General features: G+C 44.8%; 4 protein-coding genes across 6 annotated transcripts in view; 1 reads left to right on the top strand and 3 right to left on the bottom strand.

Moving 5' to 3' along the window:
• Positions 1-595, bottom strand: part of LOC121596691 (zwei Ig domain protein zig-8-like) — a 24,058-nt gene extending 23,463 nt beyond the window's left edge. Inside the window, exon 1 of one of the 2 annotated variants that reach the window (XM_041921850.1) lies at positions 453-595. The gene's annotated coding sequence lies outside the window, so the exon portion shown is untranslated. The remainder of the gene's footprint in view (positions 1-452) is intronic. The other variant, XM_041921851.1, reaches the window with a different exon arrangement.
• A 16,021-nt stretch (positions 596-16,616) lies between these two features.
• On the bottom strand, positions 16,617-19,288 carry LOC121597017 (cytochrome P450 4C1-like). The gene is made up of 8 exons (XM_041922476.1): positions 18,937-19,288; positions 18,676-18,873; positions 18,370-18,567; positions 18,197-18,269; positions 17,894-18,020; positions 17,593-17,775; positions 17,163-17,467; positions 16,617-17,069 (listed from the first exon to the last, which is right to left on the bottom strand). Exons 1-8 carry the CDS (start codon positions 19,115-19,117, stop codon positions 16,796-16,798), a joined length of 1,539 nt encoding a protein of 512 aa, XP_041778410.1. The 5' UTR covers positions 19,118-19,288; the 3' UTR covers positions 16,617-16,795.
• Positions 19,289-37,602: 18,314 nt separating this feature from the next.
• Positions 37,603-40,214, bottom strand: LOC121595614. The gene is made up of 4 exons (XM_041919699.1): positions 39,892-40,214; positions 38,277-39,080; positions 37,942-38,211; positions 37,603-37,690 (listed from the first exon to the last, which is right to left on the bottom strand). Exons 1-4 carry the CDS (start codon positions 40,212-40,214, stop codon positions 37,603-37,605), a joined length of 1,485 nt encoding a protein of 494 aa, XP_041775633.1.
• A 4,214-nt stretch (positions 40,215-44,428) lies between these two features.
• LOC121596970 (cytochrome P450 4C1-like) lies at positions 44,429-49,125 on the top strand. Of its 2 annotated transcripts, none has more exons than XM_041922398.1 (8): positions 44,429-44,758; positions 44,859-45,056; positions 45,162-45,350; positions 45,447-45,519; positions 45,585-45,711; positions 45,799-45,999; positions 46,083-46,387; positions 46,487-49,112. In XM_041922398.1, exons 1-8 carry the CDS (start codon positions 44,572-44,574, stop codon positions 46,764-46,766), a joined length of 1,560 nt encoding a protein of 519 aa, XP_041778332.1. In that variant the 5' UTR covers positions 44,429-44,571; the 3' UTR covers positions 46,767-49,112. The 2 variants fall into 2 exon arrangements, with proteins under 2 accessions (XP_041778332.1, XP_041778333.1); XM_041922399.1 differs by having other exon boundaries at positions 44,686-44,758; positions 44,845-45,056; positions 46,487-49,125.
• Positions 49,126-72,089: the final 22,964 nt, after the last annotated feature.

The raw sequence follows: 72,089 nt of genomic DNA, 5'->3' as shown, positions 1-72,089 counted from the left end.
CACGGAAGCCGATACAACTCAATCAAGAAAGAAAGAGCCACCCAGCGGATGTGAAGCTTTTTTTGCCTCCCGAAGCACGAGCCAGAACAATCACGACCGAGAATCACTGAACGAGCACTTCGCGGAATCCACGCACCACGCTTCACATCAGTCGATCAGCTGAGAAATCAAATTTTCCCACATTTCCTTGCCTTTTTCCGACAGACGGTGACGGCGACGTTCTGCTAACGCCCTGCGGCAGTTTCGCACAGGGAAAAAGGCCACCTTTAATGTTGCGCGCTGTGGTACGCGGTTTTTGTTTTTTTTTTTTGGTCTTCGCACAGGCTCACGTAATGCCTCACTGTTCCGGTTGGGCTTCTTTTTTTTTTTTACTCCTCCACCACTTCCGCAAGGCCTTAATGCCTCAGCCGATGGTTGTGAGGCGGTAGACTAGGGCTACCGCCTTTACCTACCCCACTCACCACCGTATCAAAACACACACACGCACGCACGCACGCTGGAATGGAACCAAATGGGTGGGTTCAGCGAGCTTCCGCAGCGGTTTCGTAGCAGCTTCGGTTGATTATGCGAACAGACTGACGGGCACGGTCAGCACTCACGTACGGCTTTGCTCGCATCACGCCTTGCGCTTTTTCGGCTGCACACTGTTTACAACAACTGCGAGAGAACGAGAGAGAGAGAGCGAGCCAGAGAAGGGCCTTGCTGAGTAGTGAGACGTTCATCCGGTTTGACCGCTCACCACGGTGAGCGGTATCCTTTCACAATGCAACCGTTCGTGGTGTAGGATCGGTCTGGTGGTTTGGTAACACGAAACAGGTACTTGTGGGTGCATTTCTCATCATTTTTCGTACCGCAAACATTGCTCACTAAGGCTGAGGTTCATTTGATGAGCTGATGGTTCGTGCCGGTGCGCATGAGCTTTGCCTGTTTCCGACGTCGGATGACACTTCGTAACGAGCTGTTTACGGGGCGGCACAGCTGGAAGCGCGCTCTGGCGGGAAATGTACGTACTAGCACTGTGTTAGTTTACGTATCGTTTCGAATTGTTTAGAAGCAAAGGATATGAAGGACGAGAATAAGTAATCAAGTATGAAATCCCGTTTTGAAAGAATAGCACATTCAGCTAAGGCATCTAAGTACATTTTGGAGGAGTATAAAACTCGAAATATAAACTAAATAAACATGAATGACTATGTAGGAATAAAGAAACATTTTTTAATTCATTGTTACCCACTATTGTTATTATTATTATTATTACTATTAATATTGATATAATAAAAATTATCACAATTATTATAATTATAATAATAATAATTATTATTATTATTATTATTAATAGTTACTATTATTATTATTATTATTATTATTATTATTATTATTTTTATTATTATTATTATTGTTATTATTAGTGATCGTAGAAGTAGTAGTAGTAGTAGTAGAAGCAGTACTAGTAGTAGTAGTTGTAGTTGTAGTAGTAGAAGCAGTACCAGTAGTAGTAGTAGTAGTAGTAGTAGTAGTAGTAGTAGTAGTAGTAGTAGTAGTGGTAGTAGTAGTAGTAGTAGTGGTAGTAGTAGTAGTAGCAGTAGTAGCAGTAGTAGTAGTAGAAGCAGCAGTAGCTGTAGTAGTAGTAGTAGCAAAAGTAGTAGTGATGGTAGTAGTAGTAGTAGTAGTAATAGTAGTAGTAGTAGAAGTAGTAGTAGTAGTTAGTATTTATATGATGGCCTACACAATAATTAATGGTTTATAATCTAATCTGTGTTTCATATTAAACAACAATTTTCCTCTGAGATAGAAGCCCTTCATTAGAACAATACTAAAAATAAACGCCTAAAAATATGCATTTTTAAACAAAACTGTTTCTTTAAGCTTGTCGGTTGCCATCGTCAATCCAGAGCTGTGCTTTAAATAACAATTATGGATGAAATGCATGTTAATTAAAAGCATCCTATTGACAGTTGACGACATGAGCAAGTGACGATGCCTGCAAGCCAGAGCAGCCCCGCATCGGACCAGAAGGTAATAAATAACCAGTTAGTGCTTACGTGCTGAGAACATCATAGCGTTGTAGTTTTATGACGTTCTCGAGTGGCAGCAGTCACTTCAAAGCAGGAGTTTCTCTCTCCCACCCATCATCATCTTGCATTCTCATCTTTGTTCGCCAAAGGGTTCTCGATGGACTGGCTCGACTGCATGAAATTAATAGCAAAGCGCCCCCAGAGCTTGTTGGCCTCAATTCGCACAGCCCCGGTCCCGTTCTACACCCTACCATCCTCCCACTGCGCTGCCCCTGTCTTGCCAATTACGAAGACACAAAGGCACAAATCATAGATCGGGCCCGTCCCCTCTAGCCACCAACAACACCTGGCGCGCTGGCGGGCAAAACCGGCCAGGCAGAACATAATCACCGATGATAAACTGGCGACATTAAATTTTGAGACCGGTCGCTGCTGATCCAATTAGACAGAACAGCAAACCATCAGCCCCCAACCCGCCCCATCCGCACTGACGGTGGCGGGATAACAAAAGGACCCGCGAATAAACATCGAGCGCCTATTGCTGATTAGTTCGTCCAGGTGGCAGCGGCACTCATTCTGCCCCGTGACTTGGCAAACAGTGTGATCGCAGAAACCGCAACAACCCTTTTAGGTCGGTCGTTCTGGGAACGTGGTAGGTTTGTCGGGAGATGCAAGGAACGGTTCCCCACTAGCCAACAGTGGTGCCATTGATTGCGGTCGTTTCGCGTTGTTGACACTAATTGAAGCAATGGACACGTATGAAGCCAACATGGGGGACTGATTCCTCTTTGCACACTAGTCGCTCTGGATCATGTCGAACACAAGGTGGAAAACCCATTAGCGGATTGAGACACCGACCGAAGAGTTTATTGACTCAAGCAGCAGCAACAAACAGCCAGCAGACAGGGATCGAATCTTGAACCCGTGCTGGGAAAGTGGGGTGCATAAGCATAATCCGGCATGTTAAAGCGAAGCGATTTAGATAGCCAAATGGAGTTTAAGGGTTCAGGCGACCACCCATCATTTGTAATGCAAATGGGGACCAGACTCGCGCACACATACACACAAACAAACATCTTGTGCAGCCGTTTTTATTTATGATCCGTTTTAATGATGAAGTGTTGCCCTTTTCTTTTTAGCAGCACGCCATTTGGGCCCTTCTTGCCATCCTACCATTAAATTACATGCACCAGTGCAGGCAGCCAGGCACGGTTTACTGCCACATGCATAATTTTCGTTGATTATTTTACGATTCGGAGAAATGGTATGTTATTTTTTTCTGTGTGCTTTCTTACTGCTTGGAAACGTCTCGGCGTTTTGTAACCGGCGAAAGCTGGCTTTTGTTGTTGCTTGATTGCAGTCACACATCAAACGGTGCATGTGTGCCTGACGGGGCTAATTAATATAGCACCAAACCAAGCGGCCCGACGTCTGCCTGGCTGCCTGTCTGGCATGCGCTAAGTCCCAGCATACAGCATATACTCCGGCTAATGAATAATAAAATGCTAACCCGGTACGGGGAATCACCAGGCACGGCTCAGCATGCAAGCAACACATTAGCAGGAATAGATTAACATTTGCAAATGAATTTTCCTTTCTGCTAGCCATGGGCCCAGTACTGCACTGGCGAAGGTACTTGTTTTTAAAATGGGAAATCATTTTCGTTACATTGTAAAAGCCCCAAGGCAAATGATAATGATTATGATGAAACTCTACTCGATCTACCGATTGTGCGAATGCCAAATGCAGATGGAAAAACATGAAATGATAACAAGCACCACGCCGAGCATCATCCGTGTGAAAACAATTCGACCGAAGTGGCAAATTTCTTGCAGCAAAAGTTACAAACACTGCCACCAATTAGGGTAATTTACACCCATAATAACGATTTAATCGGTTCCAAGTGCTCTTCACCGTCGGCCAATTGTTACTGCTGGTAGTGCTGAGAAGTTTGTTATTTTTTTCTCCGTACACCAGGAAACCGTTCCCTGTTTAGCCGTCTATCTATGAAGGTTTGATTGTTTACCGCGGAATCAACGCGGACGCCCTCGGACGGTTCACTAATTAGCGGCAGCAGCAGCAGCAGCAGCAGACGGCGGGTCCGATGAGTGAATGCTAATTTATGTTTATGCAATTAGAGCGCAAATCTGGACCAGTTGGTTACAACGGAACGACCTGCCCAGAACTTACCGTAAGCAAACAAACTGCGCCCGTAACAGCGAATTCTGCCACTCGAAATGTTCCGGAAAAGTGTGCTGCAGGTAGCGGGATTAAAGCAAGCTTTCACCTTCAACAAGCAGAGTGGAGTGTATTTGTGTTAGAAAGGTTTAGCTTTTATAGCCTTGCAAAAAAAACACAAACAAACGTAAAATGGAACAACGAATGAGCAAATGCAAAAAGAAGCGTTTTATTCCTTCCCAAAATTTCTTCTCCGATAATCCTCACCCTACTTTCAAGCGCCATACTTCATCGCGATCGGAGCCTAGGAGCCGAGCGCCCGGGCAGTAGGAAACGCTCGAATTAATATCCGACTGACGTCTAATTACACCCATCGAGCGAGACGCAAAGGCGGAGGGGCGGGGTAGTTTCGGTCTCGAAGGAAAAACACGTTACGGGCAGCTCATTTAGCGCGGCTCAAACCCGCAGCAAAACCCGAGCCCGGTCGCCCCGGACACTAATTCCAATAATCCAACCGATAATTGCATTAAAACCGGCAATGGCTAAAGAATGTATGCGAAATACTGGTCCTTCCGGGTGGGCAGACAAAAAAAAGCGAACAAGAAAACACAATCAGTTCCGCTAGAATGCCGTAGAAGTGTGAAAGCAGTGAAGGAAAAAAATAACGTCGACGGAGGGAAAAAAGTACCAAGTCCAAAGGAAGCATAGAACGGACGGATTCGATGTCTGGGAAGCGAGATAAAATTTAACAAAATTGCTCCACAAGCGGTAGCAAAAAATAAGGGTCCATTTTATCAGTTGACAGGCAGTAGCGGTACGGTGATGCATTCGGTAGGGGTAGGAGCAGCACCAGCAAAGGCCAAACAAAACAAAAAACAATTCGCCTTCGGACGTTAAGACCTTGATGGGGCGATGGTGGTCGTTTGGAAGCTGGATGTTAAAGTTCCCGGGTTCGATTTGTGGTCGAATTTTGCGGATTAAAATTCTCAATTATTTCGATATAGAGTAGATTCGTGACAGTTTTTTTTTTCTGCGGGTAGAACAGGAGAATGCTGATTTAGTGTTGCTTTGGCGCTAGCGCAAAAGAAATGGATGCGATATTTTTAGGGATAATTTTTCTTTCAAAGCTGCTGGCGAGTTTGAGCACAAAACAATGGCAAACGTTTGCCGTTGCATTTTGTAATTTCTTTTAATCAAATTCATTGCAATCCCGATTTTTGTTTTGCGTTTGTTTTACAACACATACAGTCTTTATTTGGAACCTTGCACCAAGGCAAAACAAATCGAAAAAAGCTTGTAGCCGTTAGAAAAATACCATATTGCTTCGAATTACGCACTCTTAAGGCATTTTGGGCATTTCATATTTTCTCACTTATTCAATTTTAATCGGTCAACCCTTTATTTTACACACTTTACTAAAGCAAACCTTCTATATTTGACAAAACAAAAATATAATTCAACTCGAAAGCAAAAACAAGCAAAATATCATAAAACTGCAACAATATTTTGATACGTTGTCCCGGATAGTTTTGAGCTCATGTTTCCCGACAGCCTCAAAATTATGTTTATAATCTTAAAATTTACACACACACTACACCTTTTTTAGTTTTAACTTGTTTTAAGATCTGAACACTTTATTCTGGCTGTTGGTATCCTCCTAGACCCGCAGAACGATGGTCTTAAATATAACAGAGTTTGGGTGCTGTTTTTCTCTTGTTATCGTATCACTGTTGTTTTCTTGTTATTATCACTGTTTAAAAACTTATTTATGTATGTATGTAGCTAACTCATCACCATTTACTTCGGCTGTTCGGAATTAAAAATTAGATAAAAATCGTGCTTTGAGTTACGGACAAAATTAAACATGTGATTTAATGAAATTCAGAGCACAATATGCACTGTTGTTTTCACGTACATCCACAATGCAATCCGATGTATTTCAATGCACGTGGATGCGATTAATAGGAATTATCGAAGAAATAACACTAGCGTGGGTTTAAAGTGGTGGTGAACTGACCGCATTAGGGCTTACTAGGAGACAAACGTATTTTTGATCTATTCTAGTACATCATGGCAAATTTTTAAAATTAAAAAGCAGCATCACGACGTTTATAAAACATTATTATACGATTTAGAAAAAAGAAAAGGCATTAGTTAAGCTATTTGTGCAGACTTGCAGAGGTCCAAACTTAATAAATTAATGTACCGACAAACTTCTTCATTTTTTACATTTTTCATTTCATTTTTCTAACAAAATTCATGCAAACAACAATGTTTTACACCATTCAAAAACTAAAAGTTTCATGGTTCTGACGATGTTCTAAATTTTTTTTTTCAATTAGACTTTAAACTAGCCAATTTGTGCTCATTTCATTTCAGATTTGTTTTACTCTTGTTGGTATTTGTAACCTTTTTGCGTAGACATTTCTTCAAGCAAATATTTCGAGCAGTTTGTGTCGGTAAAACTGAAATCAGCAGAACCTCAGAACATGTTGATTTTGTACCTCAAATCATGCAATACCCTCAAACAACACACAAATATGTAAAACTGCGTTATTTTTGTTTTAAAAATCAAGAATTTGTCTTTTTTTAAGTATCTTGCGTTGCACTCGCCTCGCTGGAAATAAAAGCTCTAAACTTTCCGAAATATTAAATCAAATTTTGAATACCACGATACGGGGCACACGTGCCCCGATCGGGCTATGAATTTCAGATGCCGTTCTGCAAGACCTAATAAATTAAACATTAGCGTTGCCTTTTTTTCAAAAGCACAGTAGCCATAACAGTGAGACGAGCTACACCCGAATCCACCCGATATCCTTCGGAATTCCTCCCAACCCCGGCAGCTCGGACTGGTGCTAGCTGCCAGAAAAATATGTCTGGCATAAAATCAATCGAGCAAATTAGGATCGACCCCGGGAGGAGTGCAACCACGACTCTCATAGAAATTCCTACTTTATGCTTCAATTGCCTCCATTTCGTTGCGTTCCAGCGCAAGCTCTTGCCACTGTAGCCGTACGGGGTGAACAAATCAAAGCAAGGGTACGTGAAGAAAAAGGGCAAACACGCTCAAACACACACCCAACAACAAAAAAACCCCTCTGTCTGCTTCAGTAAGTATCCTTCCCACCTACCCCAAACCGTACCCTTTCGCACGGAGCGCTCTCTTATGAAACCATCGTTATGATAATCATTGGCATAAATCAACAAATTAAGACTTTTATCTCCGCTTCCCAAAACGCGCCCGGGCGAACAAACGCCGAAGCGAACGTTCTCGATCACCGGGAAGACCTCGCCGCGACCCCTTTGCTGGGCAACATTCGCGAACGGGCAGACGCTTTATGCAAGTCTGCCTACAACGCCCACGGATAGAGCGCCCCCAAGCAAGCCACAAACCTCTCGAGCAGCATAACCATTCGGCACAATGATCATTTACCCGAAATATTGCTGACCGTAGCCAAAAACTCGCAGCCACCCTGGCTGCGAGGGTGAGTCTCGCTTGCTCGCTGCCTCGGCACATCGGTGCGGGAGTGTCAACACTCCGCTATCGTGGAATAATAACAGACAACAGCAGCAGCAGCAACAAAAAAAACCGCTGGCTCGCCACCAGTCGAGCAGCGCAGAAAGGCACTGATCCGGGGCAATTCTGGATAGAGCAAACAAACAAATAATCAGAGCAAAAAGCGCCCCAACCGGCACACGGGCCAGGAGAAGGCCAATTCGGCAGCTTACCAACCGAGGTGCCCTCGCCCCAGCTAATACTTTTCTGCTGCCAGTCGGCCAGCAGCCTCGACATTGTGCGCAATCGTTCCGGTCTCGCTCTAGCGCTCGTTGCCTACAAGCCCGCAAAACCTCAAAGCCTCAAATGAGCGAGATGACGGAGTGAGGTGATGTCGATTTCGGGTTGCTCTGGAAGAGGAAGACTGCCTGCCGGCATTCTGGCCGTTGCTCTGTGGCGATGTTTGACTCATTGCCGGATGGTTGATTGTGTTCTGCTTGTCCTTTCGCCTCCATTTTGATCCCCTTTCGTCCATCTACACTTGTGCTGTGTTCGACAATAAGCGTCTTGTTGTGGCTCAGAACAGAGAGCTCAAACCGACGAACAAAAAGAATCACATTTTACGGGCACTGTTTCTTCCTTCCTCCCAAAAAAAAAGGGTACGGGCGAGGGATAAGAAATATATCTTATCGTTGAACCCACTTATCAATGCCGGGGCCAAAAGCCGGCCACCAGCAGCCGGCAAAGTATGGTGTGACGAAACTAGGCACGGAAAAGCAACTAAATATTGTAGCGAACGGTTGGGCAAAACACACGAAACATTTCTGGCGTGTCGCTCAATTCTAGCTCGAACGAATCAAGAATCCTTTTGCGAAGCCCCAAACGACTGAGGAAAACCATCAACATGACACAAATAAAATTCCCTCCTCATCCCGCACACAATAGGGTTCGGGAATTGATACCGTTTCCCTTGCCTGTTCCCTTCATTGCTCTTGCTTTCTCTCTCTCTCTCTCTCTCTCTCTCTCTCTCTCTCTCTCTCTCTCTCTCTCTCCCTCTCTCTCTCTCCCTCTCACCTCTCTCTCGCTCTCTCTTGCTAAAACGCCGTGAACAGCTTACACGCGTGCCTGCCGGATAATTGAGTTTGCAAAAGCTCAGCTCTCGGAGTTGCCGTATGGCCTGTGGTATCGATGGCTACGTGTTCGATTTGTCAATTGTTGTGGCGTGTTTGTACATGAGCCGGGACAAACGCCGCACACAAAAAACACATACACACAAATAGACCTTAAAAACGCGCTTGGAATTGACTTCTGGATTCCAGGTGATAAAGGACTGCAATTTGCGCTGTTTGATAACAATGATTAAAAGGGGTTTCTTATTGTGAATTAGTTGGTTTTGTGTGACGGTTGTGCCAAACAACAACAAAAAACGGACCCGATTATGATTTTTTTAGCTCGAGGCTGTTAGCTGAGATAGTAATCAGCTACGCATGATATTGAATAGCTGCATATTCAGTATGATTAATTATTATTTGCATTTGTAAACAATTGTTATTTCATTATGTTTAAAAAGTGCACACTCCGGATTTTATTCCGCACTGCATAGCTTTAGGCTCTCAATATACATTGAATTGCATACTTGTAGGCGGATTTTTACATGCTTGTTTGCAATGTATAGTTTCAGGCGTTATAAATGATTTTTTGCATACATTAAGGCAGTATAACAAACCGTATTTTAAGCCTTTTTCCAATGTCAACTACGGTTCAACTCTTCATGTCTTTCGAGTTTCATCGAAGCCTCATCATTTGAACCAACTAGATGGTTTTGAAGGCAACCAGATAAAAAAGCTGTTCCAATCCTTAAAAGTTGTGCCATAAAATAAATTACTTCACTACTTACCCCGATTTAACATCCTACTAGTACTGGTAACTGAATTCATTAAACGAACCGTTATTACTGCAACACTAGCACAAAACCCCTTTTTCCAATCGTTTTACGCTACAAAGAAACCGAACATCAATTTCTAGTGCTGCTTAACGGCTGCTTAACCCACAGAAATGTTAGCGCCTCGCCGATACGGGCAAGCTACACCCACACACGGTGGTTCAATGTTTCATTAAACGTTTTACGGCGGAGAGCAAGTTGGTGCAACCCATCAGCCCATCGATAACGCTCCGAGCGCCGAGCGTACTGTTTAATTAAACACCATCGATAATGACCGTAATTCACAGCACTACCACTGTCACCCGGCATTCCGTAAAATGACTTTTCCCGATGACCCGATAACAACCCCCAACCTGGGCAAGATGGCTGAAGAAGCTGGAACGAGTTCGAAACTGCACCATCATCAGTATCATCGTACCGCACCCAATACGGCCATTTCACTTTCGCCATGGCCATCGCCCCTCGGGGCACACTGCAGCGTGAAGGTTAACACAGCAGATCGATCTGCGGGCACTGCGGGCATCGCTAGCATCAAACGGACTCGTAAAAAGCCACAACGATGCTCCGGGTTGTTCGGGTTTCACCATTACCTTTCTGTCGAACCGACCGCCTTAACCGCCCCGAACGAGGTGTTAATTGTTTGCGTGACTTCTTGGTCGGAAGGGTAGATCACCCGGAACCCTGTTGGTCGTATTGAAATGGCCCTCTCCCTTTGCTTGGTGATGGTGAAAAACGAAGCTAGTCAATGAGCGGTTATGATTCCTGTCAATCGTTACTGCGGATTGGATTCGCATTTAAAAACCACCGATCATAAATGCCAATACACTTAACCCTTGCAAAGTAACCGCAAATCTACAGCGGTTAAGCGGCTTTGCCACCGTAACCTTCCCTGCCTCTCTCGATCCAAGGTTAATGAAAACGCTTAGTGGCAATAAAAAAGGCTCTCCCCATTTTCCGGCCAGAATTCCACGGAAAGTAGCAAATTTCCTTCGCATGAGCGAAGCCAATTCAACGCAAAACGATAATCTGTTATTCGCTTGGCATTTCCTTGAAACGGTTCATGAGATTCCACCTCTGCCGGGTGAGGTTGTTCCGTCAAATTCGCCTTCGCCTGAAGATGCCTCCGTCGCTCCGTTGACGCGTTATGATGACGACCGCTCAAGACGAATCGACCCGTGTCCGCTCGGTGTTCCCCCGCACCCGAGTGCCCGCGAGCTGAGCTAGCTTTTGGAGGTTTTGTGTCCGCACTGCCAGGAGTTTTGCCCTGCCTGTATTCACTGCCGATACGGTACAGCGCACTTTTGCCACCATCGTTAAGCCATCGCTTTCGAGCCGCTTTGGCAGCTTGACGGCAAAGCAAAGCTTTTACGGACACACCGGGCACAAATCCATCCCAACCGTCCATCCATCCCAACCGGCAACCGGTGTGACCCACCGGTGTGATTTATTCAAATTTTACAAATGTATGCAAATCCCGAGCTTTGTAAGCTGCTACCGACCAAAAGCCCGACCGGCAGCCCGTTGAGAGAGGGGGGGGTGGGTGCAGTCCAATGACCGGCGTTGGATTTGTTGCATTCATAGCTCACTGTCTCTCCGCGCTTTAGAACTGGGACTGGAAGGAGGAGAGAGAGAGAGAGAAAAAAACAGAACAAAAACGGATCCGCCGCTCGGTCCGCTTATCAATCAATTTTCATTCATTGAAGCGCTTCCAACCGGTTGAACCGTGAACTCCGAACGGGAGCATAGAATTGAAGAACACACACATACACTGAGAGACTTTGGGGAAAAAAACACACACAGACCAAGTGGGAAACCAGGAGGGAAGGATTAAAATATAAGCTTCCCGGAATGCCCGCAATGGTTTTGTTGGGGCGCGATGCGATGAAAGGATCGGCGCCGAACCGACCAACCCTCTATGCAAATTGTGATTGTGATTTGAATGGAGCTGTTAAACTAAATTTTACCCTCCGTGAGATTAAGAGGCGACTAAAGATAATTATAATATTTGTACCGAACCCGATTGAATGGCATGGGTTCCGCATTGACACCGGTGTGGCGGAGAGGAGGCGGGATGTTGGGGTGCTTATCCGATTTTATTATGATTGCCTTCTTTTCAATGCGAAAGCACACGGAGGACGGCCGACGTAAAAAGACATGAAATATCGCATTAGTCACAGCTTGCCATGAAAAGCGCACAGCAATTGTATTCAAATCCAGTAAAAGATGCATTGTGTTTCGCAGATTGCAGTCATTCAGGGGCAGTGTTGTGTGGTATTGCATACTTTCAGGCGATTTGAAAATGTGTTGAAAATGGAAAAATTTAGAGAACTCATTTTATCTTGTAGTATTAAGTTTTTTCCTTCATGATTCATCCAAAACTCGCCTTACTTATGAATTCCACTTCAAACTTATTGCACCTCAGATTACGTTCATCATCATCTTGTTAGCACGTACCGAGAGCGAAATTACTTTTGACCGCGCTTCAGCAAGCTTTAGCAACTCCTTCCATACTTCGTACCGCGACACCGGCAGCTTCAACAATGTAGCACCTCGCCTGATGAAGACGTTGCGCTCTCCCCGGTCCCCCTACCTGCTGCTCCAAACCCCCGCCTGCTCGGCTGAATAATTCATTCCCAGGCACTAACGGGTGATGAATTAAATTGCACATCTAATGTAACGCCAATCCACACAAACCCACCCGTCCCCCTGTAGCGGTAGCTTCTCCCTGTAGCTACCAACCCTTTGAAAAGTCGCTCCCACTCACCTTGCGCCCGAATGTATGCAATCGTGTGCTGCACGTGCTTGTCTCATTTTACGCTATTAAATTTCCTCTCCACAGCCACACAAACCACCGCGGCGCGTGTGGTAGCGTCGGTGCATTTAGATGCTGCAACCCATGTATCTGCATGTATCCCTGGGCATGTTGCATGTTTTTTTGCGTATGTGTGTGTGTTCGGTGCGCCTTGCTCTACAAAGTAAAGGGGAAAAGGGCGACGATGCAGCCGCGCTAAATTGTGAGATGAAACGAAATTAGTTTTTGCCCCGTGCGACTGCACATCCCATTTCGCCCCGTTTATTACCCGCGGGTCGGTTGCTTTACAACGCCGAAATGAGTATGGGTGTATGTGTGTGTTTTCGGTACAACCTGCCAAGGTACATGGTACGCGTATGTAAGTGTCGTCTGCAGCGAGCGTGTTTAATGTGTGAAAACTATTTGTTTAGATTGTGAAAAAATGCATAGTGGAGCTTCACGCCTGTTTGCCCTTTTGAAAGTGCCTGCCACGTCAATGTGCAGAGTGCAGTCCAAGAAGGGTGGTGGTAGAAAAACGCTTCTTAAGTTGTTTTTTCTCTCTTTCATTTATTTGCTGCACCACAGCTTTTAACAGGATTAAACAGCACACAGTCATGTTCACAAACTGCATAAAGATCTTGATCCCACCCCCGGCACAAGTAATGAACCAGGTATAGGATGGGTTTCAACACACTTTCACATACACACAAGGGCAAGGGTGACAAAATCATCAAAAACAGAACCACCCAGAGCAGAGCAGGACGATGAAGGCAAGGTGAGCGCTCGAGCAACAAACAACTATGTTTATTGCTAAACATATTTCTACCACTGGAAAACCGCAGGATATTTATGTTTTACCACGGCACCCACATCCACACACACATACACTAAGCCAACGGGTTTGTCTGTCTATCTGTGTATGTGCTAGGTGAGCAGAAAAAGCTTCGTTAGTTTCGAATAATATTTAACCTACACATGCTGCCCTTCCTGGTGCTGTGGATGATGAAAGTTTCACGCAAAACAAAACAGCTCCAAGCTCTACCTTCCCTCACATAAACATCAACACATATAAAAAAAACACACACACACACACACACACACACACACACACACACACACACACACACACTGCACCAAGCCTAACCCTCGCTTCGCTTTATTCCTGTTATTATCCTTACAAGCAGGTATCCAGGACTTTTTGTGCTTTACGCTTCCTCGAGCTGTGTGGTGTTGGGAGCCGGGAAGCTACCATTACCACCAAACCGTCCCAAGGCAAGGCGTGCTCTTCACGTGCAGATGACATTGTCGACCCAGTGGAGGTGAAATATAGCTACGTTTCGCACGCTGCACTTTCCTGCGGCGGAATATGCCCGGGGGAGGTAGGAAAAACTTTAATTTCCATTGTTCCCACAGCAGAATGAACTTTTATCGAAGACTGAAGAGGGCGCCAGGAAGTCATGTGTGTGTGTGTGTGTGTGTGTGTGTGTGTGTGTGTGTGTGTGTGTGTGGGGGGGGGGGGGGGGGGGGGTAGCGATGCTGGAGATCCCCTTTTTGCTTTGTAAAGGTTTTTTTCTTATAGTATTTGAGGGAATGCAATCACCGGAGCATGCTGCCAGGAAGCAAATAACAACTATGCACTTCTAGTACCTGTGCCTTCGAGGACCTGCTGCATCGTGGGTATGAGTGTAGAGATTTCCAGCTTCGATTGTACTGCTGCATGTAACCCCTTTTACTCACGAAGCATTCACACCCGAACAAAACCCCAAACTTTCTTCGCCCAGTATATCATGCTTCCATCGTGCTAAGCTGAAAGGCAACGCCCCAATCCCATTCTTTATCGTGGTTGCCTCACACACACACACACACACTCACAAATCAAGCTTCTTATTACTTGCAAATAATAGCACCGGACCGCTCGATTAATGCACAACTCGTCCCGTTTTGGCAGTACCGAGTATCCGTTTGAAGGGGCGCACACAATCGCCCGGAAGCTCGGAAGCCCTCATCGCTCAAACCGGTCAAACATTCGGCGTCACGCATCATTAATTATCCAATGACGAATGATACCCAGTGACCGGTGCCCGTTGTTGTGCCCCACCAACCCCGCACGAAGCTGAAAGGCGTGGTGGTCCGATTATATACCACCGGTCCCTTTGATTGTTCAAAGCCGCTGGTCTGAGTCGTCCCAATCCATTTCGGCACCACTGGGGAGGAGTACTGGTACTGGTGCATGCGTTTGTACGGGTAGTGCCACTCAGCACACCCACTCCACCGAGGGCTTTAGGAAGACGATCAGAATAAACATTATTTCAACGAGCAATCGTTTATCTTCCCTAATCGCAGGCCATGACTAACGGATCGCACAATCGCCAACGCTTCTATTGAAGAAAGAGCAAAAAGATGGTGGTTTTGCGTGTGGTGGAGCCAGTAAGAGAGTGTAAGGAGCAAGGTGATCAAGAGTTTTGCCTACAGACGATGCTTTTAGGTGTGCTAAGTCCCCTTAGGCTCAGGCTTTTTTACTTGCCCTTCCCAATTGGTTCCTAACCAACTACTCCAAGACACAACCGCAAGCTGCTCTAGTTTCGCTTCGGAGAGAAATTCCGGTTCGAAGGACCAAAAAGTACCGCAAGCCGTTCGAGGAGGAGCAATGGTGTGCATGGGGGAAGAAAGCAATAAAATTAATGGAGACTTATCACTTACTTCAAGTGTTCATCCCACAATCGGCAGAGATTGATTCCGATGTGACATTGGTCACAATGAGCAAAGGTGTGTGTGTGTGTGAGTGCTTTTGTGGAGTGTGGGAATGTGACGTCGAGAGTCCATTACTCAATGCAGACGTTCAGATTACAAGGAACTAGTGCAAACTGGAATTTCATGAAACATTCTTCTTACTTCGTGACTTTTTGAAGCGAGATTGAGGTCTACACAAATCGAGACGAATGCGTTTATTAAACATCAAAGCTTATTCTACCCTGAGTTCAACTTTTGAATCGATAATAATCTTCCAAATGTAATTTTCTATCCAAATCATCATCAAATCGTTGTACAGGTGAGACGAGTTCTTGCATAAAATATGTCTGATATACTGCTTTGATGTGACGAAGAACTAATTAATCGAACTCATCCTGCATAACATCCAGACAATTCTGGACAGGAGTTCAATGTGTTCGATGTTGAAGTTTGGAACAGTGTAGTCAGAACATAAGATGCAAATCTCTCTGCAGCTATTTTCCGCATGTGCGTTTTGCGTTATAGAGTCTTAAACAATTCATAGAACCAACTAACCAAAGTACAGCATGATTTATTTTATCACTAGGTTTCCTGAATACTCGATAGCAACATTTATTAAGCTGCAATGCAATAACAACTGTAGGATCTTTCAACATCCGCCTTTTAGTGACTTTCCTGTATCTTCTCAACCGTAAATATGCATTCTAGTAAACAATCTGGAAGCCACTTTGCCCAGCTCTTTCATCATACGCAAGTTTTGAAGTGTTATCGCATGTCATCGCCTCACTGCAAACTTGCCGGCTCGGTTCCGGAACGCACATTACTTCCCACAACGCACACCCCCCAGGCAAGTAATGCCCTTTACCCCCGCACCGAGGTGGACAACGCCAATGTCATCGATACTGTCACCGGTAATCAACGGGCGGAACGACAGCGACCAACTTGCCACTTCCGGTTCTTCCCGGCGGAAAGCGGAAGCGCTTCAGCCAACACCAGTCGTAGAACCAGAAGCGACAAAAGTTGTCCCCCTGCTTCGGAAGTGCAAATCAAAATGTAGTTCAATGTTTATGTATTTTGTATTATTCCATTGCGCCATTTTGCAGCCGTGAAGGAAGCTTACTTACCATTTCCGGCGTCAAGCGGGTGGAAAACTTTGCGTTTCGCTTTATTGGCTGTTGGCTTTGCAAACGTTTGCACTGTTGCAGCAGGGTTGATGTTTTCTTCTGCTACTTTCGTATCGATGAAAATCTACAAAGTTGTGAAGCTGTGAGTGGCACACTTGGCAACGATGTCGCAAGTTTCAGTTGAGCGTTTCGATTGGAATTATGTCAATATATTGTTGGCAAGTTTGTATTGAAGTTACTATATTACATTTCTAGTAGTTAGTGAAGAAATGATTGATCGATTCTTGCTGAGTGACTGATTCCTGCCATCTAAAGGAAAGAAGGTAGATCATAACTATTCTCATTAGCACTAACCAAACCGTTTATTCAGCTTCATAAGCATTTTATCGAATTCTCGGACATTCAAACTTCCCCTGCATCGTTTAAAATCATTCGCTATAAGCCATACTATCCCACAAAAGCGACAACCAGCCGCCATCAAACACCAGAGTACCAAGTAACACCGCAGCTTCACCCCTAGCTCCTTGGCTCAAAGTACAGCAAAATGCCATCCTTCGGTCGGGTGATGAGCTCGTGCTGTATCAGCTGCTCCTTTCGCGTCTTTGCCGACCTGACGGTGAACCGGCGCAAAATCGACGACACCACACTCTTCTCCTCGAGCAGGGCAAACTTCTGCCCGATGCAGTTTCTCGGCCCCGCACTGAACGGAATGTACGCGTACGGGTGTCGGTTTTCCGTGCGCTCCGGCAGGAACCGGTCCGGGTCGAATTTTTCCGCATCGGGAAAGAACCTACGAATCGAAGCGGAATTCGAACGCATGAGACACATCCCACGCCAAAGTCCAAAAAAAAAAACTTCCATTCAGAACCAACCACCAACTTACCGTTCGTCCCGATGGACGTGGTACGCATGCACACCGACGACCGTGCCGGCCGGGACGTGATAGTGCCCGAACTGTATGTCTTCGCTCAGCGTGCGGCCAAAGAACGACACGGACGGGTAGAGGCGCAGCGTTTCCTTCAGGCAGCGCTCGAGCAGCTTCATCTCGTTCAGGTCCCGCATCGCCGGGGCACGGTCCGAATCGCCAAAGATCGAATCAATTTCCTGGTGAACTTGACGCTGAATGTCCGGATGCAGTGCGAGCAGAAACAGTGCCCAGCACATGCCGGCGGTGGTCGTATCGTGTCCCTGGAAAATAGCAATTCCAATAGCGCGCGCATAAAGAAACACGCAGGAGGGAGCTGGCGCTAATCAACTCCGGGCATGGCGTTGCTGCTCGCACTGGTACGGCCTGTTGGCGCATTGTCACTCACCTCAAACATAAACGTGTCCACCTCCTCCCGTACGTCGTTGTCGGTCAGCAGATTGTTCTGCTCGTTGCTCTCCAGCAGCATGTCGAGAAAGGCGAGTCGTCGCTTCCGCTCACCGTCCTGCGCCATTCCATCCTTTCCCTGCGTGCGGAGCTGCTTGCGCTCTTCCCGACGCTCCCGTATCACCTACAAAACGGGTCAGTTGTGATTTGCATCATTTAATGAGTTTTTAGTTACAGATTCCAGCACACACACACACACACACAGAGCTACTTCATCAACGTCTCCGGTGCCTCGGTAGTACCTTGTGAGCGTATCCGTGCACGATTGCAAGCACCTCGTGGTACCGCTTGCCCTCCGCCGTCCTGTTCCACACAAAGTCCGTATGAAGCCAGGGCCGCAGCAGACGGTACTGTATCAGACTGCTCAAGCTGCTCGAGAGGTAACGAAATCCGGCACATTAATCTTAGTTCTCACACTAACACCGGGCCACACACACACACACACACACACACACACACACACACACACACACACACACACACACACACACACACACACACACACACACACACACACACACACACACACACACACACACACTTACTCGTACACCGCCGCAACGTACGGATTATCCATGCCGCTGGTCTGTGCGTTCACCTTCACACCCATGGCCGTCTCTGAGCCCGGGCACAACGGGAAAAATAACAACAAATAACATGACGCGTAAGTAGCTTCATCACACCTCGCCGACTCTCAACTCCATTCTGCACAACTCACCGCAAATGATATCCAGCGCTGCCTTCGTCATGAACGGGTACACGTTGATCGGCTGGCTGGCACTGGCTGCGGCCCGGGCTGCCGCCAGCTTCTCCACCAGCAGTGCCCCATGCTCGGCAAACACCTCGCAGAAGCCGTCCAGGATGTTGAAGTGAAAGGTGGGCGTTATGAGCCGCCGGTGCTGAAACCATCGATCATCTGGCAGATTGAGAAAATGTCTCTGTACTTTTTTCTCCATTTTCTCTCTCTCTCTCTCTCTCTCTCTCCCTCTCTTTCTGGATTTGTGGCATTGACAAAGATACTAACCTTTTGACGTTAACAAACCCTGACCGAGCCAGTCCCGGGTGAATTTGTACGTCATCGACTTTTCAATGTTCCGGCTGGAGGAGAGCAGCTTCTCCACATACTCCGCCTTGTTGATGCGCACCTCCGGCACGAACCCGTTCCAAATGCGATGAATCTCCGGGTAGTCGCGGGTGCGTTTGTCAATGATGTAGAAGATTTCTGAAGTGTAGCAAGCAGTGCGTTTTTAAGTGACCCCAAACGAACCGAAAGCAACCACCGTACCTTCCGACTTCTTCCCAACGAAGGTGTACATCGTACCGATGATCGGGTACGCCTTGGGGCCGGGAATTTTGTTGATCACATCGTGCAGGTTGAGCCACTTCTTGAACCATTTTGCCAGCGGTACCAGAGCGATCACCACCAGAGCGATCTGGACGAGCCGTACCGTTTCGCCCGTCAACATTCCGTGTGCGAGATCACCTACTTTTCGGGAATGTTCAATAATGGCTATTATCTATTACTGGACCTATTACTACCGCACCGAAACAACAGTTGCCGGGAGATAAGTGGCCCAAAAAGTGCCTACAGGCCCAAGGCTCGCAGCCGACTGAGCCGACGGACAGTGAGCGAGCTGTAAAGATATTTCCCATCAGCGTGTCTCAGATGCTCAGGCTAACGATTTGATAACTAGTTCATCTTCTTGTTGTGCTTATCACTTGTTTCCGCTCCGTCGCCCGCATGGTTGTTACACGGGCAGACTGAGGAGATAACCCAAATTTAAAGACACTTGCTTGCACACCCCGCACCAATTTAGTCCGATAAAGGGCAGAGCACGATGGTCTATGGGCGAGCATTAGAAGAATAAACACTGATTTTGAATGTGTAAGTCTCAAACTTACTTCATGGTTATTCATAGTGTTGTAAAATGTCACTATTTCAATTGAATGTAAAATAAAATTCAAATTACAACTAGTTTATTGAACGTTTGTTTACAGATCATCTTTAACAACCATGAAACCTTGGTTATAGAGATGATAGTATAACTGCCAAATATTAATTTTAAGCAGGGGAAACGATTTTTATGGGGCATAAGAGAATAGTAAAGTAAACAGCAAACCCAAACAAAACATTGTTTGTCTCGGACAAAAAAAGATTGTATTGAGACTTTATTTCAATTTTATTTCACAAATGCTCGTTAATTGGCTCCGTTAAGTGCCGTGATTAGTTACTTTTTCGTTCTCGCCTGACGTACTGTTACCTTTTCCAATAAAATTATTAAACATAGATTACATATTAGACATACATATACATTATACATATTATACTCAATAACACGCCCGTTATGGGTTCAAGCCCAGAATGGACCGTCCCCCCGTAGCATGCAATTGAAGTTTTTTTTTTTTCGATATTTCTTCTTGCACACTGCTACAAAGAACACATAAGCAATTCTATTCTCATTTCAAAGACGACGTGAGAGGACGTATAAATCTATGGATTATTATGATAATAAATTACAAATATTATTTAGATGGTGAAAATATGAGTGAGACGACTTTATCCACAAAAACTAAGAGCATTCAGCGTCCATCCATAAGACTAAGCTGAACTACTGCGCAACGATACACCCAACTCGTACTGTGTGTCCATGTCTCATCGCGGCTTAAATAACAGGTCATAAAAACGCTAGACACGCGTTCTTCTTAGTTCCAAACGGTTCAAAGGTCTCATCTCAAGGTATCCAGCGAGGTGCCGCCGCAAACCAGCTTAACCACGCGTACGAGATGATTATGCATAATTCCATGTTTACCCAGCCGTTGATTTATAGCATGGCCAGTGCAGCGCGACAAGTGTGGTAGTAAAGTGTACCAGTGTACTTTTATAGCAGTTGTAAAGGTAAAAATGTTCTAGATGTTTTTAACTGTTTCCTTACCAAAACCGTACCATGTATTGTGGTTTGTTCTTGTTGTACCGGTAGTTAAAACTGTCAATGAGACTGCCCGTTATGGTTATGTTCACAGTTCGCTGAACATTCCTATAACGATGTTTTTTAATGGTACTAATCGCAGCACCAAAGGTCAAACAGTTTCTATTTTAAGAACTAGGTATAACTTTATTGCTCAATTTAACGTTCCATTTTTATCGTCATTGCTGTAATCAAAGCTAGAACAGAAGAAAAACTGCGTTACAGTATTTCCATTTCAAGTAAGTTTCGTCGACAAATTTAAGAATATGGTGCTAATAATAACTGTATGTAGTGTCTCGTGTGTACATTTAGGCGTTTTTGACTTATTCGTGTGATGCAATTTTGCAGTTGGCACGACATTTTAACCAGACATTATAAAATCAATACAAAGCATTGAGATGGCTTGAGTGAACCCCTCACCAATGCACCCTTTTCGGCTATGAAACATTTAAAAACTATTTCATGTCCCTGGAGCACCTCTTTAAATTAAAAGCCCGCCCTGCTCAAACGTCGGCCTCAAACACTTTCCAGTCCACTAACGAAACGCCAGCTCGAACACAGTTCGTCCCCTTGATCCAGCACCGTCCGTCGTTAATAATCGAAAACATGTCCCGGTGAAATGGTGCAGCTTGTTTGCGGTGATCCCATCACATCCCACAATTCAGTCGACAGACCGTCAACCGTCCGTTTGCGTCTGTGTGTGTGTGTTTGTGTACGTTTCACACGGTTAAATGGAAAACCGTGTTCCATCATCGACTACATAGTGATGGAGTCGTGTCAGTTTCGTTGCGTTTCTCTCCCCACGCCCACGACACGGCCGAAAGGCAGCATCATTTTCCACCGCTGGCGGATTGACTCGCTCGGCAGCATTGTGTGGTGGATGGGAATAAACTGGCGCACAAGCGCTCCTAGCTTTGTGCCGATTGGTAAGTGGGAAAATTTTGGCAACCGTGTAAGCATTCATTTCGGTACCATGTTTTCGGTCCACCATTCCCACCCCCGTCCAAGTTGAACCAAAATAGCTGCAAGTGACACATGTTGAATGTCTATTCCCACGCCAGCGCCAACAAGCCATCAGACAACCCGGCTCTAATTGATGCATCTTTATCAATTTATCCATCTTACCGTTTCAATTCCTTACACGTTTCTATTCATCTCTTAAGCATCCAGCGCATCGCGCGTGATGTCACTAGCACGGGCACTTTTCATGTTCACTTTACGCTGGCAAAACACGGCTGCCAAGAAACACTAGATCAGTGAAAGACGGACTACCATCTAGCAAGCTAGGTAGGTGGGATATGATTTAACAAGGGCGAAGGGGCCACAGAAGCTCCCACAGCTCCCACGCCAGCAAATCGTTCCGTTTTCGAAGCGACTGCCACCTCCAGCCCCAACTCCTGCCTAAACACTAATTTAAATGTTACTGTTTCCGACAGCATGTTTGTCTTCATTACCGGCCGGGGTGGTCGGGCGCCTTGGTCCTCTTGGATAAAGGCACCATCCCGCTGGTGCTACACATCCATAATTAAGAAATTTTGTGTACCATATGCTGTGCCAGATTCGGTGCCGGCATCCTACTACCGGCCGGGCTTTGAAGATGTCGCTGGCAGGAGCCGCACAGAGACACACACGCTAACACCGGATTGCCGGTTTTGGAGCATGCCTGAAGTGGTAAAGTTTACCCAGTAGAAACGAAGGAACGAAAGTCTCGCCACTCCAAACTCTGCCACGCTGGGCCAAGACTCGACAGCCGGTGAAGCGAGCCTGTCTTGCTCCCGAAAAGGACCCCGAAAGACGGATGGTCTGATTGTGACAGATGTATCCGGAAGAAAGCTTACCAGCTGCTTGCCACTGTTGCTACGGCACAGTAAGATCAAGATTAATTCCACCACCGGCGGCCTTGCGGCTCGTCGACTGTCTGTGGAGCGGGTCCTTCTTCTTAAGTAGCTTGATGAAGCGTTCCGCTGGGGTAGATTGTTTATGTGATGACGAATTAACACCGAAGGGTGCTACCGATGCCTATAAATAATGGCCGGAATGTGTTCCAAATATTAAGCAGCTCCCGGTTTCGTTGGGGAATGATTTATTTGCACACAAAAAAGGAAGGATTGAGGTGATTGTAATCCATTGTGAGCGGGACGTTGGATTGAGTATATAATAAGACGTTGGATTGAATGGCAATTAATAACCAAAAATGAGAATTGAGGCAACCATAAGTAAAGTTTTTTTCAAATTATTGTGTACTTTTAGGCGTTTAGAGTAAATAAGCGCACTAAAGCCTTTTGCACACTAATACAGGGTTTCCCACGATTTATTGGTCAGTTCCCATGATTTTTTGGTGCGTTCCCACGATTTTTTGGTCGTATCCCATAGATTTTTGGTTCGTTCCCATAATTTATTGGTATTTTCCGATTGGATATCAATACAATTGGACCAACAAATTCTGGGAAACGACCAAAAAATCGTGGGAATGCACCAAAAAAATATGGGAACCCACCAAAAAATGATGGGAACCAACCAATAAATCGTGGGAAACCCTGTAACTTGTATGCAATGCACAGATGCAATGCTTCATGTATACATTTAGGCGTTTTTTTCTGTAGTTATGTTTTGCAAGAAAATTGATGTTTTGTAATTCCTTCCACTCCAGTTGTACAGTATCAGCAATCTTTAAGCATATCTCAGACAAACATTCTCACTCCTATACTACCCAGTGGAACTGCTTCGATAGCAACAATACGGCGCAACACAGCTCAAACCCAAAAACAAAAAAACAAACATGCAAAGCAAAACTAAAACGGACCATGAGTTCTGAACTCAATTTCAAATCACAAAACTCCTCGCTGTGCTGTCGGGGTCGGGGTTAGCCAAAAAACCGTCGCCTCCGTCGCCTTCAAGCGACACAACCGCAAGCTCATATTTTCCATTCTATATACACTCGGTCGAGCAGAAACTGTTCGCCAGTTTTACATCCGTGATCCTTCTGATTCAACCACAAAACGTCTAGTCGCCAACACCATGCAGCACTATTTCTCACGCAGAAAACCCCATACCCCATTCGTGGCTGTGGTTCTGCCGGCCGGTCAGAAGAGCAATTGGACCGAACCGAGCCAGATCCAGGTCCAACCTTAATACCAACCTTCCGAACGTGCTGGCGAAATGAATCGTTCGCCGCACAACACTCAAGGCTAAAAATTCGGATCGTATTGTTTTGACTTTTGCATTTGTTCGGCCCAAAAAGCGAAAGCTTAGCAACCGAGCCGAATCAAAAACTCCCTTTCCAAAAACCTCGGCACTAGTCAGGGCGAAGATAGAAAGAGCAAAAAAGCACACACATACACACACACACACACACACACACACACACACACACACACACACACACACACACACACACACACACACACACACACACACACACACACACACACACACACACACACACACACACACCGAAACCTTACCCGTTCGTACGGTAACGGTACGGGCGCAAACCACCGAGGACAATCATTGAAATTCATTACGCAGTAATTTTCGAAATTTTACTGCGATTCCCACACCACCACCAGCGACGGGGTTTAAGTTGGGCCTTCGTCGAAAACCCTCTGGTGCTGGGTCGACTTTTCCTTGCCTGCGGAGACGGCATAGTATGCCCAAACCCGCACAGGTCCGCAAGCTTCCCACCGGGCGCACTTCCTGCCGTAGAAAGGGCCCAACAATTTAGAGAGTCGAGAAAGGCTATAATGGTTTAATTTACGATCGTCTTCTCGCTATCGTGCGCTTTGGTGCACCGTCACTGCAAGGGGAAACCACCAACTCCAATAGCAAGGGAACGGGGTGTGTGTGTGTGTGTGTGCGTGTGAATGGTGTATGTGGGCATGTATTGTAGAACTATCTCACTGAGCTAGCTTTAGCTCACCAGCGTACCCATGGCAAGACAAAACGGTTCTCCCTTCTGCTCTGCAAACCTCTGCTCCGGGCGGGCATCGCTTCAGATTGGTTTAAACAAAAGGGGTTTTGCGAAACTTTCGCCCCGTCCGACACCCCGTACGCCACCCTTGCACAAAGTTTAATTTGCATGCCAACCGTGCTACCGTGCCTCGCCGCGTGGAAAATGCCTATTGACAGCTCAACTCTCCAGGCTTTTGTATCGTGGCCCACCCCGTATCTTCCAGGGTTGTGCGGCACATTAAGAATATTAATTGAATTCAACGATTACGATTTATTTCTCCCCTCGTTTAGCTCCCTAACCCTTGGCTCTTCTCCCAATCACCCTTCCTCCATCAGTGCGTACGCATCCGCTGGCCAATTTTCCAATGGCGGAAACTAATGTCGTGAAAAAGGGTTCCTAAATTAGTCGAACTCAATTCATTATGATGGCGTTTTCGGAAAAGCTCGCTCCATTTCCGCTGCAGATGAATCGTCCCGGTGGCTGCTCGTGGGCATATTAATTTCGACTGTAATCTGTTTAAAGACCATGTTGGGGCTGAAGAGAGAGAGAGAGAGAGAGAGAGAGAGAGGGGGGGGGGGGACCACTATTCGAGCGTTTGAAATAGTTCACCCCCGCGGAGGCGAGGGCACCCACACAACATGGCAAAGGGCCGAGCGTGCCAATATGCTGCCGTTTGCTGTAATGGTTTTTCTTGCAAGAAACATTAATAGAATCATCGGCTTCAATTTAATGGCGAACTTTGGTGGAGTGAAAAATTGCACGAACGTGGGCAAAATCATTAAATGAATGAAACGACCAGTCCTAATACAGCTAATAGATTTTACAGCCTATTAGATTATTTGGCAAATTGAAAGTGAAAAATTAGGCAAAGAGATACATCAATCATTGTAAAACTGCCAGAATGAATCTTGTTGTGTTAATTGTTAAATACTTCTCCATTTTTAGTAGATCAGAATCACAGCTTTTTTTAGCTTTTTGAACAACCCAACATAATTTATCAGCAGAATCAGACGCTAGAATATTATGATCAGTTCCAAGACCTATTTTAGCTTAGGATTAGTTCCAGAGGCTATGGGTTCAGTTACAACTGTTCCAGCATTGGCAGCGTTTAAGCAGTGGATAATCAGTTTTAAGACCAGAATAAAATCAGAATTAATTCTAGGACTGATCTGAGTTATTTATCACTTTTTTAACTAGAACTGACCTGCATCTGGTTGAATCCCACGGACAGTAAGAATACAAGGTAATTTTCAGTTCTGACTTGGTATTTGATATTTGATACGTATTTAATAAACTCAACGAGCCTTACAAGGCCCTTTTTAATCTATAATACTAAATTTTAATCAAGAATCCATTCCAAGAGCAGAACAGGTTCACTATTAGTTCTTCTTCTTTGGCTCAACAACCGATGCCGGTCAAGGCCTGCCAACACACTTGTGGGGTTGGCTTTCAGTGACTTATTGATTTTTCCCCCATAGCAGGATAGTCAGTCCTACGTATGGCGGCACGGTCTATTCGGGGCTTGAACCCATGACGGGCATGTTGTTAAGTCGTACGAGTTGACGACTGTACCATGAGACCGGCTGAACTACTATTAGTTACAGGACAGCAATGAGTTCGGTGTCAGATCCAGGATGATGAATGACTTGATGATGAAATCCAGGGGTTTAAGCTCATTTCCAGTGTAATGCGATGATCGTACAACTGTACCTCGTGTACCGTCGCGGTAGGTCAGTGTTTCGCTGACATGTATCGATGTAGAATCATACTTTGTGCGAAGTGGACTTTTCAACACTTGATCGTCCAGGCGATCATAGAAACCCAAAAGGGGTTTCCGTTACTGGAAACGTTGGAGTTTAGACGCCTTACCTTGGGAAGGGGGACATAACTAAACTAACTCTTGGGCAGCGTAATGTCCTATCTTGGCAGTCCGAACGAATCTGACTTGCCACGGTTGGAATTGGTTTTATTTATACTCAAATGAGTTAAGGGTTTCGCACATTTGGTTCCGGGTTTTATGTTGGAAAGTTATTGTTTTCACTCAGCTAGTTACGTTTGTCTTTTGCTGACAAGAACGATGGTTCTTGTCACTAAGTTCCTGTATTGGGTTTAATGCATATACTGTTCCTGCTTTGGGTTACATACTGTTCCTGCTTATGTTGTGCGTTTCGGTTGTTTTTGATAAGTGTGTCACATCTGTTATTTGTTTGAATGGATGGCCTGAACTCTTCCAGGTGTGTTGCTATGGTATGATCTGATTTACTGAATGTGTTATAATGAATGTGTTACAATGGTGTGGTTTGGTTTTCCAAAGTGTGTTACAATGTGTCTATAGCTGATAGTGTGCATTATAATAAGTTTTATATAGTCGATATACTACACCAGGACCGATATAGATACAGCATCAGTTCCAGTACTGTATACTAACAATCCTATGAAAAGCAGTTCTAAGACCTGAAAGAAGTCAGAAGATTAGTTCCGGAGAAGATTCGGCATTAGATCCAAGACCAGTGTTAGTTTCTAAATCTGTTACTTTCAACGTGCACCTTGGGTTAAAAGGGCAACTCTTAATTATATACTTTAGCCCACTAGCAAGGCCAAATTAACCACTTAACACGTTTTTCTGGGAAAACATTGATAATCATTTATAGATGTTCTGGATTCGGTATCTACTGCTCATCGCCTGAAAGTATGCAAAAAGCTTGCATAAGTAAATAAATGCAAAGCTTACCGTCAGGTTGTATACATTTGGGCGCTTTGCGAGGCACTCAATAGTTTATAATATCTCAATATCTTTTCCATCGGTAATTTTTCCATAAACAACACATCAAACTTATAACATACCTTCAACCTTATTTCATGTGCATGTACCACAGCTGCAAAATACGATCAATGGCCATGACACAATACTGAAGAAGCAAAAAAGAAGCCAAAGATATTGTCACGCTGTCGCTCTTTCGCGCCTTTGCAGCCGTTCAAACACGTCAACCAAAACGTCCATCAGCGACGGTTTAACACGCAAACGCACTTCGGGCAGGCGAAACATTAGCACGTAATTGGTGTGAATTGCTATAATGATGGCGGTCATTAAACGGTTGTCACGGTGTTGTCTCACCTCAACAATGGAGCGATGCGTGCGCCTGTGTGTCACCATCTCGTTGACGGATAGCTGGCAGATGACAGCCAAAGGTGCCGGGATCGGGAGGAATGGACGCCGACGTCATTAAAAACACGCACCGGCACCAAGGGCTGCTTGCGTCAGCCTTAACGCTTGACCGACGATTGGCAATGACTTTTGCAGTGTTGCAATATTTAAATTACACGATATAATTATCCTTCAAACCAGTCGCCCGGTAAATGCTGTTCGTTAATTTGATTTAATCTGAAACTACGTTCATACAGTCCCCGTGACGCGATGACGTCGAATGATGTTGAACTTTAAACTTTCCCCACGCGCATTAACAAAAAAAGGCCGATGTATGCAATCAGTAAGTAACACATTAGTCATCAGCGGGCGCGCGTTGTTTAATAAAATGTTGGAAAATGATTTTACTGAACAATCACAAACGACACGCTTGCAACAGACCGCAAACAAAAATTGGCTTATCATTTCCCTTGGCTCATAAATCATCCAATTAAGACATTCATCGTGTCCCGTCCTTTGGGGACTGTATGACAGTTTTCCACTTCTTTATTGGCCTACCTTGCTCATGCCCAGCATCACAGCATCTTTCTCAACCTTGCCAGACGGCTACCTTCACTGGCAGAGCGTAAACAATTTTCCATCCACTTTCACGAGCGTTAAGAGGAAAGTCATCGCCGCTAGGACTATGCCACCGCCTCCAAACCGGCCGGTGAATGGCCTATATTCAACTATAATCATTTCCGGAAATATCGTCCGCTCATGCGGGGTGCGGCAAAGCATAAATGCGACCCGGAAGTGGCCCCGGCACGGAACGGAGGCGTTGGCTTTTGCCGTAGTCACCATCATCCACCACCCACCCACCACTTTATGATGATGCTTCGGCTCAACGGGCGGAACGGAATAATCCTTATCGGAACGAACGACTTACCACTTGGTCTGTACTTTATGGTTTTCTTTCCATGCCCCCATCCGAAAGGCCGGTGTCCGGTGCTGGACCGTTGTTGCACTCCTACACACGCACATCAACAAAAGTGGAAAGAAAAAACAAACCCCACCAGAATGGGGCTAATAAAGAGAGCCATCCCTTGATGATGGGGGCTTTGCATCGTTTCTTATCCGCTCTTGGCGCTCGAATGGCCTTCTCCCGGTCATTGCGAAAGTGCCTATCGTACGCCGCAGATCACCGTAGATGAATAGAAGAGATTTAAGACGAGCGAGGCACAATGGAGGACACGGAAAGGGGGAAAAACACATTTCGGTAATATTGAACCCGTTGTCTAATCTGGAGAAAAGTGTTTACTCGCTTCGGCTTTGGCCACGTAGAGCAGGAACACAAAACAGCCAATCGTTTCGTATAAAGAGAAAGAAAGAAAGAAAGAGAGAGAGAGAAACAAAAGAGAGAGAGAAAGAGAGAGAGAGCAGATAAAATGGAAAGGAAAAATGAAGCGTTGTGCTAGTCTATCTATAAACCGGAAACGTACCATTGCTTCCGGGGCAAGACGTATAGTTTACGACACGTAACAAAAATGCAAAATACAATTCAGATTTATTTATGAGCGGTGGATCTCGTTTTTCCCACATGCTTTCGGCGTATGAATGATAAGCATTTTGATGAATAGTTTGTGTTTGTATGCTATTTTTTGACAAAAGTGTATTTTATGGTTACACTTTACATGTCTCTAATGAAATATGAAAAATTTATTTTATTTCAAGTCTTTGGCTAAAGTTGATCTTTTTGTTAAACTACTCTAACTAAGCTACACAAGAATACGACATGACCTGGCTAAAAGAACTGATTTGTGCAAACAATTGCATATATTTAGGGGCCTTTCGTCAGGTAATCCAGTGTTAACCAAGGTTTCTTGGTTGTTTCCCGAAAAATTTTGATTGCTTCCCATGTTTTTTTTTTTTTTTTTTTTGTTATTTTCCAACGGTTTATGCGCTTTTGCCAGCATATTTTGGTTCAATGGATGTCACCTGTAATCCTATCAATATATTTTTATTATTGTGATGTATCTGTTGTGCAAAAATAAATGAAATAAATTATTTTTAGCTTCCATATTTTAGTAGGTCTCTACAGAAAAACATCTTTATCACATTTGAGTATGATGAGTTATAACTCTTATAAAAACTCTTTACTTGAGCTGTAACAAAGCAATGCCATCCTAAGACTTGCAATAATAAAGCATAATAATAACTACGCTGCCCATCAGGCAGCGCTGCTCCAACGTAATCCATCCAGCTGTAATCTTTATGCCCAAATGTAGGCCACCGTAGATACTGCAGGCCATAACAAACATACACTCGCCAAAAACCCCCCCATTACTTTGGACACGGTTTTACTACCATCTCATCCAATCCGTCACCGCCGCCACCACCTCACCATTCGCTCATTTACTCTATTTATCTGCGTGTCCACGGCGCTGACAATGCGCGCACTGCTGGGCCACAGCCAAGTGGTCAGCCACACTAGGCGTCAAACTGAGGGCACGGATCTTACGCATCGCTCGGGTGCGCTCTCGCTGCAACTGACGTTTCGCAAGGCTTCAAAAAATATATGCGCTCGGGAAGGCTCAATTTTCCCTTTTCTCGTACCGCCTGCAATGCAGAGCGGGGACGCCTTGGCACATGCGGGATATTGTGTGCCGGGAGCATGCCATTTTTTGTGCACTGCTGCCCCTTGTTTTTTGCTTTCTTCTCGGCCCAGCGTGATGCTACCCATGCGCTTGACCTCATGCGTTCCGCCCAGCGGGATGCCACAATAGAGCGGTGCCCATCAGGCAAAAACAACCCATCAGGAAAAACGTCCGCCGCGACGGTTGCGCGACGGTGACAATTGATGAACTTCTGCCCTGTCAGCGTTGGCGGCGTCCCTTTGCCTAACGCACTACGCCGTACGGCCCAGCTCCTTCCACGGCCGGGCCAATCGTCCGACACATGTTTTAAGGCCCATTCTCGCCCAACGCATGCGAAATGGGACGTGCAATGGATGAGCTGATAAAGAGCCGAGGACTGGGGATTTCGGGAATCAATCGGGAAAGTAAAGGGATGTAGCAAAGAGGAGGTGTGTGTGTTTTTTTCTTCCTGGGGGAGAATACGGCCCCTCTCCCGGGATGACGGGCTGACGGCCACGGGAGGTCGTAACGTTTGCTTGACAGTATCATAAATCAATCAGTCACATGCTTGGAATAATTTATGTTACTGCTGCTATGATTTTCTCCCGCCAACGAACGGCGAACAGTGACGTTGCGCGGGGGCATCGGTTCTCATACGTCGGTCGCTCTGATCCCCGGGACGCGTTGTAGACGCGTGAATGTGTAAATGATGCCGTTTTTTTTTCGCTTGCTCCTTTTAGGCTCCTTTTTTTCCTTTGCAAATGATTTACATTGTTATTGCGCAGAGTTGATGTTGTTTTTTTTTTCGATCAGCATTCTGCTGAGCTTGCACAAATACGTTTGATTTCATTTTTATTACGCTGGAGGCCTGATTTTTCCTGACAAGCTCATGCTGCAATCATTTGCTGATTGACAAATGAAGCAGCAAAAAAAACAAAAGAGTTGGAAAAATGGAGGAAATTTCAATACGATTGCAAAGCAAAATTATGAAAATCATGACAAATTAATCAATTTCATTTTCTTTGAAAGGTTTTTACCAATCTGTGTGTTTACTCATGTTACAATCTAATTTTAGTTGAACGATTGTATGTATTGCATTACAATAGTTATATTTAAGTTTGAATAAATATTCCCGCACGAAACAATCATCCCATTTCCGGGAAAATTAAATCAAACCAAGGTCCCACAACTCGCATCAAGCTAATAAGCCACAGACGGGCCAAACTTAACGGCCACCGGCTCCAACGCGCTGGCCAGCCGGCCCACATACGATAGCCACAGCAACTGTACCGCGTACAAACACCATCCCTTCCGTACCTCGTTCCGGGCGCGCGCGCGCACACTCGTTATTAGCCACGATCAACGGGCCACCAGCGGGTCCAGCTGCGCTACTCCCAGCCCCGTTACCAAAGAGTCATAAAGTGAAACAGTGGCGATTGATTGCATTTCAGCGGCGCTGGCCCGCGGCAAACCGGAGCAGGGTTCGTCCGGTGCCGACCGTGTTCGCCTTACGTTTGGTGAGGTCGTTCCAAGCCATGAGGTTTTGCTTTTGTTTGCCCTGCCAAAGGTTTCGATAAACTCCCCGAGCTTGTGTGCGTGATTGGCATAATAACGCCTGGTCAGATGAGCGTTTCGTGCTGCTGCAGCCCGTGCTGCTGTAGTATCGGCATTGTCTGTGGAGTGTGTCGAAAGTGGAGGGCTTTTTTGTTTGTTTGTTGTTGCTGCCGTACGCCAGCACACGAACGAACGGTTTAGAGCTAGGACGACGTTCAGTGAGCTTAAACACACACACAGCCATCAGGGACTGGAACAGTGGATGCTTGTTTGAAAGGAATAGACTGCGATACAGCTAAGGGTATGTATCAAAAATAGAAAATGTCTTTTTACAAGAATGCAACAAATTCAAGGAAGTGATACCATTTTTTCTACACCATTTGCAAAGTTTGTGGCGTTTTGTCAGGTAATTAATCTTAATAATTCGTTCGTTCGTTATCCGGCACTACACTACACTACTCACATGCCAGGTGAGGGTGGATGGAAAACTCTCAGGACCTTTTGCTACCACCAAAGGTCTGCGCCAGGGGGACGGGCTTGCCTGTCTCCTATTCAACTTGGCGCTAGAGAGGGCCATCCGCGACTCGAGGGTGGAGACTACGGGAACCATCTTCTATAAGTCAACCCAGATCCTGGCATACGCTGATGATATAGACATCATTGGTCTGCGGCTCTCCTATGTAGCAGAAGCCTACCAAGGGATTGAGCAGGCGGCAGAGAGCCTCGGATTGCAGATAAACGAGGCAAAGACCAAACTGATGGTGGCAACATCAGCGGACCTACCAATAAATAATCCGAATCTACGTAGGCGTGACGTACAGATAGGTGAACGCACTTTTGAAGTCGTCCCACAATTCACCTATCTTGGGTCAAAGGTCAGCAACGACAACAGCATGGAAGCTGAGTTGCGCGCAAGGATGCTGGCTGCCAACCGGTCATTCTACAGCCTGAAAAAGCAGTTTACCTCAAAGAACCTGTCGCGACGGACGAAGCTGGGACTATATAGTACCTATATAGTACCAGTACTCACATACGCCTCTGAGACATGGACACTGTCCAAATCTGACGAAACCCTCTTAGTCGCGTTCGAGAGGAAGATGCTCAGAAGGATACTTGGCCCCGTATGTGTGGAAGGACAATGGAGGAGCCGCTATAATGACGAGCTATACGAGATGTACGGCGACCTCACTGTCGTACAACGTATAAAGCTCGCCAGGCTCCGGTGGGCTGGCCATGTTATACGCATGGAAACGGACGACCCAGCCCGTAAAGTCTTTTTAGGCCGTCCACAAGGACAGAGGAGGCGTGGTAGGCCCAAATTGAGGTGGCAAGATGGCGTGGAGGCGTCCGCCATTAAGGCCGGGATAACGGACTGGCAGACGAAGGCGCGAGACCGTGAGCGGTTTCGGACACTCCTGAGGCAGGCCAAGACCGCAAAGCGGTTGTAGTGCCGGATAGAAAATCTTAATAATACCCATCTCAAAAACCAATTGCATAGCTTTGGGCGTTTTGGCTTGTTTCTTATCAAAATTACCCTAAGTCATACTGAAAATGCGTATTTTAAGGTGTTTTATTATTGCTCTAACCATGGCACTCCTTTTAAACACAGTCAATTGCAAAATAAAAGGCGGTTGTGCGTTGCATGTAAGCTTATAAATCCTATGTTGCATTGACAATTGCATAGTATAAGGCGTTTTATAATTGCTTTTATCACAGTAATGCTACTGTACACTGGAAAAGCACTTATTTTAAATATTATATCATGTATATTCGTATGATAGCTTCCCAATATATTGTTCCTGACAAAAAAAGGTTTATTGCCGTTATATTCCTTCCAGTCTTATTTAACATTTAAATTGCATAATTTAAGGCGTTTTTACACAATTTAACCTATTAATTACGCCAAATAGAAGAAGAAGAGAACCTATTAATAATATCACACCCAGCTAATTGCCGTTATCATTGTCATTGTGTCTGCATGCTCATTTTGTTGTCAAGTTGGGCAAAATTTGACAAATGACAGTATTACAAATAATTGTAAATAAACATAAATTATCAATAAAATCCCTCAACAATTGAAGGTTATTTATGCATTAATGTAAATAGTGTTCCACTCGCCAAAACGTACCACCGAAAGCAACCCGCCCCGGGGCACAAACACGTCAATAGTTCCGATATGGAATGTAAACTAGATGACATCACGTACCGATCCGGCCGACCACCCTAATGTGACAGCCAGTTCCAGTAATTATCCTGATGTCAGGCACACATTTAATTACACCGAAGGCTCTCGAAGCGCACATCATCCACATGCACCAGTCATGCTGGTGAAGCGATAACCTAAATAATGTACACCCAGCCACCCACTGGAGAACCTTCAATTCATTCGCTTGCCGGCATGACCTGCGCCAGGGTCCAGCAACCAGCCAAGAGCAAGAGGCGATTCCGTACAGGACAATACCCACAAGCGTTATGCCTGGTCCGTTCGAGCCCGGCATCCGACAGCACGTCCCAGCGAACACAGTGAACCGGAATATTACTATCAGCCCTCTCCCTCCCTCTTGCTGTATGTGTTTCATGCCGTACCTCCCCGTCCTCAATCACTGGTCAACGCACTCAAGAGTCAAATCAAGGATGCCGGCTAGGTTCGGCACGGGGCCGCTTCCAGGCACGTCCACGCACACACACACCCACACGGCCATGATAAACAACAGATATGTTTACTTCATTATGGAAATTATGTACTGCTCGTGCCATTCCCATACTTACGCACGCACACATACAGCACAACGAGTGACCAGTGAGGACTACCCCGAAACGACCCTCGACGGAACTATCCCTTTTCGGTTGCGTTCTTACACCGAAATTCGTCTCCAACCAACAACAACGACGACTTGCTCGGACTGTTACATGCTCTAATCATTCAACCCGTACGGCCAACCGTCCCATGCTTGGTCGTACTTGAAGGTTGACCTCCCCGGAAAAAGTGGTCACCAACATCGCTTCATCGCAAACTCAACGGACCTGCCAGTGGAGCTGGAGGACACTGTATGATGAGATAAATTCAATCATTTAATTGAATTTCCTTCATGATAATGGTTGGGCGGCTTGGAAGGCAGATTTTTCGCACACTCTCTCTATCTCTTTCTGCTGTCCGAGTGACCGAAATGCCCAAAGAGCTTTTGGAGGCCCTGGACTGGCGCTTCTAGTGCTGCCGGCACAGTGTTGGGTGCGTTTGGAGGAGTTGATTGAATTAGCTACGCTGGCGGGCCCGGTGCGCCTTTTGATGTTGTGCGGCAAAGAGTTTGATCTGCTTGGTAATGCTGTAAGATTTTTTACGTTAATATAATGTTTTTTTTTTTTGTTCAATATACTTAACAGCAAGTCATCTCTGTTCTTCCTCGACTTGTTTGTCATGTTACCTTAAATTGTGTATACCAAGAATTCAAGCTTTAAAAAGCTCAACTCCGAATTTCAAGACAAACTGCTCAGTCTGCTTTGAAAAATCATGATTAATTGAAAGGCTTCCAAGCTAAACGACACTAATCCCTTCCCTGACCCGAAGCCGTCGAATGCGGCGACGGCTCATGTAAGCCTGTGTGTCATCCCTACCTAATCCCGCTCCGACATTTTTTCCTCATTTTATCCATTGTTTTTTTCCTCTCTCTCTGCGCATATAATCGTATCTTCCCCACGCCAAATCACACAGGCAAAGAATAACTTCATCATTTCGCAGCGGGAAAACTAGTTCCCGAACTCACCAAAATCCAGTCACACTGCCCTGCCACCCTCACGCTGCCTCTGCTGAAGCCTTACCGACCACTGCTGCTGGAAAGGATGTGCAAAATGAGTTGTTGGAGCGAAGATAAAAACCAGATGTCCACCGGATTATGCATCCCACCGATAAGGCGGGACATAATTTCGCATTCCCCCGCCACTGTTTTATGTCTTCTTTCATGTCCCACCCCCCATCACAAAGCCTTTTGTGTGTCGCCATCCATTCGTCTGGCCCATCATCAGCTCTTCGGTGGGAGTTTGATTCGGGGAAGACACTGGAAGACGCAGGAGACTCGCTCTCGTCGCTCGAGACACTCATCCACGCAAAAGAGGGCTGGGCCACTCCTTCCTCTGGCCGAAAGCAGTAATTTCGCGTCTTTCGACTCCCAAACCCACCCGTAAGCTACTGGGGATAATGAACTGCTGCGCGGAAGTCCCAACACCCCTGACCAAATCAGCTCCAGAGACGCATCCACCGACACCCATTAAACAAAGTGAATTACCGGAACGGCCTTCTGCCAAGCACTGGCAAAACAAAGACTCGTGTAGCTTCCCTGTGGTCCAGCCCACAGGGTGGAGTGTCGCGTGTGAACCTTCGCAAGATCACGCACCTCAACCGAACGATGACGACAGACATTATGATGTGCCATGCTTTATGACATGTCAATGTCCACCAGTTCTAACATAATGCTTTTCTTCGTCAGTGTTTTTGTTCCCGATTTCCTTCTCTTTGTTTTTCATGGTTTCACAATTTCCACGAACGCGATTAAAATCGCGATTTGTAGCGGAGGTGCCAGAGAGCACACACACATTTCAAACGCCCTGCCTTGGCACGTTTGGCCATCTGCGGGCGCACTGTGATGAAATTTTACACTGACTTTTACAGCCCATTACGGGAAGCACCTTCCGTGAAGGGAACGTAAACGAAATGGACCTCCGGGTGTGTGTGTGTGTGTGTGTGTGTGTGTGTGTGTGTGTGCGTGTCTGTTTTTTTTTGTGCATTAAAATGCGGAAACCGCGGTCAGTCCTGCAGTCAGGCGTGATGGGCACGTACATGGCAATATTTGCAGTGGTTCGTCGTCGTCATCGTAAAAAGTGTCAAATAATGTGACACTGGCCAAGCGTTGGGTGATAAATTTTTCAATTTGTAGCAGGTTCTTGTTTTCCTCCCATTTCGATGGACATTATGTTCTCCCGTTCTGGTTGACCTTTGAAGACATCAAGTACCATGCCGGTTGATAGTGAGTGTAATGCGCTCTTTTTAAAAGTTTTAATCATCATTAACACCACCACCCCAGAATGACCTTTGGGGTGGGTAGGCGTTTGGGAACATCAACGGTGCGTTGTAAATGGATCATATCGGAAGCATAAACTTGACGAGGAATGTAAAAGATCGTCTTCCTTCCAAGGATTTTTGTTAATGAACAGGAGCCGTATTATTTGCCGGAAAGTATCTTTTCCAGTACGAAGGGCACGTCCACGCACTGTATGACTTCGGTTCTACTTCGTGAATTTTGAACAGGCCGTGGACGCTAGAGTGTCTGCTGCCTAATCCGGCTATTAGCGCGCAGGCGAGTAGAGCAGCATAGCACATAGTATCTGATTGCATGGCTCATATGCGCGTGTTGATTACCGCTGATAAAAGATGCAAATACGAGGAGAGCAAACGACGCGTCAGAGTTGCTGAATGCCGTACCGTATGAAGTACCGCTGCCGTACCGTATGGAATTTACGTCCTATTGGACATGCTGTATCATGCTCGTGTGCCGTATTGAAGCCGAATCATCACCATCATCAACCAAACTAAACGTTTTTTACAATTGGGGTAAAAATATATATAGAAGAAGATAAGAGATGAGAAGAAGGTGATTACAAAAAAAAGAATTTTTATTCCATACGTTCGAACGTGGTTGTGCGTCTTATGATAACAAAGTATATTTACTTATCGCTGAATATAAGCTTCTCTCGTAGATCGAAAGGAAGCGCTGGCCGTTGCTCCATAGTGTCCAATATCCAATCCAGATAGGCATCTGTGTTGATGTAAACATCGGGATAGTAACTTTTTGCATGTATAGCTTTAAACACCGCAAAACCGCGCAGATACTCTCTTTCACTCAATGCTATACTTTGTCGTGAGTGAAGCGCGAATCCAATACGTATATCGATTAGTGCTGCTTCTTCTATCGTTCGTTTGCGAGTCACGCAATGATTCGTCCTGTCTACGGTGAGTTGAACCTTCAATCCTTCCCACCGTTGTTGGCAATCTGTATGATCGATGTACCTATCACCAGCATTGACTACGCTGTAGCCCCACAACGAAGAATCATAATAGTCCATTGATAGGCTTGATAGATCATAGCTGCGAGTTGTGTCGCCGATCGGCAAGCAGATGGGCTGCACGTTCGGTAAAGAGGTATCCACAGCGGCGACAAGCCGAGCTAATGTAATGTCGTTAGCATGGTTGGCTGCATCGTACCGTGGATGAACAAAGACCTTGTCGATTGCAATGAATGGCTCAGGAAGGCCATCGAATCTTACAAAGAGAGTGCAACTGGAAAGCAAGAGTTGAAAGCAACATTTCTAATGCATATTCAAACTACGCAACCGTATACTTACACTGCACTAGAATCACCATCACAACCGTATACTGGACCAACAACGAACCGGTCACTTATGAGGGTCACATATCCGAGTGGGAAACTGAAAGATGGTTTGTTTACTAATGCTACGATCCAAGGCGTTGGATATCTGTTCGTTGATACGCCGCAACTTTCATTAACCTTAAGCAGAGCGCGCCTGGATGCATTGCGCTGAACTGGGTTCAAATTCACCCATTCATTGCGTACCTTGCTGGGAAACGAAGATTGACGTTCATTGTTTCGTACGTTCTCCATTATCCATGCAACATCTGCCTGCTCGATCTTGTGAAATAGGTATGGGCCGTGGTGCAGGGTTGAGAAAATGGATGACTCATTGACATGCATACCGTACAGAAAGTAGCGCGGCCGTTCTTCGTACCATACCGCGGCCTGGAACGGACTACCCGTTTCGGAAGCCAATGACGGTTGGTAAAAATTTTCTAAATCCTCTACCGCACACGAAGGCTCGGTGTCGAAGGTGATCGGCTGATCGATGTACAGCAGTCGTCGCAGGCAACGTTGGTAGTCGGTCAGCTTTAGCTTTTTGAATGAGTTTATCAACCTTGTCGACAAAATCACCTCCGCGGGTTTGTTGCGATGCAGTCCGCTCAAGAAGGGCAAACAGATCGGTTTGATGTGCGGAATCGTCAGATCAGCTGGCTCGAGCAGCTCGATCAGTGCAAACAGCTGCCTAGGATGATCGGGCGGCGGAAGGATTATGTTCTTGATATCCGCGAAGAACGTGTCGAAATGTGAGCCTACTCCCAGGATGAGATATCGCCTGCAACGAGAAGTAAGAGGAGGGAAAGAATGATAAGTATGGAGTAGTGGTGGGAGCTCGGAATCGGACCTACGTGATTCCGATTCCATGTTCGAAATCAATTCCGGAACCGATTCCGGAGTTGACTTTGGAGCCGATTTCGAAGTTGATTCCGGAGCCGATTTCGAAGTTGATTCCGGAGCCGATTCCAGAGATGACTTCGGAGCCGATTACAGAGTTGACTCCGGAGCAGATTCCCGAGTCGGCACTGGAATCGATTCCGCGATCAGAATCGGATCCGGAATCGGAATTGTCCTAGAAATCGCTATTTCCCCCGATAACGAAACCATAATGGACTCCAGAATGTGAATTAGTTCTAGAATTAAAAAAAAAAGTTTTAGAAGCGAAATCAGTCCGGGAATCTCCATGAGAATGGATCTTTTATAAGTAAATTTTGATTTTTCGTGGTTATCAATACCCAAACGCCGATCTAGTGGCGATACCGAAACTGACTCCGTTTGGAAGCCGTTTCTAATATAGGAGCCAATTCCGATTCGAGAGCGGATTTCGATTCCGGAATCGATTCCAGAATCGATTCCGATTCCGAAACTTATTCCGATTCCGGAGCCGATTCCAGAATCGATTTCGGAAACTGAAAAACATCATTTTTCCCATCACTTATATGGGAAAACAAGAGACATACAGAGAGAGAGATAAATAGAAAGAGACATAGCGAGAAAGAGAGTGTGTGTGTGTGTGAGAGAGAGAGAGAGAGAGAGAGAGAGAGAGAGAGAGAGCTTGGGGCAGTCATACTCCGCCCAAAGATACTCACGAAACAACATTTTTCTGCACACTGGTTTTGGCCGCCAAGGCGTACCATTCACTGATAAGCACGGCCGTGCTGCTGATTATTTCATTAACGTTAGCTATTCTTTTGTGTACCTTCTCAAAGGATACGATCCACGGTGCGAAAGTTGCCTCTTTGCCTGTCTGGCTGTTGCTTTCGAGGCTGAATAGGCCACATGTATCCAAATTGAACAGCTGCAAATTATCACTTACCGGCTGTTGCTGCAACTTGTTCCACTCCGACTCGAGTGTCGGTGGAGTTATCTCAGCATCTGGTACATGCGTCTCTTCTACCACGTTGTACCTCATCATGTTGTACAGTATCGAAGAACAGAAAACGAATGCACCACTCCAACCGGGGCTTTAGTTATGTTTGGACTCACCTGCATCTATTTTTGCTGTAGAGTACTGGACTTGCGTTTTTGTGGGCTATAATATTTTCTCCGTTTTACTTTTTCTAATTCCACATTCTTCCGAACCAACCAAGGCCTGTTGAACGCGCAACGAAAGTGAAAGTCATAAACAGCTAGAAGTAAAAGGAAAGCGAAAGTGAAATGAGTTTTCTATCGTGGGATTGTAATCTTGTTCAATTTATGGCGCTATTAGAGCCTCGAGGACGGTTTGCAATGGATGATCCATCCGTATAGAGGTATCGTTTGAAGGGGAAAGGGATAAAACATCCAGGAAAGTTAAATGGAAAAGTGGAGAGCAGAATTAAAATGAATTAGATAGGCTATTACTAATCGATGCAATAACTTTCGCGTACATCGGTGAGTAATGAAGAATAAAACAAACACATTTCGATAAAACAAATTAACAGCGTTGAAAGGGCATTAGTTAGTTCACAAGACCTTGGTTTTGGACTTCAGAGCAGTTGCTCCCAATCATAGACTAGGAATTAGTCTAATAGTGGCTAGTAATTAAGAATTGAGTCGCATATCCTCTCCAGCTCTTGCTCTGATAAAAAGAATTCGACTCCAAATCAAATCCGGATTCAACTCCGAAATTCCAAAAGACTCTGCAAGCCTCTGGAAGATGAACTCAGCCGAGTCCAGACGATCAGATTGGTCCAGAATCGTCCTGATTTAATCGGATTCTGGATATCTAGGATTGGACATCCAGAAATACCCTAACACCAAGTTTCTGTCACTGTTCTGATCTAATTCTAGATCTGCGAGAGTGTATCTGTTCCTGTGTTTCAGGAACTGTATCTGCTAATGTTCCCGATATTGTCCCATTGCACTTCCGCTGTACCAAGCCTAAGTCACCAGCTCTGCTAGACTTTTACTGGTCCTGTTTACTTACTGACCATATTTTCTTGAACAGGAATCGTAGATTTGTTGAAAGTTACTACAGATGCACAGGGATCTAGTATATCCAGGTATTGCACCTTCAAAATAGTCAGAATTTGTTAACAGATCTCAAGGAAACGACCATCGTCATTTGTAGAATTAAGATCATTGTAAAAATACCTGAACTTAAGTACAACTTTGAACTTTTTCATTTATCCTATCACATTCTATTGATTCTATTCCGAATAAAGAAAGCACGGATCGAACTACCAACTCCCATCCATGTGCAAACTTTTCATACGTCCTAAAAACCCGCTTTTCCTCATTCACACAGGAAGCTACCATCGATGCGGACATGACGGATTCCAGCTCGCAGAGTGACGACACGAGCTGCGGTAGCAGCCGCACGGGCAGCCGGGGCAGTAACGGTGGCCGTTCGGGCCAGGGCGCCGCCGGCAATGGTAACAGCAGCAGCAGTAGTGCGGCCCGCCGTCGCCGTCAGCCCGTTCCATCAATCGTGGAATTTACTATCTATCCTACCTAACCTACCTACCCCAGTCCCTGCGGGAAGTCATACCGCATGTGAAAAAGGAGCGCCGGCTGTCGAAGATCGAGACGCTTACGCTGGCGAAGAACTACATCACCGCGCTAACCGACGTCATTATCGTGATGCGGGGCGAAGGTGAAGCGGCCGCGGCCGCCAATGCTGGCCTTCCGCTGGCAGGTAGCAGCAGTAGCAGCACGTTACCGCTAGCCGATGCTGGCGCACTAGCCCTGCAGAACAACTGTCTTGCAGCAATCCCGACCAAAGCGCAGCAACCGGAAGTCGTGGGTCCGTGTCATGCAGCCGATGTGGATCCGATTACCACCTCGCTCGACCTCATCTCCGCGTCCGTCGGCACGGCGCTCGACTGCCACGAGCGCGTCCTGCAGCATCATCACCTGTCGCTAGTGCCGCACCATCCTCATCACCATCATCATCAGCAGGTGCAGGACGGTACAGGCAGTGGCGGTGGTGGTGGTAGCAATAGTAGCAGCAACAGCAGCACCAGCACGACAAGCAATGGCAGTCGCAGTACCGCGAGTGTAACGCCAAATCCACCAACCAACTCCACCGGCAGCATCGTGGATGTGTCCGCCGTGACAGGAACGAATGGGCACCATCCGCACCATCACCATCACCACCAGCAGCAGCAGCAGCAGCAGCAACAGCAGCACGGTAGCATAAACAACAATCACCTTAATACCCACCATTTCAATAACAATAGCGCTAGCAGTATAGATATCGAAAACAGCTTCTACGAGGATCCATTTCAGATGATGTAATCCCCCATTCTTGACTCGAACTGTACACCGCCTTGTTTGAGCATTGTTTGATGCGTCACTTTTATTTTCTAATTTATTCATTTTTGAACGGGATTTTAACGATATTTTGAAGCATTATTATGGTCTTTAGTATCCGTGTTTATTTCTTAAGAAATCTTTACATTTTAACGCTACCCACCATCAACCCCTAACTTTACAGTTTTTTTGTGGGAAAATCAAGCAAACACATACTGCAATTTCCGCGACGAATCAAAGCGTTAACAAGCAAAACTCCATCACAAACTACTGCTCAACTGTTTTCCCTTCAAACATATCCCAGCCATTCGTTTCAACGGGCACCACCAGTTGACCAGATGTTTGTTTTCCTCCGTCTCTTTTTCAATATACTTTTTCTACTTTTTCAAGCACCCGACCACTCTTGGGAATCGTTCCACGTGGCGCCAACCAACCGTTCACTACGAGCGTACTTCAACGAATCTTGATCCAAACTTTCAATCATAACAGCTGCTCGGTACTTCCTTGTTAGTGAGAAAGTAACAGAGGAGCCGTAATAACTTTTGCCCGTTATTACTTGCACGGCAGGTGAGTACAGTCAGGTGATGGTTGTAGTAAAATTAAAATAAAACTAAAAAAGGTACAAACATTACCGAGCTGTGTCCGCGAACCAGTTACAACAGGTGTTTTCTACTAAAATGATTGCACAGAAGTAGAGAAAAAAGGGAGCAATCGAATGGTTCGTTATTAATTATCTGTATGCATAAATGTTTCACTCAATTACTTCGATACCAGTTTCCATCAAACGAGGTAAATTGTGCACAGAATATTCGAGTGCGGTAATTAAAACACCCCGGTTGAATGAACAATCACTGCCTTTTGCTGCGGTTGGTTAACAAATAAGGGCAGAAATGTATATTATCCACATCAACTCACAATAGTGGTTTATGCAATAGGAAAATTATCATGGGAAAATGTAATACCGAGCTGATTGGAGATAATTTCTGATCAAAGCGATGTGAGCTACTGCATTTATGTTTCAATACAGTGTGAACCTCCTAGCAGTGGCCCGTTGGTCTCTTTGATACATGCGTCAGCTCCTACAAGGCCGTACAAAATCGATTCTCAACCGAACCGCGGCCCTCAAAAGCAATTAATTTGATTAATCTAGCTTCGATGTTGTAATAAGTTTTCTCAAACCTGTATAGGGCCAGTTAAGCAGTTGTATTTAACGATTATTCAAGACAATGACAACACAAACCCTGATGTTATTTTATGTTATGAGAATTTTTTAAAATGTTTCCTCATAACTGGTACATACAGCTTAGCGCTAAGGCTTCATTCCAAGAATAATAAATACATTTTAAAAAACTTTTAAATCGTAAGAGTGATAGAAACCATGAGAATAAACTAAGCGGACAATACAAGTAAATTAAATAAATCTTAAAATCATCTGATTTAGCTAAGACTCAAAATAACTACAATTAAGAGAAATATCAAAGAAGTAACAATAAAAATCAGTAATAATAAGCAAAATCATCAGTTGTATGTGTTTGAAACAATCCAAAACAAATGTAAAAGATTGCAACAACAAAAAACAATTCGAAAAACAAGATAAACCTAATCAAAATAATTGACCATTGATAAAGTACTGTCATTAAAAGGTGCAGTTAATACTACACAAACCCACTGAATTACATCCGCCAACATAACAACAACAAGCAACACAAGCGTAGCGTAAGATTAGATAACTCGGCCAATCGCTAATCTACAGCGATTCAATCCGCAACAGCATGACTCGTCCAAATGGTAACGGCCTCACCAACACACTCACACATGCAGGGCCACAAAGCGACCATCTATCGTAACCGGTTCAGCAGCCAGAACGCGTACTATCATCACTCGCTTCTCGCAAGATCGTTCGTGTGTGCGCACGCAAACACAGGCCCGTCAGTCATCCGTCAAGCGGCCGAACGAGAGGAGGCGGCCCCGGTTTGCGTCGATCGGCCAGTCAAAGTAAACAAAGACGCTCACATTGCGTTCGTCCACTGGCGATGGCGATGAGTTCCTACAGCACGGTGGACATGCTGCTCGCGGTGCTGGTGCTGCTGCTCCTTACCCCCGTCCTGCAGTGGCTAATCCGGCGTGTACAGATGAGCCAGATTTACGACAAGATACCCGGCCCGAAAGCGTACCCGTTCGTTGGCACGCTGTATTTGCTGTTTGGCAAAAAGTCTCACGGTAAGAATCTTTCCCATACGCGCCCGCGCGCATGTGTGTGTGTGTTTGTGTGCTTTGGAGAGCCTGAAAACTAATCCCTCCCGGAGTGAGTGATGTGCAGAGATATTCACGCTGATCGATCAAAGAACGCGCCAGTACGATGGCATTCATCGCATCTGGGTCGGGATGACGCCGGAGGTGCGGCTGAGCCGGGCCGAGTACGTCGAGCAGATCATCGGTGCGAGCAAGCACACGGAAAAGGCCACACTGTACCGCTTTCTGGGCGACTGGCTCGGGGAAGGTTTGCTCACGTCCAAAGGTATGCCTGCTGGGGCGCGCGGTTTTTGCGGGCCTTCTCACAGTGTGTGTGTGTGTTTGCATCCGTCTAATGGGTTGCCTTTCTTTCCCGGTTCACAACATAAAGGCGAACGGTGGTTCCAGCACCGGAAGCTCATTACGCCCACCTTCCACTTCAACATACTGGACGGCTTCTGCGAGGTGTTTGCCGAGAATGGGGCCGTGCTGGTTGAGCGCCTGCAGCGCCACGCCAACACTGGTCAGCCGGTCAACATCTATCCCTACGTAACGAAGGCGGCGCTAGATGTAATTTGCGGTACGATGCCCGTTTGTGTGTGTGTTGCCTTTCCCCCTCCCGGATGATATAATACTGATGAGATCGAATATGCTTGTCTCTCATCCCAATCGACAGAAACGGCAATGGGTGTGCAGGTGCACGCACAAACGGCCGGCGAAGACAACGCGTACGTGAACGCCGTCTACGAGTAAGCCCTGGCGTGCCGCACCCCGCGAGACATTCAGCTTAATGAGCTTTGGTTGGTCGTTGCAGATTAAGCTCGCTGTTTCTGGAGCGGCTCGTGCGTCCCTGGCTGCACCCGGACTGGACCTTCCGCCGGTCGGCGCTGGGTCGCCGGCAGGCGCAACTCCTTGCGATACTGCACGGTTACACGCGCAAGGTACACACGCTCACGGAGCGGAGGTTTCGATTTGCAGCCTCAATGCGGATGCGTTTAAAATGGGAAAACTCATCCCTCTTGCGATAGGTTATTCAAGAGAGGCGACGTACATTGGACCAGCAGCACGCAGGGGAGCGCAATCGACCGGAGGCAGTGGGTGATGGTCTGGGACGTCGCAAGCGGTTGGCCTTTCTCGATCTGCTGCTGCAAAGTGCCACCACGGGCACGGGCAGCCCGTTGCTGACCGATGAAGATGTGCGCGAAGAGGTCGATACGTTCATGTTCGAGGTAAGACACGAATGGAAAGATAACTTATCGATGATGGTTGTGCCGAATGTTTAATGCTGTTTTACACACACACGCGCGCACAGGGCCACGACACGACAACGGCTGGGATGAGCTGGGCCCTGTTTCTGCTCGCCCTCCATCCGGAGGTGCAGGAGCGCGTCCATCAGGAAATTGATTCCATCTTTGGCGGAAGCGACCGACCCGCCACGATGCAGGACCTGACCGCGATGCGGCTGCTCGAGCGCTGCCTGAAGGAAACGTTGCGCCTCTACCCGTCCGTCGCGTTCTTCGGCCGCACCACCAGCGAGGATGTCACGCTCGGCGGGTATCACGTGCCGGCCGGTACCATCGTCGGCATCCACGTGTACAACGTGCACCGGGACGAGCGGTAGGATGTTGCGGGGGGTTTCGTTTTTTTTTTTTTTTTTGAGTCGCTGGCAGCTAATTTTACAATCGCACTCAATTCTGCGCTTCTCTTTCTTTGAAGATTCTTCCCGGATGCGGAAACCTTCGTTCCGGATCGCTTCCTGCCCGAGCGTACCGCGGAAAACCGCCACCCGTACGCGTACATCCCGTTCAGTGCGGGGCCGAGAAACTGCATCGGGCAGAAGTTTGCCCTGCTGGAGGAGAAGTGTCTTGTTTCGTCCATCCTGCGCCGGTTCCGCATCCGGTCGCACCGGACGCGCGCCGAACAGCTTATCGTGAATGAGCTAATTACCCGACCGAAGGATGGCATACTGCTCTATCTGGAGGAGAGAGAGTGGTGAGCTGGAACGATCGATGCAATTTCGAGAAAGGTGTGGTTTTTCTCTCCCTGCACAAGACGGTCAGGATTAAAGTGCTTAATAGAAGCGAGCCTTCACCTTCATCTGGCCCGGAGCTGTGACAGCTGCAAAGCCGATAATCCAAGGTGCATTAAGCGTATAAAATATTCAACCTTCGCCGCACATTGCACCGGCGCTGGGGGGACAGTAAAGTTAATTATTTCATTTCTCAAACCAAACCGCCACGAACGGTCAAAAGCAAACACAAACACACACTTACACAGAGCGACGTATTTCTGTTCCCTCGGGACGATAAGCGAAATGGGAGCTACCGGATGGTGCGCTGGTTTTTGGGTTCCCAGAGATGGAAGAGGATGAGGAGGGCCACGTTGGTATGTTGATTATTCAGTCCAATTCTTAAATTTGCATTGCAACCGACTCCCAGAAGGGGGCGGTAGCTGGGATGTACCCGGCCAGTGGTTTTCTCGCTGGAAGGTGGTAGGTGGGGAACACGGGAAATTCATCTGAAATGCAAACAAATTGTGATTGCAAAAGTACGAAACGGTGTGGAGCGAGAGAAAACAGGAGAACAGAAAAAGTACACAAACACACACACACACGCACACACACACATACAGAGCACAATAAAATGGCAACAATGGAGCACCGTGTTTTCCGGGAGTGGCGAATGCCGGGATGGAAGTTTAAAAGTCAATATACTGCAGCAACACAGCACTGGGAGAAAGCGTTTGTTTTGAGTTTGGTTTCGGGAGGCAAAAAGTTGGCTTAAAGAGCGAAAGATATATTCCATACAAGCAATGGTACCCGGTTTACTGCATTCTTTCTACTGCAATGATTTTTATTCTGCCAACGAAGAACGATTGATTGGTGGATGAGTAATTGAGTTTTAGAAATTGTTTGCAAATGTTTAGAGCATTTATCAAACCGGATTGCTCAATCTTTTTTCTGATAAAACTAACCTAATTATCATCATAATTTTAGACAAAATACGACTAATGGACTCTAACGCACGACACATAATGTATTGCTGTAATGCACGTTACATACATGCAGGCGTATATTTTAAGTTGCTTCAGTAATTCAATGTTTTGCGCTCTGTATACGCTTAAAGAACAATGCGTTAGTTATATTCTTCAATTTACGGGCAATTTCACTTCAAAATGAAACCTTCTCATAATTTTTACATTTTGAAGAGGGTCTTATTTAATCCTAAATACACCCTTCAACGTTTGACATTCCTTTCGAACATGCGCTATAACGATAAATTACGTGTCATATTTTGTTTCCCGCGAATTTGGTTGTTTCCCCTCTACAACCAAAGCCCATTCTGCATTCGTTCCAAAGCAAGACAGGAGCAAAACAATACACGCAACAACACCGTGTGGATGCGGGTGTGGTAACGGCGCTAAGCACAAATGTCTCATTTGAATATTTCGGCGTAATTTTGCGATAATTTATCTCACGCTCTGTGATTCGGTGATTCGGCTACCAGCGGCGTAGCGTTTGTTGCTAACCCCCGCCGTCAGCGACGCCGATCATCATCATCATCAGCAGCATGATGCCAGCAGTGCCGCCGGTTGCCGTGCCATGCTCCTGCAGACACACATTATCATTAATCTTGCCACGCGTGTCGTAACCGCATGCCCACATCACACCGGCAGCGGCGGTGAAAAAAAAATACATCGGTGAAAAGGTCGGTGTGCCACGAGCCCGGTGGCAACGGGAAAGCTTTTAACCGGTCACTGATGTTTTGTGTGAGAAATTTTCACACCCGGAATGAAGCCTAGCCCACCCGGAATCGCAAGCGCGCTGAAGGTGTGAGAGTATTCCATTTGACGCATAAATAAGGTCGTCGGGAATAATGTTGCCTTCCCTTTAGCGCTTTGACGTTTCCCAAGAATGGCGCAAAAAACAACATTAATTTACTTTTAAATTGCGCGTTCCCTACGGAGAACCTTTTTTCGATACCTTTTTGTCATTCCCTCTGACTGATTTCACGTGTCTTCCTGCTGCTAAGTGAGTTTGAAAAATGTGCCTTCCGTTGGATGGTCATATTAATTAAATCTTTGTGTCCCTGCTCTCACGCAAAGGTGAGGCCATTAACTGGGATGGGAATGTCTAGAAAGGAAATTGCACGCTAGTGCCTTCGCTAAGACGTCAAACTTGCGTCACATAATTTATCATTGACGTCTTCTAGTCTATGTTGCTTTGTCAAGGGATTTTCATGTTTTTTTTTTCAATCTAACATTTCCGTATAATATATAACTTGACATGTTTTCATTTCATTAAGTTTTTTCGGTATATGACGCAACTTTTGATTTTCATACTTGTGGAACTTTTTACTAGAGATTAGTTCTTCTGATTTTGATTTAGATTAATAAATATGAACGATTGAAATGGAATAGTGTAATGAATATATAAGTTTAAGATTATTTAATCTCCAAACATTTATTAAAAACTTATATATTTCCAAAGAATCATGAATCTTCGAAGCATTATGCACCAATGAAGATAATCTTAAAATGCATCAATCTTAAGAAATGTATGATCGATAGAGACTAGAGAATCATGATAATAGCTAATAGGGATTCATGAGTCTCTTTTTTTTCTCCGTAAATCTGTTACAAATTAATTATATTCAAAATCATCCATCTTCAATGATTCATGAATTTCCAGAGATTTTAGTGAATCTTAGTGTAACAATTAGTGAATCTTTGGCTATTCATAATTATTTAGACATTCATTAATCATTAGAGAATCATGACTCCTTGGAGAAAGATCTTCAATTCGAGCTTCGAATCATGCATTGTAGGAGATTCATGAAGTGCAACACTACTTTTTTACATCATTTTCATTTACAGACAATTATTGTTAACAAAAAGTTTCACATTCGGAAGCAAAAACCTATGCTACGAAACAAAAATTGCATACTTTTAGGGATTACGCATAACTGCTCGATGCAATTTACCAACGCCAAAAGGTATGCAATTTATTCAATTTAAAGCCAAAAGAAAAATAAACCATCATTATTCATGCATATTTCACATTAATCACAACTTTTTGCCATTCAATGCGTACTAGAACTGCATTCAAATGAAAATCTTCTCATTAAATCTCAACAGCACCATTCATTTTCTACCTTTGTCACTTCAGAAGCAATTTCTAAACAATCAAAAGATGTCACACTCAAAACCGCACCAATTAGTTTGACTCACACATGCAGGGACAATTTAATTATTTTCCAAAATTCCCCTTCACAGGGACAATCGAAAAGGGCTCGGACTTGGGAGGTACACACACTTCCTCCCCATCGTTCGGTACACATGATGAAGGCCCGTTAAAAGATATTCTAATTATCTTTGACTCGATAATCTTGTGTACGGTTGCGGTCCCTGGACCAATCCCCATCCCCGACTGCATCCTTGAGATGGTGACACTTTTGGGAAAGATGTACATGTTTATGTGGTTGTATGTGTGTTTGTGTTTGTGTGTGTTTCGTTTATCCAAAAGGTCTTGAGAAGCTTGGGAGCAGTGTTGCGAATGAGATCCCTGAGTGAGTAAGGCAAAAGGGATAAATTAGGGCCCCGACAAAGCCCACCAAGGGCGGCGGGCCCACCGGTTTGTTTGCTCTCTGCAAAGGATGCCTAATCATGTTATTGTCATGCGAACAAAAGACACTATCACAACCTCCTTTACGTCGCGCAAATCTTCTGCCGCTTCCCTCTGTGCTGGCACATTCATCAAAGCACCCGACTGGCCGCACAACTCATCATGCCAGCCAGCTACAGGATTAACGGGTATGCACCACAAAAGCGCCGCAGCAGCGATGCCGGAGTTTTGCTTTTGTGCGAAAGTTTTGCACAACCTTTTGAAATCAAAACGTCCATTGCAGGAGGAGACCCGTCCCTTCCACCGGACCGAGCTAGCAAGTTCATTGCGCGGTCAAAGTGGACCCAAGGACCTGGGCAGACTTTTGTTTGCCGCAGGTTTCTTGGTGGTTGAGCTTTGCCGGCTCCACTTCGAGTGACAGTTTCACTTCCAGGAACGTGGGGAACAATATCACTTCATTAGCGCAAAACGGTTGTTTGAGTAGGGTGTGTCCTTACAGTCATTTTGGCAAAGTGTTTTCCGACTCCGAAGCACGATTGGATCACGTTTGAAGCAAAAATTCATTTAAAATGCTTCACCACCGGTAGCCGTACTCGAAGTTGTGTGCTCGTAAGCACCGTTTTCGCCACAGCACAGCAGTGTCGCTTCCCGTTTTACCGCCGTAATCCGATTACCGTTTAGCGATGAAACGCTCAAATCGCTCACTGATTGCATCCAGCATCACGCAAACTGTCGTTACTTTGCGTTAAAAGCAAAGCTGCACAATTATGAATCCTTCGGCTGTGCTGGCGCTCGGTCTGCAGCACGCGCCAAACGTCGCGCCCAAAACCGTTGCCACGACGATCAAAAACGCTGCCGAAAATTAGGGAATTCTAACTTTTTTACCGTCCCGTCCCGGGCGCTTAAATTGAGGCAAAGCCAAAGCTGTACTTAATGAACTGAAATGGAATTAATTATTTGTAGGCGAGCAGTGGAAGTTGATTACACTCTCGCGCTCGGCCCAACCCGAGCCGACGCCCGTCCGACTGCCGCTAGCGGCAAAACATTCGCCCGATTTACCAGCACGGTTTTCTTGCTTTTTGGATTTTTGTTTCTGTTTCTTTATTACTCACGAAAGCCCGGCGCGAAGCAACACGTGAACGCAAAAGCGGACATTCCAAACCCGCGATTTCGCGCGCTGAAACAATTCGACGACATCCGTTCTGCCACGGTGACAGCTTTTGGGGGACGTAGAAGCGAGTGCCACATTGTTGGTGGCAACATTTTTCGAATCCACCTTGCTTTTTTCATCTCGCTTTGCAATCCCAACTCCCCCTTTCCCGGCACATGCCCGAAAGTCACCGCGAAGTGTGAAACAGCGCAACAGCGGCTGTTGGCGTTGGTCGGTTGGCTCGGTAACGCCAGCAGCCGAGTTTGTTGCCGAGAGTTGTTAGTAAGAATGTATCCCCTTCTAGCACTTTCAGCACACACACACATACACACACCGTGAACGGATAGGTGGAGGCAACGAAGAAGTTGCGTTGTTAGGTTGTGCCGCGCTCAGACAGCCCGGGAACCGTTTCGGGGGATTACCCCGGGAGGCAATTAATTATGAGTGACGGAAAAGTTTCGCAATGAAAAGTAAACCTAATTTGCAACATGGAAATGAGTTTTGAAATGCAATGATCCTTGCCGGCGTGCCTCTCAGCCGATGATGGCTCCCAGTGCACCAGGTGGTAAGGCCTTGGGTACGCCTCGTTGGCGTGCTGTAGATCGGGCCACAGCTACAGAACTTTCCCTCCTCGAAGGGAAGAAAAACATTGAAAACAATCGGAATACATTACTTTGTCACGAGCAAGGGTCGGGCGTGGAAGGTGTTCTTGGTCCATGGAGGCTTAGGTAGATGGACCCGACACTGCTCGAGTGCTTTTTAATTGCGGGAAGTAACTTTTCTGGTGGACAGGGGACAGTTGTGGAATTACTTTTGTTACAGTTGTCTGAAGAAAGTTAGGAATCAGTCGATACGAATAAGATATTCAAACTCCCTTCAGGATGGTTTCTTTGGTTCCGCTGTCGGATAGATACAATTTGTCATGTTTAATAAACATTCATGATTTGTAATTTTATTTTAAACAGCAATGTTGAATTTCAACAAAATATCTATTCCTGTGCTGATACGCACAAAAAAACCGTTTTGCTCTATCAAAACGCATAAAAACTATATTTTGTTTGGGGAATTGCATACATTGAGGCGTTGAAAGGCTCAAACCACTAAGGCTAAAACACAATATGAGTTTAATTACCAACCAAACTGCTTTTATCGATTACAGTGTACCTTAAAGCGTGCAATTCAGTGTCCCAATTCTTTAAAACAATTCATCTCCTCGTTTAAGACATGGCTTTCGCAAAACTGAAATCACCCAGCTGTCGTCAAACATGGCTGCATCCAATTATTCTAGCTACAGGTACCCTGTACCGGAACTTTTATACTCACTCTGACATACCAACTTCATCCGTGCTGTTGCAGCATCCGATTAGCACAAACGCATTACAAAAATCCCACTCACCGACAAAACCGCAGTCACGACAACTTCATCTTTCCCTGCCAATACGATTTACATTGCTTTCCAAACTCATGCCAATCACCCACCAGGAACGACTTGCCACCCACACCCACCCACAGACGATTCGTTCACCCGTCGGAAAAGCACTCACCAAAACGAGCGATGTTTTTTTGTGCACAAACAGTCCGTTCGGTACGCTGGGAAAGTTCATTTACATGTTTGCCTGTCTGGTGACAACCTGCTCCCGGTGGTTCTTCATTAACATGCCATCGTGGGTAGTAGTGAGTAGTTTGAGTAGTCTGAAACCGTAAAATCATGCATTCAGAGATGTAATTAAAATTTTACTCTCCACCATCTGTCAGCACGACTGTGGAATGTGCTGGTCGATTGCGATTGCTGATCGGTGCATACTTTTTTTAGCGTACAAGTTACGAGACACACACACAACGCCATTGAGAGAATTTTTAATATCTGCAGGGTTGGCCAAAAAAAAAAGGTTCAAAAATAGCGCAATAAAATCTAGGATATGCATTTAATATTATTAGTTATTCAATCATCATTCTTTGAAAGTCACTTTATTGTATCGCTCCGAGCAAATGTTTTTCTTAAAACATAAAATCTTAATCACATCGTTTCGTCGTTCATTTGTGTAAAAAAAAACATAAACCGATAAAATATTTATCAGTTTCTTTCATTGGGCAATATTCATTTCAAAACACGCCTATATTTATGCAATATTCAAGACAAACTAATCCTTTTAGCAGTTCAATTGCTGAAATGTGGTAAGTAACGAAAATTATATCGGAAATTACCTAAACTACAGATAACAAAGTATCAACTAGTCATTACTTTACACCGAGATTGCCTACTGCAGCTTCCACGCTTTTTGTTCACAATGCACTGCGAAATCTTTATGAAAGCGCGTCCATCACAAGCAACTTATGCAGTGGCGTTCACCTTTCCCATGCACGCACCAAGAACCAACTCACCTTGGGGCAAAGGCCAAAAGCCGGGCGAAATAAATCCTCCAACTTTCAAATCACCTTTTCTCATTCGCCTCACTCGCTTGCATCCGACGGATCCGGCAATCTCCATTCGGTGCCGCATCCGTGGATCCGCGGACCCATAACTCATTCATATCATTTTCAATTTTGCTCCCTTTTCGCTTCAACTTTGCGCGCCCGTTGGGCGCAAAAGCCCGCAAAAGCAGTTTCGACGCAAATCGAATGCATTTGCCCTCTAATGCTCGTCCATTAATCTCCTGGCCCGCCGGCCAGGGCGGATTTTTTTTTTCCTGCTCTGATCTACCACGAGGCTTTCCTCGCACACTAATGCATTACGTACAAAAATGCGCAACCAGGGGCAAAGGTATACGATAAAGAAGGGAAAAGAAACACTATGAACGCTTCCCAACGGACAGCCGGGCGGGCCGTGTTTCTGGGGCCTGGCAAACAGATTACGAAATCACTTCCTTTCCATTTCATTAAGCTAATCAATATTACATGAGCCGAGTAGCGGCAAGTGTGTCTCGCTGGAGCGTACCGGGAGCAGTAATGCGAGGGCACGTGCCCCGTGAAAAAGTTGCTGCGTACGACGTCCACGACCACTTCGAGGCCGCTTCCTGGGCAACTTCCGGGAGCACTCGGTACCATTTCTTACGCCAAACACACACACACACACACACACACACACACACACACACACACACACACACACACACTAGCCGAATTCTATGTGCTGTAAACGGTTCCTTACACGAACGTTATCGAAGGCACACGGTCGTTGCGTATTCTTTGAGCCAACAAAAAAAGAACTCTGATTGTGCTACACTTTTCTCCCATGGGTACCGTCAAAGTCGGGTGGCAAACACAGGGGAAGCTCCAACACCTGCCCAAACACACCACGTGCCGCGGTGGCCGCCACCATCCCAGCGACAAGCAACAAGAAAAACCGTTACAGGAAACTTCAACTCGTTGCCACTCGTTTGGGACGTGCGCGGCGGCTACGATTGGGATAACTTTTCCCATATCGACAAAATTATGCATCTATTTCGGGCGGGGAAAGTTCGCGTTCGAACTGCTCCGAATCCCGCCGAGCCAGCCGGCACACCCCGTGTGCTGTCCTGATTGGAACCGCTTCCCGAACCGCCAGAGTATTTACGTGTCCTCCGGAAAACGGTGAACCACGATAGGTTGCCAAAGATCGACCATTACGATCGAGCGCTGCCGAGTGTGCACAACACCATTCACGCGAACGGAAATGGTCGTTCTGGTTTTTCGTTTTTTTACGCTTTTGTAAGACTCAAAGGCAAAGAAAGGGCAAAGTTTAACTATTGGAAGCATTTTCCTCCAAGCCATTCGGCCCACTCGAAGCTGGCTCCATTTTCCCGTAGGCTATAAAACGGCGTACAAAGATAGTCTGGTATCTTGGAGGCAGTAAAATTTTCCCACCCAAAGTCCCAATCACGCCCCGCTGGTTTGCCTGGCCCGATAACAGGTTATCATCCGTGGGAGGAGGAATTTTAATTCGAAAACAAACCCAGTAACGATGGTGCCGGCCCCCAATAGTGTACACGTGGCGCACCTAGGCATCTTACTGCTAGACAAGGGGACAAAAACTGGGAACAAATGCGAAGCTTACACTCCAGTTTTTTGACGTACGACACCGTTGAGACCACGTCAGTCACACGCCAAGGATAGCGAGCGACATTTTTGTTCACACGTTTTTACGACCGCGCACACCAGCCCGGAGACAAGCGACATGAATATTCCATCAGCGCACTATGGAGCATGATGGTGCTCCCTCCCAGATCCGCCGAATAGAAGGATAGATTTAATAACGAAACCATCTTCAAAAAAGGCAGCACATTGGCCACCTATTTTCGCATCACTCTATACACTACTTCCTCTCCCCCACTGGGCTAATGTGGCTAATGCATTATCGGCACGTTCGGGCAAGGAGGAAGAACATTGGCAAGAACCAACGCAGTGCTTGTGGTAATAAATTGAATTACTCGCTCGCTTCCCAATTGGATCATTATGCCATTAATGAGTTACTCCACACGTTGCGATCGCATGCACAGCGGGGGCAAAACTTCATCAGCGGCTCCCTTTGATGAGCCTAGCATTAACCCTCGCGCCGACGCCTACGGTCTTGTTCTCGGGGCTCGTGTCATTTGCCGGTTGCCCATTTTCCATCCGAGTGAGTTTCGCAAATCACTCGGCGTAATAAAATTGACGCGGCGCGGCAGGGGTTGCGAAGAATAGCAATGTGATTACAATATGATGTATTTATCATTATTATGGATTGAATAAATCGTCAATTGTGTTTGCATTTGTGTGCTTCGTTTGGCAGAATAGTGTTTTAACGAACGAGTAGTTTACGCCTACAAGTATGTGATTTGCACGGAACTGTGCGTTTATAAGAGCTTTGCCTAAAGGTATGCAATTGAATTGGAATTAATTTAATACATTTTGGCTTGTAACTCTGTTTTTTTCTAATTTGATCAAATTTATTGACTGTTAAAAATGGTTTGATTTTCATGGAAACAAATTCCTTTTTTCCAAAATGTTTTACTTGCTTTGCATACTTTGAGGCGCTCTGAAATTATAAGTCTATATTGCAACTGACCACATCGCAAGTACTCTTTGCTACATACTCTGCCGTTGAATGCAACTCTTTATAAAGCCAAACAGAACGCATTGTTGTCAACCCCTGACCATAAGCGATTATTAAGAAAGAGAACCACGTCCTCCACAAAAAGGGTCGACAAACGGTGGCCGTCCCAAACACGGTGAACGGCAAATTCTCATTACGATTTTACGACGCTACTGCTAGTTCGCACACTGCGCAACGGTGCCAGGGCGTTTCGATACAGGGAAATCATTCCTCTTTACGCGTGAAGTGTCTCACTGAAGCTATGAAAAGTTGCTCCACTCGGACCCCTTGAAAAAACGGCACCCGCACGGGTTCTGTGCTGCCTGTTTTGTTTCTTTTGCAAAACGCAAATGCTGTAAAGGCCGTAAATATATGTCCTTCGCTGTCACTAAAGTCGTATCTCAAAATAGCGTCACCTACTCAGTGCCGCCGCGCTTTGTTTTAATACCAGCCCCGCAGGGCGCAAAGTGAAGCTAAAGTGTAGACATGTAGTTTTCTAGACACACAGCAAAGATGCACTCATGAGATACAGCATAAACGCTGCCAATCCTCTGCTTGCGGAAAGCTATCTCTTGTGATATCCCATCTCGTCGATTCGTACCGGCATAGCCAAGCAGAAAGGAACCGCCCGGCAAGATCCGACGAGCACTCGCTCGCTAGTTGAATGGCCTAGCGCCATGTCGATGCAGACATTTGCCCGGACACGTCGGGGGTACCACAACCTGTGCACTGGTGGGGATTGCTTTATAGCGCCAGATTCAAAAGATAGACTTAACTTCTTTCACCCGGTGTCTACGGTTCGCGACTGTGTGTGGTGGACCCGCTTGCTCGGTTAAGGGGTATAATAAGAACCATAGCATAATAGACGTAAGCTGCGCAGCAATCGGGGCTCGGTGTGAGTAGATGGGTGAGATTTTAAAGGACCTATTTGTAAGTACAGAATGCGCCATGTGCGGTTGGATGCTCAACGCTGTCTGCTTGTTCCCATGTGGCATGTCGCTGCGTTTGCTTCCTTGGGTAGAAAAGTATTACGCTCATAGCAACATCTCAACAGTCACAGCGTCGTTACGTTGACCTGTTTAGCTGCGGAAGAAAGGCTTCCCGGGAAGAAAACCACCACACACCGCACTCATAGAGCGCGATGAGTTAAAGCATTCACGGGCACTCTTTCTCCACATTGCGATGCCACTTTACGGTCGACGACGACGACGACGATTCTACTCTGCAGCGGGAATTGTAGCATCTTTACATGCTACGATGAAAACTGAACAACGCAACGCGGACAAAGAACGTGCGGCAAATCGTCGAAACGTCGTCTGTCAGCATATGCATGCTTAATTTTACTCATAGAGTTTCTTTCTCTCAAACCAGACGCACAGGAAGGCACACTTTTGCCGAGAAAAAAACTCTGCACTCTGCAAAAGAATTCCCTGTTGGGGCTCACCCGGTGGGATGGGACATTTCCTCAATTTACCCCCTTTGTTTGTTTTCCATGCCGTGTAGCTTCGTTCTCGTGTCGTGAAGGATCCCCTGCACACACACAACCCGAGCACCTTAACGCCCTAATGTATGCAAAGCGCCACTATTTCTTTCTTTTTTTCAGACGAACGGACGCGCGTCTCAAAAGCTCGAGCACCCCCTGATGGGTTTAGGGTGCTCGCATGGCTTCCGCTTTATAGCGCCACCATCACTGTTGTGCTTAGCTGTGGTCCACTTACATTTATGATCATAACGTGTACATGGCAGACCGGACCGCTCTTTGTCCTACCGTTCGCACAGTAACGCTAGTTTGTGTGTTGGTTGCGATTCATAACATATACCACGAGTGCATGTAATCGTATCGCCTAGCGCTTGTACGGCGCTGGGTTTTCCCCCATGATGTAAAACATAAATCGAAGTAGGTGTTGAACTCATATTTTAATTGCCCCTGTGCTGGTAAGCCCGACGGAATATCAGCGGGTGTGCTGGTTAGAGAATATTGGGCATAAAAAATGAGGAAAGGACAGTATTTTTATTCCAGCAGTAAAAGGCACGGTAAAATAAACTCAAGACGTTAACGATAAAGAATAGTGGACAAATGTTTGCATAGAATCAAAAAAAGTAAATTATACGGAGCGTTTCATTCATGAAATGGTACATATTTTGCAAATGCCTTTCAAGATGATACAATATAAAATTATATTATTACAAATATTCTCTGACTACGTTTATGTTCACTCTCATTGTTTTGCTGCCAAAAAACAAAACAAAAACAACAAACGGCCAATTTTGCTTCAGTATTTTCTACCGTCTAATTACTGCGTAGCCGGTCTCATGGTACAGTCGTCAACTCGTACGACTTAACAACATGCCCGTCATGGGTTCAAGCCCCAAATAGACCGTGCCGCCATACGTAGGACTGACTATCCTGCTATGGGGGGAAATCAATAAGTCACTGAAAGCCAACCCCACAAGTGGGTTGGCAGGCCTTGACCGGCATCGGTTGTTGAGCCAAAGAAGAAGAAGAATTACTGCGACACAAGAGTCTACAAATTTACAAAAATAAACATTGAATCTCCAGTCGACAGGTTTGCACCGGACCTTCCACCACTGGACCCTTCCTTCATTATCAAAAGCGCCTAACAGTATGCAATCATATGTACAAAAGATTCTCTACAACTCTTTGACAGTGCTACAATGTATAGGAAATGCTTAGATTCATTATGAAATAACCCCAGCACGTAATTGCAGGAAGATAATTTAGGTATTTAGGATTTTAGGATGAAATAACTTCCTCACACGGAAAAATAAAGTGATGAATACATATTAGGGTAAGTGTACCAATTATGGCTATGATATGTCATCAAGATACCGATTTCACGCCAGTAAAAATAAGTATTGGGTAAAATTACAAACTTCTTAATGTTTTTATGTAGCCTACAATGTGTAGAACACGAGGATATTTTTTATTTTCACTCAGTGTTTATCAAAATACTAGAAAATTTCAATTCAAAATTGCATCTTAAGGTACCAATTATAGCTATAGTGTTCCTAGCAATTCGCCATAACTGTATGTGGCTGTATGCTAAAACTCGTGGATATTTACACCAAAAATTACTCTGTGACATTGTTTTAACTGAAATCAACAAATGATAAGTTCACTGCACCAATGTAAGTATGTAACCACCATTGAATACGTAAAATTAACATTTTAAAATATCCGTTTTCTATCACTGGTTGTGTTGATATCCACGCTCAATACGAAGGTGTTATACGATACGTATAACGATACGAAGATGAGCACAAATTAGGCTGGTCTGTTTGAATTTGTTTAAATGAAGAATCGTAACCATATTTCAACTATCTTCTGACCAAGATACTTCTGGCCAAGACTAGCACTACCTATTGATCAGAGAAGAACAAGAGCACATTTGGCAATAAGGCGACACGAGCGGCTTCAGATTTTACTTTCTTCGTATGAAAGTCTTTCAAAACTGCATTATTTTTGTGAAATTGATTCGATTAAATTCTTCTGATTATTCCATTGATTACTGATTCGAACACTTTACAAATAAATGATGCTTAAAACACATATTAACACTTTAGATTGCGAAAATAACAACGAGAAACCCCGATTTGTTCACTTGTAAACTACGCGCCACGACCAAAATAACAATTGTCAACAAAGCATCCATAGCATACTGCGATAATTGGTACACCAAAGGTTTCTTCTTATTTAGCACAACAACCGCTATCGGTCAAGGCCTGCCAAGTACCCACTAGTGAAGTGAGCTTGATTTTCAGTGACTTATTGCTACCATAGTAGTATAGTCAGTCCTACGTATGGGGGCACGGTCTATTCGGGACTTGAACCCATGACGGGCATATTGTTACATCGTACGAGTTGACGACTGTACCACCAAACCGGCCCATTACACCGAAGGTTAGTTGCACCAATTATGGACGTACAGAAAAAAGGCATATTTTCGATGAAATGTAGGTAGATTTTGATTTCGTTAAATAACTAATATTTTGCACCAAAATGATGATTTTGAGATAAAATTATGGTTAGGTGCTTGAAAATCGCTAATATCCTACAGTGCTGCTCTTAGCAAAATGGTAAGAGATACCAAAAATCTTGGCAACACATTTTAAAAGCGTGATACTTAACAAACAGAAGTGACCAACATGAAACTAATGAAGCACAAATGTGTTAAAATGTTCATATTTGAAATGAAAAATCCTTCCGTGGTTTTAGAATGCAAATAGACTATTTTAGAGCGAAAATAGTGATCGTTATAGCCATATTTGGTGCTATAGCCACAATTAGTACACTTACCCTAATTATAGTATTTTTTTTACTTTCTCGCGACTCTTGCGGCAAAACGACAAATGCAGCAAAACAGAGTTCAAAAACACTGTTTCAATTAAGCAAATCACTAAATGGGTCAAAGCTATTGTCCCTACCCGAGCGTGCAAATTTATTATTTTTATATTATTTTAAATTATGTTGTATTACACTATATAGATTTTATGTTATGTTCCTATCATTCAAATTTTTACTATTTTTACAATTATTATTTTAATTTTGAAATTCTTAATAATTTTTCTTTATTATTATTTTTATATTCATTATTATTACTATTTTTTTCATTTTCATAAGATGCGTTCCTCCAAACGTGAACAACATAAATTTAACTCATTATATTTACACCGTCCACCGCTTCCTCAATTTCGCGAACGTCTGAAGTGGTTTACACCGACATTTTACCTGTTTTGCCTTGGCACCTGCACACAACAATGGTCCAAATCCCTCTCCCTCCCCATTTCCGGCTTCATTTGCCCACTCTGCCACTTTCCAACCATTCATATCAACCTTTACGCAAACATCAATTCAAGCGGCTGGCAGGAAGAAAGGTGGGCAGACAAAAAAACCACCGGGCAACAGGTCGAACGGCAGTACGCGGCCCAACCTGCGCATTGTCCATTGTCTGCCGATGGGTTTTCTGAAGGGTTGAGCGTTGTTTCCACCGCTGCACAATGGAAACGCGACCAGCTGGAAAATAACTGCCACCGCTTTACACTGCAAAAAAAAAGCCAACAAACCCGGGCAAAATAAAGGAGAGCTTGCGCATCGAAGGGGCGGAAAAAAATCCCGTCACCTCAATATCCGACCATAAAGAGGCACACTTAATGCGCCGGTTGCGCTCCTGTACAAATTCACCAACCCATATCAAAACCCACCGCCTCCCTATTCTGGTTGACGCGCTCGCCCCTCCTCTCAAGGGTGTGTAGAAGCGTGTGCCGAAAGATCCTTTTTCGTGAAGCGAGCGCTTTGGCTTGCTTTGTTCCTCCTCGTCTCATGGTCGCTTTTCATTTCATTGCACGATAAGCTACTTGGCTGTTGCTGCTGACTATGCCTTTGACGGCAACAAAAAACCGCGTACGCTTTTGTTCCGCTGGCCATGTTTCGATGCGTCTGGTATCATTGAGCCGAATGTAACCTCATAAAATGTCCCCTCCTCTCCGGTCATCCTTTTCAGCTGCTTAGTAACGGGTCGTACCGTTGATGATTGAAAAGGTAGGAGAAATGGCACAAAAACACAGACAATACGACAACAGCTTACCGTTAGCGCAAAATAAAACGAACAAAAACACACACGACACAATCGTTAAGCAGCCCACTGTTTAACAGTGTCATAGTCATCACACAGTATGTAAGAATAAAACAATGCAAGTGTTTCACCAGAAATGCACACACTGCACCGTGGATTCAAGGATTCAACCTATTCAGTGGTTCGACACAATGCGACTGTCAAAACCGCTAAGCTACGGTTTCGGCTTACAAGCTGCCTGCGCCGGAAAGTGGATTGAAATCGTTCCCACGCGGAAGACATGACATTGTGCAATGCTATTTATTCCTCCTCTGTTTAACCGCTCCCTAAACGAAGCTAATTTTATGCAACACGCAGCTTAGCAGAAAACTTTTGCTGCTGGGAAGCGTTTGAGTCTGCTTTTTTTTTTTAGTAACAGTACCGACCGCCCGAGCATTGGGATTATGTTAGTTAGGGCGAGTTTTGTTGGAGTTTTTGCACTCTTTTATATTTTGCTGTACCCATTAGAAGCTTTTTGGAGGGGGATTAACATAATAAAGAGCTCTTATTTACTGCCCACGAAGAATTAGCATCGGTAAGCGAGGGGAGAATTGGTTTACATAAGTATAGTTCGACATTTTTGAGCACTCTGCAAAGGTAACTTTGGTAACTTTAGCAGATTCAATGTGAAGCGCAACCGACGATTGTAAGATGAAGAATATGCTGAGCTCTCAGTTTCAAAATGTGTTTCTCATTCGATTGCGTTGCAAGCTTTTGCGACAAAAAAAAAGCTCGAAACCAATAATCACAACACGTGTAATCCTGAAACGGATTCGCAATTAAACGCTCTTTGTGACAGAAATAAATAAGAAAAAACACCTGAATCCCTTTTCATTCCAGCACCAGCCTCACGTATTTCATTAAAGCAATCATTCCTCGGAATGCACACGGGACGGACGTGGACATTGGGTCGCCATGTTATTAATGTGGCGTCCCTATAACTTACCCTTTAACCGATGTGATCGCTCTTTTTGTTGTCGTGCGTGCGTGCGTACCACTCCGAACAACATCGGAAAATGAACAAGGACTAAAAGCTATAAAATTCCGTTACACGCACCCCACACAGCTCCACTTGCACGCACTCAAGCTCGCTCCGACCGCTTTTTCGCTCTCCAACCGTTCCACTCGTGATCCGTTAAATTGTGGCACGTACGCAGCACTTCCTGCGCTTTGGAAGGGATAGCTTTACGAGTCTCTCTTTCTCCCGCCGAAAAATGGTTGACCCTTTTTTTCTGCATGCATTACACGGTTTCACTGGCAGTACACTGGTTTGTCCCCTTCGGGTAATGCGATATCGGACCGATAACTCACCTATTTATGAAGATTATGTGGTGTTTCGAAGCAGTCGCTGTTTTCTTACCTCTTTTTTGCTTACTTGTGCGTGCTCAGACAAACGCGTAGAGTGCGGGTAGAGATGTGCGACAATAGTGAGCTGAATAAAACATGCTCGATTACATATGCAGTGTAATAGCGTAGTATTAATGTAAGTATAAATATTTTATATTTAGCATTAGATAGCAAAATATCACTCGACATACGGAACAATATGAAACGGATTAGTTATATGCCTTTCTTCTTATGTGAAAGCAGAGGTACTAATGTACGAAGAATTTTACTGCTCCAGGACTCTTTATGGAAATTTGTTTATAGTGTTAATTAATTGATAAATTTTTTTGAGTCCGAGTGAAAATTTGCTTTTTTTTAGGGTTCCTGGCATGATTCTATTCTGTTTATTTCATTGCAAAAATAAAACCTTCGCGAAGAGTGCAATGTTAAATTATTGATTTTTTTTATTCAAGAGGATCGAGCATATAATTATAAATCATGGCGCTACAATCCATATTAGCTGGGAGACATTTCCTTCCCTGAGTCATGTAAGGACACCTTATCCCGGGAGCACTCGGACTTTTTGATTTTATGGTCCATGATTTTGTGCTCCTACATTAATGATTTCAATGTTCAACCATTTTCTAGTTGGCTACATTTTCTATTGTTTTTGTTAAGACATTCAGGCTTATTCTTTTCTTGCAATCGTCGAGATGCATCGACATCAAGTTAAATCTGTTCGTTCCCACCAAAATGCTAAGACAACAAACATACCTCAAAAAGCAATCCAGTCAAATTTCACCACTCGAATCGAGCCTGCCTTATCAGGCACTACAGCCACTTTGCGGACTTGACCTGTCTCAGTAGTGTCCGAAACCGCTCACGATCTCGCGCCAACTCGAATCGAACATGAGAGTAAAATAATTTTGATGGCAGCTAATTTCCAAAGACTTCAACTAGGGTAAACGTACCTATAGTGGTGCTAGTACCAATAGTGGTAGTATTTCACTAAAATGCGTCTCATACGTATTTAAGTTATCTACGATAGTGTGAAATATTCTCTAGCCTTTTACAAATGATTTAAAAATGAAATGGGGTCATTCCGTTTCTTAGTGATCGAAAAATCCATTATTTTGTAAAAGGTATCAACATTTTTCCAAAATCCTTAGGATTTCATAACGATACTCATATTTTTGTTAACGTTCTAAATGACCACATAACAACGCAGTTATTAGTTTTTTAACATAATTGTTATCAAATGATATTGTTTTATTCTAATTCATTGGCTTTTGACCATATTTATGTATTTTGAAGTGTTTTTTACGATAGTGCCATTAAAGGTACACCAAACAGGCATGTTCCTATAGTGTTCCTAGTTCTAAAATCAATAAAAACAGATAATTTTAGATTTTTTTCGGCGACATTTTTGACATGTTGTACTGTTTTCATTAAAATTAACATCAAAAATGAGTTTTCTGTAAGTAATTTACCAAAGGCCGATATTCGCTTATTTGGCTGAGTGAAAAATCGACTTCAAATCAAGCAATCTCTTCTGGGTTTGAGTTGACGACAGGTGTTATTCAGTACTTTAGTCAATATTGTCATCAACCAAATTCATACATTTTTTACGATCAAATCACGAAAGATATCATTATTATCGCAGTAATCCTTGCTATTCACACGAAAACAGCTTCAAAACTAAGTTATATTGATATTATACACTGTTTTTAAGGCATCTTTGTTTACCACCACTAAAAGAACACAATACGACGATTATAGGAACCATGCAACCATTATAGGTACAACGAAGCAGTCACAAAAATATGTATTTTTTCGTAAATTCGGTTTTTTATATGGTAAAAATGGTTGTGATTGCGAAGATAAAACATATTCCAACTGTTATGTGTTAAAATATTCAGAAATTGTCCTTCCTGACACTTCCATTAAAATACATCTGTACCACCACAAATTGCACCACTATTGGTACATTTACCCTATTAGTTTGATTTGATTACGCAAATGATTCAGCTGTATCAGCCATTTGGAATTAGCTTGAATATGTATGTTGGTTTCTATGAAATACGTACTCTTCCAATAATAATTCACTCGAACTACCATTGCAACTCCTTCCACGGAATACAAAATGCAGCTTTTAGAAGATTTTACGCCCCAATGACTGCTTTTCAATTTTTCGTATTCAATCGAAATCGTGCGCGCCAACACGGGCCGCCAGCAATGATCAGTACATTACAATAAATCCACACACACACACACACATACTCATCTACGCTGCCACAAACTCGATAATATTCATCGAAAATGTGCCGAAACGCAGAAATCATCCACAACGTGAGGCGAACTTTCAATTAGATATAAGCCACCCCTTATCGGCTCAAGCGCTTATCAGCAAACTACATGCTGTATCATGCAGTTCATTTGTGAAACTTTGCACAGCTGCACCCGCTCTCCCTTCCCCGCCCCTCAATCTTGAGGCTCTACCTAGCTACAGCCCCCCTCACTCTACCCAGACTACTAGCACTCAACATTTGCACTACTTCCAGCCCATCCACGAGCGCGGGTACTGGATAGTGGGTAGTGGGTACTGGAGCCGAGCCGAGGAAAGGATGGTTTTAATTAAAAGCCAAAAGAGCGTCACTATTACTGCTGCTGCTGCGAACTTCTGCATTTGGACAAGTTCGAAAACGGATTTATGCAACGAAGCTTTCGGGGTTTGTGCCCGAACTTTTTGTGCACGATGAAAATATTTCACCATCGTGTGGTGCGGCAGGCGGGTGGGGGTTTGCTAGACTGCTTGAATTAATTCCATCCTTCGCATCAATACGTGCAGCCGGTGGATTCCGGGCAAGGTATGGTTGGGTGTGTTTGTGCTTTTTTTTTTGTTTTAATATGGCTTATCTGAAGAAACGAAATTCTACGATGCGGATCTCCCAGCGCACAGTATATAAAATATAAACGCAAACATTATACCACACAGTTCATGGCTTTGGAGTGCCAAAACTGTGCAAAAACCCGGGTAAGCCGGGGGAAAATAATATGTGTGTGTGTGTTTTTGTGTGTGTTTTCCCTTCCATCCGTTTATAGCTCATTTATTGCCATAGCAGCATTAAAACTGGTGCTACGCCCGGTGGGTCCAGCCAAATGGGAGAACAAAGTGAAACATAATTCTAGCCCATCGCAAACGCACTGCAGAAGGAAACCAACTTTGGCCTGCCGAATTCTATCGTTTCTGTTGCCACGTGAAACAAACCATACCCTACCACTATGTTTGCAAACACTTATGCACGGTAGTGCGAGAGATTGCACTCAGTAATTCAAAAGTTTCGTCCATTTTTCCTCCACCACTCCCGATTTGCATTGCACGGCTTCCTCCCTCACGGCTCACAGTGCGTACAATATAATTGCAAAAGCGGCAGCTCAATGCAGCGGTGCGAAGGATGCACTCGTGTGTTGCCATTTTAATTCGAATTGCGCCCATTATTATAATTATTCTTCGCAAAGCCCCAGATTAGCATTACGGACGGCCGGTATGTGTGGCTTCGATAACGTGGTAATGGTGTGTAAGCTTTGTGTGTGTGCAACCAGTGGTTGTGGCAAGCCTGCCGATTGCATCTCAGCAGTCGGGAAACTTATCCATTTAAATGGTAACAATCGCGCTGTTTAAAGTGTTGTTTTTCATCCCCCACAAACTGGATTGTAATAATGTGTTTGCAAAAGCCACAAATCAAGCTGGTTGCTGCTGCTTTGGAAACAATTTTCAACGACAATCTGATAAGAGTCCGGGGCTCGATTTGTGCTAATGACACATCCCTCCCTCTCTCTCACTCTCTTTCTCTCTCTCAGCGCATGCTGAATCATATCGCGATCGGACGGACTCGGTAATCAATTTTCGCACTGTTAGATAATGCATACAAAAGGGAGCGTAACTGCTTCTCGATTCTTTCTTCCTTGTTATGTAGCATCCATTTGGCTGACTAATGAATGCTTCCAGCTTTATGATGAGCTGTAGCAAAAAGAACAAAAGCCAAAAAAAGGGGGAAAACTGTGAATGGGCAAATTCCAAAGCAGATAGGCAACCACCCATGATCCATGGAAAATGTTAGGGCAAAGCTTTCGAGCAGATTTGTGGACATCTGGAAGAGCGCGCCATGGTTTGCAATTAAGTTTAATCTCATTCTCACATACCGACACACGTGCTCACACACGTTCGCCACCTACTCTAGTGTAGGGGATGCCTTTTTTGTTGTTGGGAAACACCCTCATTAAGCAAAAGCGGAGCCAAATCTCGCCCCTAACCGACGCACCGGACGGGCTCGGGACCGGTGCTCGATGACAAACCATAAAAAAGCTCAAATTAAACTTTTGCTCTCTTTCACAGACCCAACGATGGGGTTGCACAATGGTTTGGGGCGCATGTGACGGCTGAGATAGCCGATCCCTGATTGAAGGTCCGATGTGTGCCGAGCGGCCTTTAAAGGTTCGTTCACTGCACAGCAAACGAGGATGGAGATGATAATGAGCTGTGTGTAACGATGGTGTGCTCGGTACAATGGGCTGCACTATCTGCTAGTTATGTGAGCGTGTATGTGTGTGTGTGTGTGTGTGTAGGTGTAGTGTTGTACTTTAAACAAATAGTTAAAGGCTGGATCGTAAATTAAACCGTTACAATATTACGCACTATCAACAAAGTCTTGCAACGTTCACAGGGAGGGATTGAAGGCACGTGAACTAGTATTTTTTGTTTTTTAGAGCACAAAACGTGCGCACCAAACTTTCAAAGACGCCACATTTTTATCCATCGCAGGGGTTGGCACTGTTCTACTTGTAATATCATTTGATCTATACTTTGAAGGTACAAACAGGCGTCCGTGTAGACATCATTTGCTGTAAAATATTTTTTTAAGATTGATTAATCGTCGTTCTATGTAGTTAATTAGTTTTTTTTTAAATATTCAACAGCACTACGACGCAAGCGATATATTAAAAAAATAATTGGTGCGAAATTTTAGGAAAAAACAGTTACCGTTATATCGTGTATAATGACCCCAATATGACCTGACAAATTCGAGAATATTAAAGAAAGACTTTTTTTATAAAGTTCTTAATTTGCGACATAATGTACATGTACATGTTAATAATGTCATTAAGATCATATTCCTTTTTTTTTGTACATCTACTACAAGCAAATTAAAGGCCATCAGGTAACATTCACCTTCTTTTGATATTTTTAGAGCATGTTTTTGACCTCATGCTTAAGCCATTTTTCATGACCTTATTGAAGAATCTATTAAGATCAATTGTAAAAAATGTATGTTAAAAAAAGCGTGTCAAATGCATTTCCTTGGCAACATTAATTACTATTTCCAGCATTATATTTGAGGATATTGAGATTGAGGATACACCAAACTATCTTTGTATTCAATCGGATGTTATGTCTTATGCGTAAACGAAAGCCCATTCATGTATAATGACCCCCTTTATCTGATTTTGGTCATTTTTGGCCTATTACCTATTACTACTAGCATAAATCACGCTAAAATACGATACTTTTTTCTTATTTGCCGACCCCTGATCAATCGCATTTACCAAAACGACACCAACTACCAGGCGTCTCCATCGCATTCCACACTATTACGCTTACCAAAACCTTCCCTTTTTCAAATTACAACCTCTACAGCGAATACTCTTACACTGTATGCGTACACTCCGATCTCTCACACACATTGTTGCACTGCCAAGCAAGTCGGGTGTTGATGGTTCGGGATTTCAAGTCCTTTTTTTCGGGACAATTATTGTAAAATGTCGAAAATTATTACCTAATGAATTTCAATGCTTCACTGGCGCGTACCGTTGGCAGCCGGTAATGAGACAAGAACTTGCACATGTACCACGCCAAACCAAATGCCCCGTAGTCAAGTACACGCACCATACGGCTGGGTGACACTGCGTGAAACCCAAACAGCAGGGTAGAAGAAGAGCAGGAAACTTTGGGCAAAACTTTACCTCCACAAACAATCCCTAGTCAGCACTTTTAACAGACACCCTCATTCTCTCACTTTTGTACACACACACACACACACACACACACACACACACACCACACACACACACACACACACACACACACACACACACACACACACACACACCACACACACACACACACACACACACACACACACACACACACACACAAAAACACACATCCTAAGAGCATGCTGTTTGGTAGTGCGCGACTGTTGTTATTCGATGCTTGCGGGGGCTACGGCATGTCTTGTGCTATTAATATGCTACATTGCCCACGATGGTGTCGAACTGTTTGCGCACCGGCCATGGTTCGCCGTTTAAGTTCGTTAACCACCGACGGTTGAGCGGTACCGTAACCAATATTGCGCCTTCACTCTCGTTGTAACGGAGACTCCTGCTATCCCGTGGGTACACTTGCACCATTGAACATGGCGTACAATGGCGTGGGACTAAACGGGAAGCAGCACAAGTTTCAACACAACATGCCCCAAAGGTCGAGCCTGGCAGCAGCTGGCGGTGTGTGTGTGTGGTTAGTAGTGCTCAAAACCCCTTTCACCTTACCATGGTGAAGTTATGGTGCGTGCTGTTGATGCTTAAACGAACAGCTTCTTTAGGCATGCAAGGAGGGTTGAAAAAAAAGAAAATCTAAACCAAGGTAAGCAAGCTCGAGGAAGAGCGGCATGCTGACCGCTAAAAGTTTCGAATGGATTTATTGCTTGCTATTATAATTTTGATAGTAAAAAAAGGCTGCTGCACGGGGAGCATTTACCGTCGGAGTGCTTTGGTTATTATATTGCACTTTCTTTTCTTTTTTTTACCACGTTTAACTTCTGAGCTTTCAATTTACCCTCAAAAAAGAAAACAAAAATGCAACTACACGTACAACCACTCACCACCAAGCAATAAAAGCAGCCATAAAAGAGAAACGCTTACTGCACCTTCACGCGAGAAAGCAACCGCAAAGCACAGGTAGGTTGCTGCTATTTTGCTGATTTGTGAATCAGGAGGAAACAAAAACCCCACACGAACCAGTTTTCGCTTTGGGTAGGTTAGCATACAGAACCACTCGACCAGAAGAAACTATTCCAGGCAAATGTACCGGTAGCGTCGGATTCGTTCATGGACAATTTGAGGAAAGGTACCATTCTTTCATACGGGGCGTGTTACAATATACGATGCTCGATTTACCTTTTACCAGTTGTTAACCACCATTTGGCTGTTCAACTTTAAACACTGCGTTTAATTTCAGCTGCTCAGGGCAGATTGAAAGGGAAGAGTCAAAAATGTATTCTTTTCGATGCAATTCCAAAGCTCCTGAAGGTATGCAATGTGCCGTGCATTCAATTCCTTTTTAAATTTGATTCCCTTTACATTGAACAGGGTTCCCTTGCTCAATGCGCTTTACACAGTATAGCCGATAGTAAATAAAACTCGTTAAATTTGTTTCTGCCTGCTGGAGTTATCAAGCCTGTCATGCAGAACGAAAAAAAACTCCCATGCAAATTACTATCGACTACTGACCTCAAATTTGTAGCACCAAACCGGGCACCAGGCTACTCAATATTGCATCGTAGCTTACTTCTTGTATTTTTTTTTCTGTACAATGTTCAATCCCCTCCTCAAACCATCATCATTTACCAGATAGGTTTACAGTGTAATCATGCTATGAAACCCAACCCATCCTTTCCCATTCGCCCATGTGCTGCTTCACACGAAGGACTCTTGTACAGCCGCATCGAGCGCTACATCGTTGTACACAAGCGCCACGATGCATCCCAAGCCCGAACGCTAGCGCCTAGCGAAAATCACTTTTGCTTTTCGCACCCCCCATGCACTATCTCGTTACTATGTGCATGTTTTTTTTTCGTACCCTCCCCCAGAGGCAGTAGTGAAGATGGCAGCGATCGCAGTTTGGCGCAATTTTACAACCTTCCATTCAATTCGGTTTCAATGACGCAAAATTTCTCATCCCACCCGCATTCACGCTCCTCACCGATCGCCACTTCCCACGGCTGATTGCACCAATGTAAGGGGCGATGGTGGCTTTTTTTAGGGTTGAAAAGATTGGAAATTTTTGCTATCGCCAGTTTTCACTTAACGCGGGGTTTTGGCTGTTGGTGTTGTAAAAAGGCGGCAGTCAACGAGGAGGCAGCACCCGATCGTTGCTTGTCTGGCGCAGGGCTGTTTTCGATTTTCCACTACAATTTGGTATGTTTCTAAGGTTTCTTTGTTTTGTTGTTGCTTTTAACCGTTTTTTTTTTTTGTATCAAGCAGCCCTGCTTTCAATGATGCACTTTCATTGGTTTCCCTTCGACCTGAAAGTGTTTTGATGTGATTACTATGGGATAGTATTTGGTCATGAGATTTTTATCACTTACGTTTGAGAATATTTTCTGCTGCAATTTGCAATGATGTTAAAATCAAAACAATATAAAAGCATTTTTTTTCCATCATTTCATACTGTTGTCATTTTATTGCAAATATGTCAACCA

This window comes from Anopheles merus, chromosome 3R, assembly GCF_017562075.2.
Source record: "Anopheles merus strain MAF chromosome 3R, AmerM5.1, whole genome shotgun sequence".
Taxonomy (NCBI): Eukaryota; Metazoa; Arthropoda; class Insecta; order Diptera; family Culicidae; genus Anopheles; species Anopheles merus.
This window is presented reverse-complemented; position numbering and strand designations above follow the sequence as displayed.

Excerpts from the sequence above, each read along its gene's own strand:
- LOC121597017 (XM_041922476.1), bottom strand. The coding sequence starts at position 19,117 with ATGTTGACGGGCGAAACGGTACGGCTCGTCCAGATCGCTCTGGTGGTG. Across the intron at positions 18,874-18,936 it reads CGTTGGGAAGAAGTCGGAAG|AAATCTTCTACATCATTGAC; the intron begins GTACGGTGGTTG and ends GCTACACTTCAG. Across the intron at positions 18,021-18,196 it reads TACGTTGCGGCGGTGTACGA|CTTGAGCAGTCTGATACAGT; the intron begins GTAAGTGTGTGT and ends CCTCTCGAGCAG.
- LOC121595614 (XM_041919699.1), bottom strand. The coding sequence starts at position 40,214 with ATGAGGTACAACGTGGTAGAAGAGACGCATGTACCAGATGCTGAGATA. Across the intron at positions 38,212-38,276 it reads GATGGTGATTCTAGTGCAGT|TTGCACTCTCTTTGTAAGAT; the intron begins GTAAGTATACGG and ends CTTGCTTTCCAG. Across the intron at positions 37,691-37,941 it reads GTAGTCAATGCTGGTGATAG|ATGCCTATCTGGATTGGATA; the intron begins GTACATCGATCA and ends ACATCAACACAG.
- LOC121596970 (XM_041922398.1), top strand. The coding sequence starts at position 44,572 with ATGGCGATGAGTTCCTACAGCACGGTGGACATGCTGCTCGCGGTGCTG. Across the intron at positions 45,057-45,161 it reads AGGTTTGCTCACGTCCAAAG|GCGAACGGTGGTTCCAGCAC; the intron begins GTATGCCTGCTG and ends CACAACATAAAG. Across the intron at positions 46,388-46,486 it reads AACGTGCACCGGGACGAGCG|ATTCTTCCCGGATGCGGAAA; the intron begins GTAGGATGTTGC and ends CTTTCTTTGAAG.